This window comes from Phoca vitulina, unplaced genomic scaffold (assembly GCF_004348235.1).
Source record: "Phoca vitulina isolate PV1807 unplaced genomic scaffold, GSC_HSeal_1.0 scaffold10, whole genome shotgun sequence".
NCBI lineage: Eukaryota > Metazoa > Chordata > Mammalia > Carnivora > Phocidae > Phoca > Phoca vitulina.
The window spans coordinates 44,658,245-44,730,333 of record NW_022589713.1 but is presented as its reverse complement, the minus strand read 5'-3'; the positions used below and the strand labels follow the sequence as shown (position 1 = coordinate 44,730,333).

The window sequence follows — 72,089 nt, the reverse complement described above, 5'->3', positions numbered from 1 at the left end:
GCATGCCTGAGTGCCCTGCCTTTCAGTATTTCTTTCTTCCAATCGCTGGTTCCATGAGACCAAATCTATAGCCTCATGAGTGTGGACTTCACGGCTTTACTTAATTGCTTTCTCACTACAGTTGGATATGCGGTTATTTGTAATCTCCAAATGTTCAAGCATGAAGTAGTTCTCCTTCAGTAATCAAAGAGAATATTATACATTTATGATTTAACATACACTATATGCATAATCTGTTCAGTTTTTTTTTTAAGATTTTCTTTATTTATTTGACACAGAGAGAGAGACAGCGAGAGAGGGAACACAAGCAGGGTGAGTGGGAGAGGGAGAAGCAGGCCTCCTGTGGAGCAGGGAGCCCGATGCGGGGCTCGATCCCAGGACCCTAGGATCATGACCCGAGCCGAAGGCAGACACTTAACCACTGACCGACCCAGGTGCCCCTCAGATTATTTTAAACCTTTATTATTTTTCTTCCTCTTATTTTTTTTAGAGAGGGAGGGGGTGGGGGGAGGGGCAGAGAGAGACTCTTAAGCAGGCTCCAAGCCCAGCGCAGAACGACACAGGGCTCGATCTCATGACCTTGAGATCATGACCTGAGCTGAAATCAAGAGTCAGATGCTTAACCAACTGAGCCACCCAGGAGCCTCTGTTCATATTATTTTAAAAAGAATATTTCTTGAAGCTAATAACAAAGTAAAACTGAGTGATAGGTAACACCTCATATGGGGATGTCCCCAGTCTCAGCAACTGTTAATGGACTGGTTAGAGCCCCAGCTGGTTGCAGGAACAAGGGCTGTGGTAGCATCTGCCTTAGCAGCAAACAGAAGCAAACACTTGGCTAAATCATGCCAAAGGTTCAGGACGGGGGCCTTGACTGGCTCAGTCGGTAGAGCGTGTGACTCTTGATCTCGGGGTTGTGAGTTTGAGCCCCACCTTGGGTGTAGAGATTACTTAAAAATAAAAATAAAATCTTAAAAAAACAACAAGGCACACACACAGCAAAGGTTCAGGATGACCTAGGGCTCAGCTGATCCAGGTGGGGAAATCCTTCCCATATAAGGCAGACAAGTTCCTCCAGGTTTGATGAGGCTCCACATTATATGAAGAAACAAAGGGCAAGGCTCCCAGGAAGACCATCATGTGGTCTGTCCTTAGGTTGGGATCCCCCTGAAGCAGACCCAGGGACAAGGATTCTAGGACTGGGGAGGCACTCCCAGAAAGCCCATGCACTTAGGAGAGTGGGGGAAGGGAGACTGGATTGGCCCATCACAGAGTAGGGAAGTGCTGTGGCCAAGTGTGGCTCTATGCACTGGGGACTCTGGAGGCAGGTGGAACTCAGGGGATCTCAACAGAGGGGTGCTAGGGCAGGGTGGGAACTGATGAACAAGTTCCTCAGGTATAATGACAATTGTGATTTGCTAAAGCTTCAAAAACTGAAGTCGCTTGGTGCTCCACTCATTGGATATTTTGATTAAAGATTGATTTTGAACAAAAACACAACCAAAATTTTAAACAATTCATTTACAAAAGTGAGTAGAGACACTTGGTTTGATTTACAAATCAAACCTTTTGCGAAGGCTCAAACATTCCTAAAATCTGACGATTAGCACCAAACTTTGAATGAGAAATGAGCAAATTTAGAAGGACAGTCATTTGGGGGTGCCTGGGTGGCCCAGACAGTTGAGCTTCTGACTCTTGGTTTTGGCTCAGGTCCTGATCTCAGGGTCAAGGATTGAGCCCTGCGTCAGGCTCTGAGCTTAGTGCAGTCTGCTTGAGATTCTCTCTCCCTCTCCCTCCTGCCCCTCTCGCTTGTGCTCTCTCAAATAAATAAATAAATCTTTAAAAGGACAGTCATTTGATCTAAATGAAAAGTCACTTTCGTGGAGTGATCTGTAAATTGCACATTCTGTAGATGCCCATGATAAAGGGTCATTTCAGGACGCAGGCTTCTCAAAACACCTGCTTACTTTTGAAGTGGACCTTGCTGCTTTCTCAGCATATTTCTATCGTTTTTGGAGGGGGTTGTGGGAGGGCCAGGGACAGCACCTGATGTGATGTGGGCCAGGATTGAACGGTCAAGAATTCTTGAGACGTTTTCGGTGCAAAAAGGTGTTTTTATTAAAGCACAGACAGGACCTGTGGGCAGACAGACCTGCACTGAGATTGAGAGGAGCTTGATTATATACTTATAAGCTGGGGGAGGGGTAGAGATAAAAGAAGTTTCCAAAAGGATTTCCGTATGTTGAAGAAGTCTTATAGGATCCTGGGGGCCTGGCTATTGTCCAGCTAAGATCACTTTTTGCCTCTAGCAAAGCATTAACATTAAGGCAGTTGTGAGTTCCTTGAGGAATGTCACATTCTGCCTGTCTCAAGCATTTGTCAATGGGCTGCAAGTTGTAAGGAGTTTTAATATTTCTACATTTCCCTTGCCTTTGTTCTCCTCACCAATCTATACTAATATATATGTAATATATGCTAATGTGTTATATAAGAAAATCACTTCAGAAACATATTTAACATAGTTGTGATTGCTAGCATGTTCATCATTTACTCGTCCACTGAAATAGATCACAGAGTTTGGATGAGATACATTGGACTTAATAGCTGATGTATTCAAGTTTTTTTTTTTTTAAAGATTTTATTTATTTATTTATTTGAGATAGAGAGAGAGAGAGAAACAGCATGAGAGGGGAGAGGGTCAGAGGGAAAAGCAGGCTCCCCGCTGAGCCGGGAGCCCCATGTGGGACTCGATCCCAGGACTCCGGGATCTTGACCTGAGCTGAAGGCAGTTGCTTAACCAACTGAGCCACCTGATGTATTCAAGTTTTATGACATGGATATTTTATTACAGGTTGCAACTGTGTTGCCTCTTTTCCATTCCTCATGAAGCCAGCTTGAATTACTTTTTTTTTTTTTTAAGATTTTATTGCTTTATTTGACAGAGAGAGAGAGAGAGAGCACAAGCAGGGGGAGCAGCAGAGGGAGAGGGAGAAGCAGGCTCCCCGCTGAGCAAGGAGCCTGATACTGGGCTCCATCCCAGAACCTGGGGATCATGACCTGAGCCAAGGGCAGACGCTTAACCGACTGAGCCACCCACTTAAAAATGGTGTGACTGTTGGTACAGAGGCTTAAAATAACAGTGGCTTAATTAACATGGGGGCATATGTTTCACTCTCATAAAGTGACTTCCAGAGCCTTGCAGCTCAGAGATTTTCTGTGTCCCAGGGTCCTCTTGTTTGTGCTCTGCCCACCTTAGTTTTTATTCTCACGGTTGTCAAGATGGCCACCATCCCCTGTTACAGACAGGAGGTGGGGGAAGGGGCAGGGGGAAAGAGTGCTTCCTAGCCAAGTGAGCCCCCTTAAAGAACCTCCCAAATGCCCTCAAGGCTTCTGCCTCCTAGTCATTGGCCACCAAAGGTGGGAAGGCTAGGCTGTGCAGGTTCTTTTATTTATTTTTTTTATTTTTATTTTTAAAGATTTTATTTATTTATTTGACAGAGAGAGACAATGAGAGAGGAAACACAAGCAGGGGGAGTGGGAGAGGGAGAAGCAGGCTTGTCATTGAGCAGGGAGCTTGATGCCGGGCTCCATCCCAAGACCTCAGACGCTTAACAACTGAGCCACCCAGGCGCTGCTTGTGCAGGTTCTTTTAAAAGCTGAGCACATGGTGGCTCCACTATGAGAGGGGTGCTGTGACTGGGGAGGAAAGCTGGAAGACGTATTAGGAAAGCAATCAGTGGTTCCTGATGCACGGCTCTCCCCAGAGAGCCCAGGGTATTCAGATGCTCTCTCTTGAATTCCTACTGTTGTCACACCCAGGGCAGGGGAGGTCTGGACCAACGGTTTGGAAAAATTCATGTTGTCAGTTTTTCATACTGTTCTCTGAGGAAACGTAAGGGACTGCAGAGTTGGCTTCAAGGGTTTCACAGACCAATTATTTTCTACTGAAAGTGAAGATTTAATGTTCTCATGGAACACTTCTGTCATTTTTATAAGTTTTATACCAGAGATTCCCAATTCAAGGAGCCCTTAGTGTTTCTGTGATTTTTTTCATAGCACCCATAAGCCAAAAGAAATACCTAGGGGCTCCTTTTACATAGTAGCCAGGCCCAAATAAGTTAAAAATTTATATTCTAACAACTTAGTGGTGATTTGAAAAACATATATAAACTGAAAGGAACAGTATTTTTATTTTTAGATGGCCACGATTCCTTAGTAATGGGACATGTACACCTGTTGGGCACTGCACAACTTCTCAAATTTTGGAATCGGATTTTGACACCATGGTTCTCATGATTTTCCTGTGATACTTGCTTTTTAACAAGCAAACATCTAAAAAGCCACCTTTAGGGGCGCCTGGGTGGCTCAGTCTGCCGTTAAGCGTCTGCCTTTGGCTCAGGTCCTGATCCTGGGGTCTTGGGATCGAGTCCCTCATTGGGCACCCTGCTTCGTGGGAAGCCTGCTTCTCCCTCTCCCGCTCCCCCTGCTTGTGTTCCCTCTCTCGCTGTGTCTCTCTCTGGCAAATAAATAAATAAAATCTTAAAAAAAATAAAAAGCCACCTTTATAAAGATAGTGACATCATCTAAAGGAACATAACACAATCTGCTGTTGAAACAGCGAACTATCTCAAGCTACTGGTCCATGGGGTATAGGACAAAGGCCTGGTATTTTGTTGCGTTCTTCTTGAAATTTTACACACGCTATGGCACCCCTAGGAGCTTGCAGTGGCACACCAGGGCTTCTTGCAGAGTTGGAAAGTGTGACTTTTACATACAGAATGCTACCTGAGTGTGGCCCACAGCAGCTGGTTAGCTTGAATGGAGGACATGTTGGACAGAGAACACAGAGGGGAGGTTAACATGATGAAGCCGTGAATGCACCCATGTGTATATCCAACCTTTTTTTTTTTCTTTCCAAACAAGATTTCCAAAACTTCTAACACAACCCTGAAGCTGGATAGTCACTGCATTTGCCACTGTCACCGTGAAGGTCTGGGCAGCACTGTGTGAGAGAGGACAATGCCACAGAATGACAAAAGCCCGGGACTTAGGTGCACACCGTTATTTTACTTGGAAGGAATGGAGGATTCTTTCTTGTAAGTAGCAGCTGCTTATGACAAATGTTTAGTATACTCGCTTGACCAAGGGCAGAATTTCATTCTGGGATTTCTTTTTATAAAGTGGAAAGACATCGCTCTTCTATTTACTTCAAATATCGCGTGAAATTCTCTTTATGGGTAAATGAGTTCAAGGTGTGGTTTGTCACGCTTCCAGTTCTTCTCTCTTCAAGTAATGGGGAGGTTATGGGCTCATGAGATAATTACTGTGGGTTATCTGTGAGGAACAACTGAACATTTCTCCTCACAAAGCCCTTTATAAGTAACTGTCCATGTAATTCCCTCTTGGATATCAGAGCCGACCTGGCCAAGTTTGCTTTGAGTGAAGGTCCACTGGTCACTGGCCTCACCAGGCATTGAACTCAGAACTATTTTATTTTATTTTATTATTTTGTTATTTTAATATTATTATTTTTTAAGATTTTATTTTTAAGCAATCTCCATACCCAACCTGGGGCTCGAACTCACAACCCTGAGATCAAGAGTCACCCTGAACTCGGAACAACTTTAATGGGTGGGGATCCTTTTTATGAAAAAGAAATCTTGCAGCAGTTGTGTTGTACTCTTCGTCCTCTCTGAGAAATGTGCCCAAGGCAGTCACTGAGGCAGAGTTGCTGAGGAAAGAGAGGCTGAGAGAGAGAGAGAGAGAGACAGCAGGGGACTGGTGGCACTGAGAATGCCCAGGGGGGACAGTTTTCTTCCCAGAGCCTTGTGAGAGGGTGAAGTGGCCAGCTTCACGCTACCATGGAACACGGAAGATGCAGATCTTCCTCTAACGAGGCTGCCCTTGCCCAGAAGCCAAACTTGGAGTCGAGGGGAGAGGAAGAGGGCCACTGGGAACTCCAGATAAAAACTGCAGTAAAGGTTGTGTTAAAGATAGTCTGTTCTCGGTCACATGTGTGCTGTCTACACGTACTGTAGACTTTAGATTTACAGGATCAGAAACCAGATTTTTAGTTTGTCAAGGGGCAATAGCTCAGAGAAGCCGGTTTCGATTACAGAGGTCTTACTGCACTCCAGGCAGTGCGATGGGCACCTTTTCTTTTTTTTTTTAGCAGATTATATGGGATCTGTGATTTTCTTGAGGCATTTTCTATAATTTATTTATTTATTTATTTATAAAAGGTTTTATTTATTTATTTGACAGAGAGAGACACAGCGAGAGAGGGAACACAAGCAGGGGGAGTGGGAGAGGGAGAATCAGGCTTCCCACGAACAGGGAGCCCGATTCGGGGCTCGATCCCAGGACCCCAGGATCATGACCTGAGCCGCAAGCAGACGCTTAAGGACTGAGCCACCCAGGCGCCCCTTGAGGCATTTTTTTGAACAAACCACTGGATAATAAAATGGATGCTTGGCTGCTTGGTGAGTCAAGCCTAGAATTAAAATAAAGATAGTGTTTTTTTGTTTTTGTTTTAAGTTTCCATTAATGTTGGGTCCCACTTCACTGTGTGTATTTCTTGTCTCTGGATAACTGTTATCAGTAACCCGACCCCAGGGATCCCTCACTGCAGTGTGCTGACATGTGTGACACCCTCCTTAGCCAACTTCAGTCAGGCTCCTCTGGACCCATTCCCAACTAGGCCTCAGCCTTGGGACTTCTGGGTCTGTCTTTGCATTGACCAATTTTTCTTTTAATTAAAAAAATTCTTTTTTAGTTTATTTATTTTTAGTAATATCTACACTCAATGCAGGGCTTGAACTCACAACCCCAAGAGTAAGAGTCAATGCTCCTCTGACTAAGCCAGCCAGACATCCCTGCACTGACCAATTTTAACAAGAAACTTGCTAAGTCAGTTTAGGAAGAATCCCCCCCACTCTATATCTGACCAAACTCCTCACCCCCCTTGAGCCCCAGTTGATGCCTCATCTCCCTGGCTTCTCTTCAGCAAGAATCCGGTCAAGTTGCTTTAACCAGAAGTATCCTGCCACCCAGAATTACCTCTTGGTAATTTTACCACTGGCTCCTCCAGCCTGCTCCTTGGCTATAAAGCCCCACTCTCCATATTGTATCTGGAATTGAGCTCAGTTTTATTCTGAGGTCTCTTTCCCCCTATTGCAACAGTTCCTGAATAAAACTGTTGTTAACGCTACTGTTGGGCTCTGGTTTTCTTTAACACATCATGCTGACACATTCTTATTCTGAGTCTCTCCTTTTGCTAGGATCCTTGCATCTTGCTACCCTGTGTCCACCTTTTCCTTCTCTAGTGGTAATATTACAAGAGGTAAATCCATGCCCGGGGCCCTGGAAGCTGAGCAGCAAAAGCATGTCATCCACAGAGTGTGTTTTAACACAGCAAGTTGGACAGAACCAGACCCTTAATTAGGGAACACAATGTACATTATTACACAGGTCCCCACTGGCCAGAACACAATTGTGACTGGGCCCTAGCGTAGTGCAGAGGGAGAGGGAGAGCTGTGGCACAGAGCTTGGGAACACACAGAGGCTTTGTCTGAGTGGCCGGCAGCTCAGCTGGTATCATAATCCTCTGTTTACCATTGAAAGCTGGGCACTGTGTAGTTAAAAATGTATAAGATCAAGGTCAAAGTCTTGGACGAGACAGATTTGCTCTGAAAGTGAAGATTGAAGGACAAACGAGAAACCATTTAGGTTTGTTTCTCTCAGGTTTGATCAATTCATTGGTAAATACCATCTTACAATAATTAAATGGTCTTACCGCTACTTATAAAACTCCCCTCTCCCCCGTATTTCTGCAGAAAAAATAACATTGTTGTCATGAATCTGAAAATCTCTGACTTGTCTTTTATTCTTTTAATAAAAAAACAACTTTTACAACACATATTTTGATACATAATTTGTTAAGGAAACAATGATTGTCTAATTGTGGGTATGACTTTATGTACCTTTCAGTTTTTAGGTGAAATATGGGGATGTCCTTATCTCACCAATGGCTTTCCTAAGGTAACTTTCTTCCATCGAATTTACTCATTTTACACTAATTTTCAGTAATCCCCCTACCAAAATGTTTGCCATACTCTCTAACCCATTGTATGCTTGACTCTCTATGTGCTGATATAAAATGGTATTATGTCTGACTGCTAATGAGTCTGGGTTTATTTTTAGTGTGATGAAAATGTTATAGAATTAAGTAGTGGTGATGCCTCCACAACCTTGTGAATATACTAAAAATCTCTTAATTTTGCACCACAAAATTGTGAATTTTATGGTATGTAAATTATTATTTCAATAAAAACAATTACTTTTGTGTTTTGTTTAAAAGTGGCAGGTTGGGGGCGTCTGGGTGGCTCCTTCGGTTGAGGGTCTGACTCTTGATGTCGGCTCAGGTCATGATCTAAGGTCTTGAGATCAAGACCCACGAGTGCCTCTGAGCTCAGAGGGGAGTCTGCTTAAGATTCTCTCTCTACTTCTCCCTCTGCCCCTCCCCCTGCTTGCGTGTGTGCTCTCTCTCTCTTTAAAATGAATACATCTTTATAAAAAAGTGGCAGGTTGGGGGTGCCTGGCTGGTTCAGTTGGTGAAGCATGCGACTCTTAATCTTGGGATTATGGGTTTGAGTTCCACGATGGGTGTAGACATTACTTAAAAATAAAATCTTTAAAAAATGTATGAAAAATAGCAACAGATTAACTACACATGCTTATTTTATCTATTCTCCCTTCCAGAAAAATTAATAAAATTATTAATTTTATGTTAATTATATTTTAAAGTATATTTTAAAAAAGTAAAGAATTAAATATTTTTTTCTGGAACGGCAGTAGAGAATTTTTTAAAGGCTTTGTCCCCCCCCAAGAAAAGGAGACACCAAAAAGTGAGAGATTATAACACAGTTTGGGGGGCGCCTGGGTGGCTCAGTTGGTTAAGCAACTGCCTTCGGCTCAGGTCATGATCCTGGAGTTCTGGGATCGAGTCCCGCATCGGGCTCCCTGCTCAGCGGGGAGTCTGCTTCTCCCTCTGACCCTCCCTCCTCTCATGCTCTCTCTATCTCATTCTCTCTCTCAAATAAATAAATAAAAAATCTTGAAAAAAAAAAAATAACACAGTTTGGGGACATAGAGAGTGGGTGGAGGATGGTAAGTGATTTGGCAGAGTGGGGGAAATTCGAATTTAAGTGCTTTCAGGGGCGATGCTCCAAAAAAGCAGGGCAAAAGTATGTGCTACTAGGCATGGCAGGAAGCAGGACAAAGGCCTGGTGAAGCCAACATTCCTAATGGGTTTCAAGGTTCACTGCACCAACTTGGTCTGGTCACTGGATGTTTATTATGGAGAAATTTCCAGACTCAGAATCTGTGGAGAGCAGAGGAGAGATGGGCAGGGCTTGGAAAGGGGACACATCCACACAGTCATGTGGTCTCTTACCTCCCCGATCACAGAATCAGTAGCAAGATGTTCAAACTCCCGTACCTTCCCTACTCCTTCCAGGCTGGAAAGCAGATTACTCTTTCCTGAAGAAACTGAATGACTCTAGGGGAAAATCTTCCAGCTACTTATATTTTGAGGTCTGCTCACATTAAAGCCAGTATGGCTGCCCATTCCACCACTCATCAGACGAGATCGGGCGCGTTCAGGGTGGTATGGCCGTAGACTCCACCACTCATCAACAAGCCCGGTGCTTGTACTTGGAGCATCCAGTCACCTCTTGAATGCCTAACAGAGAGAAAGGGACAGTGAAAGATCACCAGACAAAGGAAAAGGCTTTCAACAAGAAGGCAAGAGACGAAAACAAAAGAAGGATGAAGGAAACTGGGGTAAGCTCACTAACTCGATTCAAGGAACAAAGCTAACAAAGAAGCAAACAAAACAAAAAGTAAGCAAAGAATCCCCCACACAGTACAATTACAATTTTCTTAGAGTTCAGAGAAAAGACTATATGCTTTGAAAAAGGGAAAGTCAGCAAATAAGAATGAGGTCTTAGAATTTAAAAATCTGATTCCAAAAGAAAATATAAAATTCAATAGGGGGTATATAGTGAATAAAGGTAGAACTAAAAATCAAAGAACTGGAAGTTTCCTAGAGGGAAGAATGAGGAACAATTTAGAGGATCAATTTAGTTTTCTGTCATTACTTTTCAATAGCCAACTAATAAAAGTTTTCAGACAGAAGCAAGAAAATGAAAGGGAATAAATTAATAAAAACAACAGAAAAATTACAGAATAGAGTGTCATAAATTTCCAAGGGATAATGATATATCAAGTGCAGATTAAAAAAAGACTCACATTGAAGGACTGGGGGACTTTTAACACAATTGGGATAAAATAAGATTTTGAACATTTCCAGAGATTTTTAAAAAATCACAAAAGAAGAGGAATCTGCAAGTTCTAGAATTTCTCAACAACAGCACTGGAGGAAGAAAAAATAAAGAAAAACAATGCAGCCAGAGTTCTGAGGAACTCTAATTTTCAATCCAGAATTCTATACCCAGACAAACAGGCAACCAAGTGGTGAGAATAGAATAAAGCTGTTTTCAGGCATTCAACACTCAAAAAGATTCACTATAAATATGTATGTGTGTGTGTGTGTGTGTCTCCTTTATAAGGAAGATTAACTAGAGGATGTGCTTCTGAAAAATGAGGGAGCAAACCAAAAATGAGAATGATATGGGATCCAGGGCACAGGTGATCCATTACAGCAAAGCAATGAAAGGAAGTCCCCACCCTGCACTGGCTTTGAGAGCATCCAGTCTCAAAACAGAACATGAGAACAGAGAATTACAGAAGACAATAGATGGAAATGATTATTTGATGTATTGGAATGCCTGGGAAAATTATTGGTAGATATTTGAGAGGTCTGTTAGAATATTTGGAAAACAATGACTGACACATAAATAAAAAACTAAGCAAATTAAAATAAACAAATGAAAGCAAAAACAGGATGACTATTAACTCCAGGAAAAACAAAGTTGTAAAGAGAAAGGAAATAATCACAGTTGATCAGAAGTTTCTGTAGGAAATACTTACATATTTATAGGAATATAGATACTGAGATAACTGTTCAGTGGGTGAAGGAGACGAGAGAGCAAAAAGTAGAGAGTAAGAAAACCAAACCCTCATCAAGAAGCCAAAAACCGGGGCGCCTGGGTGGCTCAGTCATTAAGCGTTTGCCTTCGGCTCAGGTCGTGATCCCAGGGTCCTGGGATTGAGTCCCACATCGGGCTCCCTGCTCCGCGGAAAGCCTGCTTCTCCCTCCCCCACTCTCCCCGCTTGTGTTCCCTCTCTCGCTGTGTCTCTCTCTGTCAAATAAATAAATAAAAAATCTTAAAAAAAAAAAGCCAAAAACCTACAATAAATAAGTACATAAATGGCTGTTTGTGAAATTATTTATCAATGTGGAAATAAATATAGAAAAAATAGCATAAAGTTAAGTTGGTTGCCTTTGGTGAGTGGGATTATGGAGTGGGGTGAGGTAACAAAAGGGGCTATTGTTTTTCAACATAAGCCTTTAAAAATGGGGTATAGTTGACACACAACATAAGTCTTTTAATACCATTATATAATAACTTTGTGCATGTATTATTTTGATAAAGACAAAAACTAATTAAAATAGTACTTTTAGGGACCATGGTGTATTGGTTTGCTAGGGCAGCTGTAACAAAGTACCACAAACCAGTGGCCTAAGTAACAGAAATGTATTTTCTCACAGTTCTTGAGGCTAGAAGTCCGAGATCAAGGTGCCAGCATGGTTGGTTTCTTCTGAGGCCGGTTCCAAATCTCTCTCTGTGACTTATAGATGACTATCTTCCCCCCATGTCTTCTCATTGTCTCCCCTCCATATGTGTCTCCATGTCCACATATATGGGCCCTGGGTGAAGGGTGTGTGGTTTGGTGGGGTGAGCTGGTGTGTTGGTTTGGTTGGACCTGGCATGTGGTTTGATGTGTGGAGTTCGTGTGGAGTGTGCCTTGGTGAAGGGTTTAACATAGAGTGGATTATGTGGGATGTGGAAGGTAGGGGACTGAAATATGTGAGTGTGTGTAGAGATATAGTGTGGATGTGTGTGTGTGTGTGTATATGTATGGTATGGCAGTAGCTTAGCTTAGCTTTTGTTTAGATTTTCCTTTGCCCTTTGTTTTAGTCTTTGTTTTTGTCTTTGTTTGGCCTTTGTTTTGTCTTTGTTTCACTCTTTGTTTAAACTTTCTTTGGCTTTTGTTTGGTCTTTCTTTAGCCTTTTGTTTAAACTTTGTGTGGCCTTTTTGTAGTCTTTGTGTAGCTTTTGTTTTTAAGTGGATCTTGGCTGAGAACCCATCAAAAATACCTTGTGTAATGAAAAACCCGGGTATATAATCTCTCCCTATATATTCTGCATGCATTGAGGTAGCCTCAACCCCCCCAGGGACCTGGTACAGATGTGGAGCCTGTTTCACACAACTGCTACTTGAAGGTAAGGGAATTCCATAGTTTTTCATCTAACTTCAGGTTGTACTTCATCTTCAGGTGGCAACTGCACATTTTTGTATGGGCCATTTCATTATATTCCAGGGGGAACTTGCTATAATAGCAGTCAAGATTGACAGAACATAAAATGATAGAGAAAACAAGAGCAGAGGACACCAAGGTTATTCTAAGGTGAGCAGAGGGCTCCTCCTGGAATGTTCCAGCTAATGTTTGGGATTTGGCTGAGCCTGGGGAGAGGCTTCAAACCCTCACTCAGATTCTTTCAGGTTTAAAGCCTCATGTTTCTGGAGCTAGATTAATGGCACTATTGGTTTCTTCTTTTTCTATTTCTTCTTTTATTATTTGTCATGATTTGAAAATGAGTTTTTTCTTTTTATCTAGGAACAACATCTTCCCTCATGCAGCTGGGCTTATGTGTGGGGGATGCTAATCTTGTTAGAATTTTGCTCCCTGTAGATTAGCAACCTTAGATGGAAAGATGTTAATGCTCTGTCTTGTGCAGAATTTCTTAGAAACCAGAGTTTTCCAGTGTTATGGTGGGTGGAACAAGGAAAGAAAAGATTATGTGTCAAGGGAATAAAGCAATGAACTTGGCTGGAATACTAGGAGAAAAATAGGGAAAATAATTTTTACTGTTTTGCGAATGAAACAGGAAGAAAAAAACAGATTGCTGTTAGCTGTGCTATTTTATGTTTATTTAGATTAACAGGAGAATGCCTTAGTGGATTTTATTATTTATTTATTTATTTTTAAAGATTTTATTTATTTATTTGACAGAGAGAGAGAGCACAAGTAGGCAGAGCGGCAGGCAGAGGGAGAGGGAGAAGCAGGCTCTCTGCGGGGCTTGATCCCAGGACCCTGAGATCATGACCTGAGCCAAAGGCAGACGCTTAACGACTGAGCCACCCAGGCGCCTGCCTTAGTGGATTTTAAAAATTGTTCCAGAGGCACCTGGCTGGCTCAGTCAGTGGAGCATGTGACATATGATCTTGGGGTCATGAGTTCGAGCCCCATGCTGGGTGTGGAGCCTACTTAAAAAAAATTGTTTCAGGTTTGCAGGAAAATTGCAAACTGTACAAAAATTCCAAATGTACCCAGATCACCCAAATGTTGACATTTTGTCACATTTGCTTTATCATTCTCTTTCTCTGTATACACGTAAACATATTATTTTTTTCTGAGCCATTTGAGATTAATTTTCAGATATGATCAAAATCGGAAAACCAATGTTAGGAAAATACTATTATCTAATCCAGATACGTCTAGGTTTTGTCAACGGTTCCAGGTGTCAGTCCCAAGTCATGCATCACTTTGGTTACCATGTGTCTTTAGTGTCCTTTATTCTGGAAAACACCTGAGATGGGCATTCTCTTTCATGATCTTGAAAAGTTTAAAGATTATAGGCCCGTTATTTTGTTAAATGTCTCTCGGTTTGGGTTTAGTCTGATGTCTTCTCATGATTAGGTTCTGATTATGCAGTTTCGGAAGGAATATGCTTGCATTTCAGATCATACATCTCCAAATTCATACTTGAATCTGTACAAACTTTTAACTTGAAGTCTGGTTTCTCTAATGGTAACTAGAATTTTTAAATGAGTACCTAAAATCTTACAAGAAAATACAAAAAATTTAAAGTCCAGAGAATACAGACAATTCCCAAGTATTCACCAAAAGTGTGTAAGTGCTGCCCTTTTATTAAAAATGATAATTGCAACAATATGTACATGAACTTGATAGGCATACAGTGAAGTATTTAACATAGATTCTTTGCATGTGTTAGATTCATGTCTACTGCTTTATGAGTGTTCATTTCATGAATGTGATCATTCCTTTCTAAGCAAAACCATCTGCTGAAAACAGATACCATTCACAAAAGAGTGGTCCTGGATAGCCACTCCAGCCTCCCTGGCGACCTTTAGCATGTTGGCAAGGTGTCGAGAAAGAACTTCCATTTTGTTTGTAAGTCGGAAAACTTCTATTTGGAGGTGGCTGGCAGTTTTATTGTTCTGAAGGTAGAGACCAGCTTCCTAGCAGACTTCCTTTGTTTTGGGAAAGTTATTAAAATAGATTCTTAAGATTTCCAAATATAAAACATCCATTTTTTTCCCCTAGAGGAAACACCAAAGTCATCATAAATATAAATGTAGGGCAGTTGGTTAGCTTGTTATATGATCTTTGTAGTCAAGTAAATGTATTATTGCTTTAATAGGACTGCCTGGATGAGGTAGATAAATATTTTCTTTTCTAAATGTGGAATTAGATTAGAAATTTGGAGTTCTTCACATGTTACTATTTAATGTTGAGAAACTCAGCTTTTGGGAAAATGTAGTGTTAGCTATTTTGATTGCCTTATCTAGTCCATAGACATCACCCCAGAGTTTGAGAAATTGCCTTTTACTTAAAGGAGATGATGAGCCATCCTGGGTTGGAAAATGAGGACCTCCTTTTTTCACTCAGCCAAAAGAATTGGGGGCCAGGACATGGAAGGTTTGGAAGACCAGAAGAGTCTTGTGGATGGGAATTGAGTTGTTTTCATATCCTGGAAGTCTGCTGGGCTGGGCTGGGACCCTGGGATTAGGTTCCATTGTGTAGGCTCCAAAAGTGACCTCTTTTATTGGCTTTGCAGACGTCTCTGGTTTCTGTTGCTCTGTTACCCCTAGTGCATTAGGTAAACCTGGTGGTGTTAGCTGTGCTCTGGGTGGTTAAAAGACCAATCTGTTTTAAAATGTACTCAGGATCTTGTTTTCATTCATGCGTGATGAGGGCAGCAGATCAAAAGATGATTGCTATTGTCACTCACAGTTCCCAAAAGGAGGATGCATGCCTGACCATGCAGGGCCATGTGAGGAGGCACCGGGGTTGATCGGGAGCCAGAGGGAATGAGGGGAAAGCATGGGCAAGAGCTTTATTGTGTATTTTTGTTTTGTTTTGTTTTGTTTTGCAGGAAGGACTGTGTGAGATGAGGTAAACAGATTAGGTAAATTTTAGGACGAGCTAGTTTGAATAATTTCAGTGGGTTCTGGGATGTAAGGGCTATCCTGAGTTGTCTGTTTCCTGGTCTTGGGGTGATTAGGACAGAGGAATGTTGGATTTAATGTGTGGGACCTTCATAAAAAGGATAATTGGCAAGTGTAGGCTCTGGATTGGTTGGTTTGCATGTGAAAGGCACACTCTTAGGGGTCTTAAGGTCTTAGAGGTCTTAGGGTTTGTTGTCCCTAGGAATTAGCTAGCCTGGGGAGAGGCAATATCTCCAGGATCAACAGGTGCCAGGGCATCAAGAATACAGAAAAGAAAATATAGTTAATATACAGCAGCCACATTTGGAGTGAATGGGCAGGGGAAAACAGGGCAGCATTCAGACTCTGAAACAATAGCTTTTAAGACCTAGGACATCTGATGCAGACAGGTTCATGGAATGTGTATCTATTTCTTATGCCAGTTCAAAAGTTAATTATGAAGATAGATGGATTTTCAGTGATGCACAGCAGTGAGGATATTTGTTTTATATTGCTGTGTAACAAATTACTACAAACTGAGTGTGTTAAAACCATGCCCATTTATTAGTTCACCGTTCTGTAAATCAGTTGTCCAGTTGTCTTGCTTAGGGTCTCACAGGTTGAAATAAAAATGTTGGCTGGCTAGGCTCTTACCTAGAGGCTCTCGGGGGAGAATCTACACCCAAGCTCATTCTAGGTGTTGGCAGAATTCACTTCCACATGGCTCAGGTCCCTGGGCCCCTCATTTTCAGGTCAGCAATGGTGGGTTGAACTCTTCTCATGCTTCAAATATCTCTAACCTCTTCCTTTGTCATATTTCTCTGACTCCAGCCAGAGAAAATTCTTGGCTTTTAAGGACTCATGTGATTAGATTGGGCCCACCCAAATAATCCAAGACAATCTCACTATTTTAAGGAATATCTGCAAAGTTTCTTTTGCCATGTAAGATTACCTAATTCATAGGTGCCATCAACTAGGATTTGGAAATTGCTTGGGAGGGCCATGCTGCCTACCACAGAGGGTTTATGATTAAATGTTGAGCACTTGGTTAAGGTGGTATTTGCCAGAATCCCCATTATAAAATTACAATTTTTATTTTCGTTTTTTTTTTTTTAAGATTTTATTTATTTATTTTAGAGAGAGAGAGAGATTGGAGGGGGAGGAGCAGAGGGAGAGAGATAAGCAGACTCCATGCTGAGCACAGAGCCCAATGCAAGGCTTGATCCCAGGACCTCAAGATATGACCTGAGCTGAAATCAAGAGTCAGATGCTTAACTGACTGAGCCACCCAGGTGTCCTGTTTTTAGTTAATAAATATTTATTGGGAGGGGAATATTTTGAGAGTATGCAAGTACCTTGTTTCTCCTTAAACTTTCACCTGCTATATTTACCATTCATTAGTGAATATTGCTTGCAAAAATTGTTACTGTGGTATTCTTATGATGATTTTCTATTTCCTTCATTGCTTCTACATTTATTAATTGGAATTATTCCTTTCTTTCTTTTTTTTTTTTTAGAGAGAAAGACGTGGGGGAGGGGCAGAGGGAGAAGGAGAGAGAGAATCTTAAGCAGGCTCCATGCCCAGCATGGAGCCCGCTGTGAGGCTTGATCTCACAACCCTGAGGTTATGACCTGAGCTGAAATCAAGAGTCGATGGTTAAACGACTGAGCCACCCCAGTGCCCCAGAATTATTCTTTAAGAAGAGTTTCTTTTCATTTGCTTTTATTTTTTATATTCCACATATAAGTGAAATCATATCGCATTTGTCTTTCTCTCTGACTCATTTCACTTAGCATAATACCATCTAGATCTATCCATGTTGTCACAAATGACAAGATCTCATTAATTTTTATAGCTGAGTAATAGTTCATTATATGGATATGAACATACCACATCTTCTTTATCCATTCATCTATCGAGGGACACTGGGGTTGCTTCCATATCTTGGCTATTGTAAATAATGTGGCAATAAATAGGGGTGCATATATTTTTTCAAATTAGTGTTTTCATTTTCTTCAGGTAAATACCCAGTAGAGGAATTACTGGATCATATTATATTTCTATTTTTAACTTTTTGAGGAACCACCATACTGTTTTCCGTAGTGGCTGCACCAATTTACATTCCCACCAACAGTGCACAAGTGTTCCCTTTTCTCCACATCCTCACCAACACTTGTTGTTTCTTGTCTTTTTGATACTAAGCATTCTAACTGGTATAAGGGGATATCTCATTGTGGTTTTGATTTGCATTTCCCTGATGACTAGTGAGGGTGAGCATCTTTTCATGCATCTTGTTGGCCATCTGTATGCCTTCTTTGGAAAAATACCTATTCAGGTCCTCTGCTCATTTTTTAATTGGATTATTCTTTTTTTTTTTGGTGTTGAGTTGCACAAGTTCTTTATGTAATTAGGATATTAACCCCTATGGGTGTTGACCAAGAAAAACATTCACTGAAAATTTAAGCAAAGGAGCATATATTTGGGCAATTTGAATTCCAATTCCAGAGACACAGATTTAGGTAGAAACCTGAATTACGTTCACAGGAAGACAAAGAGAGGGCAGGGTTATAAATGCGAAAGGTTACAAGTGCACTTCTCAGTCAGGGCTGTTTGGCAAAACAGGGATTGAAACTAGGTCCACTGGGATTGGTTGTGTTAATATACAAATAAGGGATTGAAACTTGTCAAGTCTCATGGTTCCTTCTGAAGTGAAGAATGGAAAAGAGTCAGGTGTCATGGTGAGGAGGGAGTTAAGTCTAGGCCCAGGGCTTGTAGCTGGCAAAAGTTCATAGTTTCTTGAGGAGCATGTGGATAAACTCCTTCTCGCATATGGCCTCCTGACCCTATTTTATTCTATTTTAAGGATTTTATTTTTAAGTAATCTCTACATCTAACATGGGGCTCGAACTTACTACCCCGAGATCAAGAGTTGCATGCTCTACTGACTGAGCCAGCCAGGGCCCCCCACTCTATTTTAAAAGAGACTCTCTTAGCTAGGCTTGGTTGTTCTATCTTGAAATCTTGTTTTACACCAGATATATTATTTGCCAATATCTTCTCCCAATCAATTTCATTTTGTTGTTGGTTTGTTTGCTATACGAAAGCTTTTTATTTTAGTGTAGTCCCAATAGTTTATTTTTGCAATTTATTTTTAAAAATTAATTTAAATTTAAAAGGAACATGCTCATCTGATTTGACAGAGAAATCTTACAATAATTTTTACAGTTAGCAATACAGAGTTGTCAATTGCATCATTATTACTACGATTAGTTATCAACTAAGAAATTATCAACTAAGACAACTGTGATATTGTGATTTGTAAGGAATATATATATTTGGTCATGTGAAAGATTTCTGTTGTGTGTTTGGTCTTTGTCTATGGTTTCTAGCTCCTAAAACCTTTGAAGTTTCCTACAAGGGCATAAAGGCATCCTGTGTTATGTTAATTACATGAGCTTGGAAAGCCCTTAGGTAACATAAGGATGGGTGGCAGGGTGCCAGGAGAACCAACCATGTGGTTAGAGGGATGGAAATCTCAGTCCTACTCCCTGACCTCTGGGGAGGGGAGAGAGGTTGGAGGTTGAGTTGACTAAAGGCCAGTGACTTAGTCAATCACGACTGTGTAATGAAACCTCTATAAAACCCCAAAGGTTTGGAGAACTTCTGGGTTGGTGAATGCTTGGAGATGCAGGGACAACCATGTGCCTGGAGAGGGCATGGAATCTCCTCCTCCTTTCCCCAAACCTTGTCCACCACTCACCGTATCTCTTCATCTGGCTGTTGATAAGTGTTTCCCTCAGTTCTGTGAGCCACTCTAGCAAATTAAGGGAACTTAAGAAGGAGGTTGTTAAAACCTCCAAGCTGTAGCCCATTGGTCAGAAGCATAAGTAACAGCCTGGGGTTTACCCCTGGCCTGGATTCTGAAGTGGGGTGTGGAAGGCAGTCCTGTGGGACGGAACTCTTAACCTGTGGAATCTGATGCTATTTCCAGGCAGATAGCGCCAGAACTGAGTTGAATTCCCTGACACCCTGCTGATGTCCCAGAATTGCTTGGTGCTGTGTGTGTGATGGGGGGACACACCCCTCCCCCACAACATTGGAATTGGGTCCAGGAACCTTAAAAGAACAACTAATCAGAACGTCAGGTTTCTTTTGCAGGTTATTTTTGTATCTAGAAGACCTCTTTGTTCAAACAACACTTCCAAGATCTGATGTATACTAAGAAAGAAGGGGACAAATGGTTACGGATGGCTACAAATCTTCATATTGCATGGGAAAACAAGATTGATATTGTGAAATTCTCGATTTAATGCCCTATCAAATTGGATTCCTTCCTTGAGTTTTTAATGTAAAAAAATGCATCTTTCTTCCAGAGCTGTATGGAATTCCAACTCCCTTCTTGAGATGCTTTACTTAATTGCTATGACTTGCATTTTTAAAGCCAGACTCTAAAATTTCATTTATTTTAGGACTTTCATTCATTAGTGTTATAAGAAATTTACTAGGAGAAGTGACTGAAGAGTGTTTACTTAATGTCAGTGAATTACCCAGACACATAGCATTTCTCCTCTATAATGATAAGATGGTCTTTAAAAGTTTGCATGAGATTTTGTTCTTATATTCTCTCCCTAACCCCCAAATGACAGATAACATCTAAATTAAATGTCATAATCCTTCCTAGGATGGTGAGAGTGAAGCTCTGTGTATAATACTTTTGGATTAACTACAACTTAAATAACCAAAAATGCTAAATTAACCAGAACACATTCTACTGCTTCACTTTTAGGAAAAAAAGGAGCAAATGATACCAAGACAAGCTCATAACAGAGATCTAATCACCAGATGTGTACGGATGAAAATACAGGTACAAATGAGTTTCTTATACTCTTTTGGATCTGCATCTAAATTATTGTATAATGATTACTAGTATTCAAAATGTCAAAGTAGAATGCAGAATCAGCAAAAGACTGAGCAATCAAACTTTCAATAAGAGTTAAACACTTCAGAAAAACTTATTCCAGGTGTTTCACAGTATCCTGGGTTTTGGGAGGTAGAAATATGAAAAAAAAAAACAAAACCCACAACCATTTCTCTGCATCAGAGGGATAATGACCTCAGCCACCATTTATCCATTTTGGCAAACTCATGTACTATGCATGGGGGAAAAGCCATTCCCCCATGGCTTCAAACCCTACTCAGGAGATTCCTTCTATTTCTTTGTCTCAACTGAACCTAGACAGTCTTCAGAAGGCTTCATCTGTCAGCCTGTCAAATGGGGGACATTTACACTCCAAGTGGCTCCAAAGTTTAGTGGGCCAGTGTCCTCCCCATTTCCACTGTCAGGCCACTACTCCTTCCCTCTCTAGCTAGTCAACAAATTAAATTCTGTCTACTAGCCAGACTTCTCTTTTGAATTGTTCACTTGACATCTCCATCTAGATGCCCCTCAAACACCTCAACCTCAAGGGAACCCAGAACTGAACTCATGATTCAGCCTCTTCCCCTAAAGCTTCTCTTCTAGTAGATGCTTCCACCACTCACCTAGTTCCTTGAACCACATACCTTGGACTCATCCTTGACTCCCATTCCTGCTTCTTTTTTTTTTTTTAAAGATTTTATTTATTTGACAGAGAGAGACACAGCGAGAGAGGGAACACAAGCAGGGGGAGTGGGAAAGGGAGAAGCAGGCTTCCTGCGGAGCAGGGAGCCCGATGCGGGGCTCGATCCCAGGACCCTGGGATCATGACCTGAGCCGAAGGCAGACGCTTAACAACTGAGCCACCCAGGCGCCCCATCCATTCCTGCTTCTTTGATTAGATGAATGATTTCAATATAATATAGTAAATATAAAGATGGAAGCATATAAATTGCAAAATGGAACGAAGATAAGTGACATTTCATCCATCTGAGGAAGTCTACCAGTGTAGCTGCCATTGTGACTCAGACTGTGGCCTTGGACACAAAATTCAGGCAAAGGGGTAGTCAGCAATCCAGTGCTTATCTTAGCTTCTCTCTGGCTGGTTCTTTTCTTTGTCTCCCTGAGACTGATGACCTTGGAGAACCCAAGGCAGCTTAGCAGCTCTCACCTTCCCCGAGCTGTCAGTGGAGCAATAAGTCAGCCCATCAGGTAATCTAGGTTCCCCCTTTGCCCCCTTGCTGTGACCATAGGCCAAATTAACATCTAGATTCTTCTATAAGACAATGCAAATCTGGAAGATGGGTTTCCTGTACAGGGAAAAGGTGGGCAGGGACCAAATTACGAGGAGTCTTGTGTGACATATAAATTAAGAAGCACAGGACTTTGCTTTGTAACTGGGGGAAGCTTCTGAAGTTTTTGAGTTGGAAAATGGATGCATGAGGAGACAAACTCATGCCTTTGGTTCTTTCTCCTGGACCCTCCTGCCCCCTGTTTATAGAAAATTGTGGAATTATTCATCTATAAAAAATTCTAGTGTAAGTTCACCTATCCATACACTACAACAATGTATTGCATAATTTTTAGAAAAAAAAAGAATGTCATGTTATCAAAATTACATTTAGAAAATTACTGTACTTCTTACATGTTTATCTGGCCCCACTGTAATCAAGGTTTTTACTCCCAAAACATTTGCTAAATATATTATCTATGTGCTAAGGATACCAACCCTGGGTCACACTTGTTCCTTTTCCTATAACAGCTGGAGTCAGGTAGTTTGTTGTCAGAAAGGGCTCTGCACAAGTCTATGAAAGAGTGTGCCACTGTACTGTGTCCTTGTTGCCTGGCACAAAGCAAAGCAATTGGGGCTTTGTTCTCTCTCCAGATGGGTTGTTCAACTCCTAGACAAATCGAGGCACTTTTATGCTGTTATTTTAAAGCCTCGGCAGCTCCCCAACTCAATACTGGAGTTTGGCAAGATGCTGCTCTCTGTTGAAAAGCACCCTGATTCCAAATAAATATCTGTATGAAATTTTCCATTACTTGGAACTGGTTTCCCCGTTCAAGAACCCACTGTTTAACATTCATTCCATTGATTTGTAAACATTTTGGTTGCTATGGAGATAGACAAATGGATAAACGAGGTCAAATGGATAAAGACATCCTTGGAGACGGCATGTAGTAGACAACCAAAGTTTACTTCCTAGATGTAGTTTTGTGGCTATGGAAGATCAACACGGAAGCCACTGCCTTTTATTGTGTAAACCTTCGCTCAGAGGAAAGCATTATCCTTGGCCTAGGCCATTAGCAAGGTTTTAGAAACCATAAGGGTCTCCAAGGAAGGTGGTGAATGTGGAATGAATTTGCGCTGCAGTGATACTTTTTTTTCGTAGCGGAGGAGCTGGAGCTGAGCAGACTTTGGAAGGCTATGGTAGGTGAGTGAGACCTCTGAAGCTCCAGGTTTTATTCCAGAAACAGCTCTTCCACAAAGTATTCCTTACGTGCCAGCAACAGAGGCTCTGACAGCCCGGGGCGGTCCCTCGGGCGGACCTCCAGCCCAGGGTCTGTTCCCTGAATTCCCGTCCCCTGTGTGTCTCCCAGGCCCGCTGGTCCGCTGCCTGTTGCTCGCCTTTCCCAAATTCCTTTTTTAGCTTTTTTTTTTTTGGGGGGGGGGTCCGTCAGAGTGGGCGTCGATTTACATTTCCTTGTTGTCATGCCCTTGAGTTAAGAGTATTTGTATAGAATTACTGGCTTTTAAAGATTCCCCTTTTCTATTTTTTGCCTGTTTTAATATTTTTTTAAAAATTTATCGTTTGTTTTTTCCTTTAACGCTCTGATTATGAAAACTTTGTACTTTTATGTGTCCATGTATTTTCTTCTATAATGGCACCGGTCTGTTACCTTGTAACTTCATGATATCTTTTGTTCTATGAAATCATAATCTTTATGGTTTGTTTTCTTTGTCTTCACGTCTGCTGTGTTAGAAGCCCACGGACTAGCCTACCTTGGTTGGGATCCTGGGGATCCATTTACTAGTTCTGTGTCCCGGGGCAGGTTATTTGACTTCTCTGTATCTTTGCTTTCTCGTTTGCACCACAGGACTCTTGTGAGGTTGTGAGGACTACATGAGTTGAATACATAAAGTCCTTGAATAGTGCCTGGCTGGTATCTCCTGACAGGGGTTTGCTATTATTATTCTTATTAGGGCTATTAGTCTGCTTGCATTTTGTCTCACTTTTGAGTAGTCCATCCATTTTCCAGTTAAAAAAAAAAATGCCCCCTCTGTTATGAACCATACTGCTATACCTATGTGGGTCTCTTTCTGAGCTCTCTGTTTGGTCCCATTGATCTATTGGTCTATTTCCAAAGCAATACTTTATTGTTGTTGTTTAAGATTTATCTATTTATTTGAGAGCGAGAGCAAGTGAGAGAGAGGGAGCATGAGAGCAGGGAGAGGGGCAGAGGGAAAGAGAATCCTCAAGCAGACTCCCTGCTGAGGGCAGAGCCAGAGGTGGTCAATCCCAGGACCTTGAGATCATGACCTGAGCCGAAATCAGGAGTCCCACGCTTAACTGACTGAGCCACCCAGGTGCCCCAATACTCTATTGTTTTAATTAGTATAGCTTATGATAAGTGTCTCCATCTGGTAGGACAAGACCCTATGCTTATTCAAAATTGTCTTGACTCATCATGGTCTCTTATAGTTCCATAAGAATGATGAAATCATCTTGTCAATGACATGAACATTTGATATTTATTGGAATAGCATTATGTTTACAGATTTATTGGGAGATATTCAGCATACTTACATTGACTGTTTCTTTTGCAGCCTTCAGAAAAGATTTGCAAATTTCTTCATGAAGGTCTTGCATTTCTTTTATTAGATATATTTTTTATCTGAAGGTGTCCTGTGGTTTTGTGGCCAGCTTGAATGGATTCTTTTATTTTACATTTCTAGTTGAATCCTCCTAATCTATAGACATGATTTTGATTTTGAAATATTGATCTTTGTCCAGAAATCTTGTTGAATTTTCTTTTTAGTTCTAATTAGTTTGTAGAGTTTCAGTGTTTTGTTTTGCTTGTTGCTCTGGTTAGGATTTCAAGTACAGTGTTGAATAGTAGTACTGATAGCATCCTTTCTGGGGTGTCTGATTTAGATGAAAATGTTTCTCAAATTTCACCCACAGTAAGCTGTTATTATAGATTTTTTGGTAGCTAGCTTTTAATAATATTAGGAACACCCCCTTCCCTTCCTTCTATGTTAAGAATATTTATCATGATTGGGTATTGAATTTTAGTGAATGCTTTCTTAATATTTATTACTGATCTTATTTCCTCCCTTATTCTGTTAATATGGTAAGTCATACTTACAGACTTCCCAAATCTGAAACATTTGAGATTTACCCTGTCTACTTTGCATTATGAAACATTTTACCTATCAGATTGGCAAAAATCTGAGGGTTTAATAACCTACTCTTATTGTTGAGGTGATGGGAAAATGGGCTTTATCATGCATTGTTTGTAGAATAATAATTTGTACAAATCCCATGGAGAGCAAATTGGAAAATATCTATCAAAATCTGCAGAATTACAAGTGCACAGATTCTTTGACCTAGTGATCCCACTTTTAGAGATAAATCCCTCAGATATTTGCATGTGTGTGAAATGATGGGTGCACAACTTTATTCACTACAACATCATTTGTAACAGTAACAACAGGTGGGACACAATCAAACTGTTTACTTGTAGGAAACTAGTTATGCTCTGACCCTTAGCAATTTCGAGGCATGTGCCATGCTTCCATTCTGCCATGTGTCATCATCAACACTAGATCCTCATAAGCATCTCAGATTTAACATGTTTGGGGGGCGCCTGGGTGGCTCAGTCGGTTAAGCGACTGCCTTCAGCTCAGGTCATGATCCCGCTCGGCAGGAAGCCTGCTTCTCCCTCTCCCACTCCCCCTGCTTGTGTTCCTGCTCTATCTCTCTCTCTGTCAAATAAATAAATAAAAATCTTAAAAAAAAATAACATGTTTGGCACACAGTAGGTTCTCAATTAATATGTTGAATAAATGAATGTTCAAAACTGTACCCTTTCTCCCCTCCCCTGCAGCTTTCCCCACCTCAGGAAATGGCTCCATTGGGCATTTGCTCAAGCCGTAACAAAGAACCCCACATCTGACCCATCCTCAAGTCCTCTTTGATTTCCAAGACCCACCTCTGCTCCCCTGCCCTGGTTGGAGTCCCTGTCCTCTGTCATTGGTCTCCTTGCTTCCACTCCTGCCTGTCTCCAGTCTACATTGCAAGAAGCCTGACTGATCTTCATGGAACAAAAGTGGAAAGGCTTACCTCCTCCAGTCAAGATCTTTCAATGCCTTCCATTCTTCCTATTCTTTAGCTCACCTTCAAGTCCTGCATGGCCTTCCCACCCCACGCCTTACCTTGCAGCCTCGCAGTGCTCCAGCTATATCCTTTCTCTGTTTTCTCCAGCACATCAAGTTTCAGTACTTTTGTCTGGAACTCTGTCCTCCCCTGTGCAAGGCCGAATCCCATTCATCCTTCAGATCTCAGACAGATATCTCTTCTTCAGGAGCCCTTCCTTAGCCCCCAATCTAAAGTGGTCTCACCACTATATTCTCTTCTAGTACCCCACCCTCTTCCTCCAGACCCCTTGTTACATTGCAGTCATACTTTGGCTGTCCTGTTCCTGAGATGGTCTGGTAAGTCTCCCTCCCTTGTCCCCTGAGCTCCGTGAGTACCAAGGCCTTCTCTGTCTTGTTCACCCCCAGCACTTTGGCACTCAACAAATGTTCGAATGAATGGCTGAGTGTTAGTGTTGTGTTGGACTGCATTTACTTCAGTCTTGTTCTGTGTATCATTTTTACATGGGCAGCCTAATGTCACCTGGCCCCCTCTGCCATCTTTGGTCACAAATTGTTTCCAAAGCTCCTCCTGACACTTCAGAGGGAGCTCACCAGCTTGAAAATTTGCCCAAGATTGGCTTGAGGTCTCCAGAGGACCAGTATCTCATCTCTTCAAGACAGGGTCTGAGTGTGCAGCCACCTTGCTGGGGGCCCCCTGGCTCCTGTCCCAGCCTATGCTGAGGTTGCTAGCACTGGGGGGGCTTGAGACACTATCACATGGGCTGTGAGCTAGCTTTAGTTGGGATGGCTGGCTTCCTCGAATCGATGCCATGCAATAAATAATCTAGCTTCCGGTGGCTTTCACTTGATATTTCAAATGTATTTTCTATGTTAATACAGCTTCTTTCACCTTGTAAAAGGGCTGCCTAATATTCGGTCAGTCTTCAAATGGCTCCTTAATAGTTCTGCGATTAATCAATTATAAGAATATTAATAATTAAACAAAAATCAAAGCCTTACTGATTCTACTGTATTTGTACAAAAATGCTAAGATTCCCTTGCCCACCTTCTCTCCTTTCATAAGCTAGCCTGATTTTAAGAAATGTATAGAATAATGAATGCTGTACTTTTTCTGTTCTGACAATTTCTTGAAAGACCATCCCCTGTTGCTGGGGAATACGCAGAAATTAAGTTGGGGATTTTCCTACCATTCTCCCCAGAGAATGTCCGTCCCAGTAAGTAAAAACCCATTTACTATTTCCCCTCCATATTCTTACATTATTACTGAAAATGTATTTTACTTCTGTCTCCTCTCATAGAATGAAAGTTTAAAAGATTTTTTTTGCTCTTAAGGATTTGGTTTTCAGAGAGTAAATGTTAAATTGTAAAATGGAGGCAAGGTTTGACAGAAATTCATTCAAGATTTATAAGTATTCTAAGCACTTGAAGTTAATTCTCCATGCTTTGAAATAATTTAGTATTTTTATATTTATTATTTATTTATTTATTTATTTTTAAGATTTTACTTTTGAGTAATTTCTACATGAGGCTCAAACTCACAACCTTGAGATCAAGAGTTGCACGCTCCATGGACTGAGGCAGACAGGTGCACCTAATTTAGTATTTTAAATATCAGACATTTCATCTTGTTCTTGAAACCAGTCTATGAAAATTGCAATTCCTGGTTATTCCCATCTCTTCCTTACTGTTTTCATAATCACTTGAAGGCAGAGAGGGTGGCAGTGGGGGATTTAATAAGAATTTACAGCCATGTATGGGGAGGAGTTGGGTAAACAAAAGAAAAGGCATAAGAAGAGCATGTCCTTATTTGCTTAAGCCTTCTCCACTTTGTGAATTTATGGAGGAACTCTGCACTCTGCGAAGCTTATTCAAGGTAGGGGGAGAGAGGGAAAGCTAAGGAGCAAACATTCATGTTCTCTCTTTTCTCCAGATGAAGCTTCAGAATCATGGCAGGGGATGTGTTATGGTGCGGTGGAGTCATCCAGATAGGTTTGAAATTGTGTGTATGCATGTGTGTGTGTGTGGGGGTGGGTGGGTCCTACTGACACACTTGAACAGGAACAGTGAGGACAGGCTGCAAGCCCCCTGGGGGAGGCCTGCCCTCAGCCACATCCAGTGTGGCCCATGAATGAGTATGCAGCTTTGGTTGGGGAGCTGTCTAGGCCAATGGCCCCAAGATAGGGCTCTTGACTCTCCACCTGTAACACAGGGCATGCATGGGAACCAGTAGTAGCCTTGAGTAGACGTGGAGGAGCTGAGAGGACAGCTGGACCGGAATGGGGGCTACTGAGCAGGGACCCTGATGACCAGTGGCTTTGCTGGGGTCAGCAGTAACTTGTGCCATTCATGCTATGGCACTCCATGGCCAGCAAAAGAGGATACTACCCAGACTAGCTACCCCACCCTCATAGCCATGAAGACTACCAGCTTCCCCATACCCTTATCCATCTTTAGAAGGATCAGAGAGAGGCAGGGAAGAGTTCTGTCAAGGATCTGAACTTTCTTTTTATTTATTTTTTTATGATTTTATTTATTTGTCAGAAAGAGAGAGAGACAGAGAGAGCACAAGCAGGGGGAGTGGCCAGCAGAGAGAAAAGCAGGCTCCCCGCCAAGCAGGGAGCCCAATGCGGGACTCAATCCCAGGACCCTGGGATCATGACCTGAGCCAAAGGCAGACACTTAAGCCACTGAGCCACCCAGGCGTCCCAAGGAGCTAACTTGAACTGATCACTTATTAGGAAGAGATAGTTTCTGCCAGAAGTGATCAAGGCAGAATAAATTCCAAAGTTAGTTTTGTCTCTCCTTTCCCAGCCAATAATCAGCATGGTATAGGCTTGTAATACTGTACCAATTCTATAATTATAGCAAAATGAAAAAGTCCTTTTTTGGAGGGTACAACAGAGATGATTTTGAATAAATTAAAAATTTCTTCCAAAAAATAAAAAATAAAATAAAATTTCTTGCTTTGGTATTTTTTTAAGATTTATTTATTTCTCTGAGAGAGAGAGAGATTGAGAGCAAGCACAGGGCAAGGCAATGGGGAGAAGCAGAGACAGAGGGAGAGAGAATCTCAAGCAGGCTCTGTGCTATGCGTGGAGCCGACCCGGTGCTCAATCTCACGACCCATGAGATCAGGACCTGAGCCAAAACCAAGAGTCAGATGCTTTACCAACTGTGCCACCCAGGTGCCCCATCTTGCTTTGGTTTTTAATTAAAATTTTTTCCCAAGTATATATTAAACATCTCATTCCTTAATCCATATAACATATTAAGTCCTTGGGACTGATCATAATCTTCCTTTGGAGTTTTGTTTTCTGAAGACAGAATATTGTTCTCACATAGGCTTCAGACCCTGATAGGGTGAAAGCTTGCTTCCTGTCTCTCCCATGTTGAGCTCCTTAAACAACACAAGTGCAGGCCTTTGCTCATGCCTCTGACTGACAAGAATGGAAGAACTGTTCTGTTTCCCAAGTACTGACCAGCATCCACTCTTCACTTCACAGAGCCTGTAGCCATTTCCATGTTTGACTTCCTGTGATGCCATGTGGATGTAAGGAGTACATGGCTGCAACATGTCAGCTCACTACGTGCATTGTCTTTCCTTGCCAGAGGACTGCCTGGGACAAGGGTCACATGCCACTTCTATTAAAGAATTACCCCATATCCCAATTCTCTTTTAAGAAAACATGGTGGAAAGGAAGGAAGAATGGATGAAAGGAAGAAAATCCATTTTATATTTAGGGTTCTAATATCCACCTGCAGTCTCCTTAGGGAATAGTGAAGCTATGTTTAAACACAGCTGCTGGTTATATAGACATGCTAAAGTCATCTCTAGAATGTGTGATTAAATGTGTGTGTTGACTAAAGCTTGCTAATTAATTTGCATGAATTAAGAAAAGTTGTAGTGGGTTCACAGAGTCTTTAAATTTTTTTTTCTAAAGAACGCAGTTTTATAACTTTCAAGGTCATTTGGGAAGGTCCCTTCCTGTGTTGCCCTTCTCACTGAACAGATACTGTTGCCTGAGCCAGAGCAGTGATCCCTGTGGGGACATCTGGAGACAGGCTGCACTTGTGGGAGACATCTTTGTTCATTCTCTCATTTTAATCAAGTATGTGCTGAACACCTGTTCTGAAACAGGCATTAAACAAGCCTCTAAGAACAGAAAGTTTAAGGAGGCAGTGAAACAGTAGGGGTAAAGTAAAGCTTCCAGATGCTTTCCTAGAATTATGTATAGCACACAAGGTCAAGGCATGAAAGAAGGAGTGATCATTTCTCATTGGGGGAGGGGAAGCTCTGAAAAGGCTCTAAGAAGTGACTTGCCTTTGGGCAAAGATGATGGAGGTGTTTACTGTATAGTTGTTGGGTGGGAAGGAAGCAGGGGTAAGGAGCCCTATGGACCAAGGTCCAAAGGCTTGAAATAATCCTACCTCCTGGGAGCTGGGGACAGCTGGTTTGGGCTGGATGCACACACCAGGGAAGAGTCTCTTCTTGAATAAAGCCTTATTTTCAAAGAACGGTCATCTCTTTATTGATTTTTGCCCAGATCTCATTGTCCAGAACATGATCACATGCGGAGCTGAACATATTTAACTGGGCATATCATGCTACCAAAAAACCCCAAATTTGCTATTGAAGGGAAGAGTGGATATTGGGCAATCAACTAGTCATATTGACTGTGATGAGTGTACTATTTATAATTATTATTATATGATCTTGGAGCATTTACTTCTTCAGGCTTCAATTTCCTCATCTCTAAAATGGGGTGAGTAGCGACTACCTAAAAGAGTTATTTTGAGAGCTAGAAATGATGGATATAAAGCATCTGGGACATAGCAGGTACTCAATAAATAGTGGGAGGGAGGTTCTTGTTCCTCTCCCTTTGGTTCCTCTCCTTCACTCCCTTTTTCTCCTTCTTCAAATACCTGCCTCACTTTCCCTCCTCTTTAGTTTTAGAGTATATGGAAACATCTGGAAAGCGTGGAGACTATATTTTACAGTTTCAAATAAAAATTCTTCATCCTGCCAGATAGTTCATATTATCTTTGTTCTGCAATTAGGTGATATCTTTTTTGAAAACATCATGTAGTGTTTATAATGCTTTGTCTTTAGCCACTAATGTAAATAAAGATGTAATTAATGCTTGAATTAAATGTCATCATACTGAGATACATACTGAGATTCATAGAGAATGTGTCTGAAGAAGTCAGTAGAATTAGGTCATTTGAATTCTTGGTGAAAGGGAAATAGAATTTATTAAGTAAGTGATTTACATCAGGTTCAGTGCTAGGTTCTTTACCTGCTTTATTTAATGTTTTCAAAGGTCCCCTGAGGTAAGTATTATTATTATTTGTTCTTTCCCTCTGTTACAGACTGAATGTTTGTGTCCCTAAAATTCATATGTTGCAATCTAATCTCCAATGTGATTGTGTTAGGAGGCAGACATTTGGGAAGTGATGAGGTCATGAGGGAGAAGCCCTAATGAATGGAGTTAGTGTCCTCATTAAAAGAGTCCCCAGAGAGCTCCCTTGCTCATTCCACCACATGAGGGCATAGCAAGAAAAATGTCATCTCTGAACTAGGTCATCTTCTCAGCAGACACCAAATCTGCTGGCAATTTGATTTTGGACTCTCCAACCTCCAGAACTGTGAGAACTAAATTCCTGTTGTTTGTAAGCCACCCAGTTAGATGAAGAAACTGAACATATTTATTCGAATTGTATTTGCTTGCTTGTAACTGAAATAACAGTAGTTTAAATGAGGTGCAAGTTTGACTTGTCTCTCATGTAAAAGATGTCTAGTGTTCATGAAGATGTAGATTTTTTAGAGGCTAGCCAGCCTGGCTCTCGGCTGAAAGACAGAGCCAAGTAGTAACCCAGCTATCCTAAGACCACAACTTGGAGTCTTGACCACAATGCAGTCTGCATCCTGTAGGTAGATACATAAGAAGATTCAAATGTTTAGGTATTAGGAAGCCCCCACATTTAATTTATAATGTATTGTGAAGAAGTGCCTGGATTGGACTTGTTTATTAAATGTTATACTATCTTAAAAAAATTTAAGAAGATGTTCAGTGTTCAAGAGTTAGGCCTAGAACAGCAACTCCACAGGCAATGGACTCAGGCTCCTCTAGTCTTTGTGCTCTTCCATGGGGCTTCCTCTGCGGTGCTGAGCCATGATCCAAGATGACTGCTATGCCCAAGAATAGATGCTAGATGGTAGTTTGTGCACATTTTTATCTTCACTAGATAATTTCAAGTTGTTCTGGAAATCACAATCTTTTCAATCACATGTGGAACATTTAAAAATATTGACTATGAACTAGGCCATAAAGCAAACCTCAGCACATATCAAAGAGTCACTATCATACAGGCTACTTTCTCTAACTAGAATGCATTAAAATTAGAAGTCAATGTACACTTGGAAATTTTGTGACAGATTTTTATAAATAATGGATGAATCAAAGAAGAACTCAGCCATATTTAAAATGAAGTGAAAATGACTTATATGAATATTTGTGGTATCCAGCTAAAGTTGTACTTAATGGAAAAGTTATAGCCATAAAAACGTATGTGAGAAATGTTTGACTCAAGAATAGAGAGGGGCACCTGGCTGGCCCAGTCAGAAGAGGGTGTGACTCTTGATCTCAGGGTCGTGAGTTTGAGCCCCATGGTGGGTGCAGAGATTACTTAAAAAATAAACTTAAAAAAAAGAATAGAAAAAAAACCAAGAACAAGAACCTAAAATAATTGAAGAAATAATAAATGCCTACAGAAGCTAATGAACTAAAAAAAAAAAAAAAGAGCAAAGACAAGCAAGAAAACCAAGAGCTTGTTTTTGAAAAGAGTAATAAAGTAGGATAACTGCTGGCAAGATGACTCAAGAAAAATGAGACAAGATGCAAATATATGATATGAACTATAAAGGGGGCTATAACTATAAATTTATGACAGATTTTAAAAGCCATAAGAATACTATAAATAACGTGTATATCTATAAAACTTAAACAAAATGAATAATTTTCCAAGTATATAAATCTGAACAGTATGTAAGGTATGGTCCTGCATTTTATTAACTGTATATTTATATGTAAATATTATCAAAGAAAAACTGTTAAATATTTTGTAAGTGGTTAACTAGGGGATACAAATTTAGGAATTTTTATTATTTTTATCCATCAAAGTTTTCTAATTCTCAACAGTAAATATAGATTTTAAAACCCACTAAGGGCTGGTTAGGGAGGGATGGAGGAAGCCCCCAGGGGTCACACTGCCTTCAGGACACTCGGAGTTTACATTCTAGTGTCCCATCATGCACCTCTTGCTCTGGCAGGGATGTCTAGGCCACCATGCTGTGTGATGTTCCCAAACCCATTCTCTACCCTTCCTTCTTCAGTGAGCTGTTTCTCCAACTGACAGGTTTTCTCACCCTAGGACAGACAACCTTGCATCTATGCAGCCTTATCCCATTCCCCTGGACCATTTCCAGTCCCCCAAAGTCCAGGCTTTTGGGGAGAAGAGGGCTGAGCACCCGGGCACAGATAGTGTTGGGCCTGGTCAAAGGACACAGGATGTTAGAGTCACACAGACATGGATTCATATCCCTGTCTGCCTCTTTCTGGCTTTATGAAGTTGGTCCTGTTCCTTAGCTTCCCTCATCTTTAGTTTGTTGGTGATAATACCCATGTTCTAAAACGAGATAAAGAACATAAAGCAACCACCATACAATGGGTGCTCAGTAAATGTGAGTTCTTGCCTCTGCTGTTAGTTATTTGCCTGTGGTTATAACTAATATACTAGTAAGCCTGGAGTGTTGGGAAAGGATAATTAACCTGTGTATTGCTATCGCTTAGCATGTGGGGCTTAGCATTCCTAAACTGGAGCATGGTTGGGGCAAAGAGTTGGAGAGGCAGCGCGTATTCGCAATTAATCAGGTACCCCCGCTAAAAGCTGTATTTCCGCTACCAGGAGAAACGGTAACCAGAAACTTTCCACGGACTATAAACATTTTACTAAGGGAAGGAGGGTATGAATTTTCAGCTGATTGCCTTAGAAGAATGTCAGGGTCCATGGAAGAGAACTGCTTTTCCTTCAGGGAACTACACACAGAGGCTAGCAAGAGGTGAGGCTGCCCCCTGTCAGACATGGTAGGGGAAGGCAGAGGATGAGAAGTCATGGAATGAGAATTTGAGAAATTTCTCCTGATGTGCTGGGGGAAGAGATGGCTGGGTGAAGGTCTGGACAGGCATGGGGTTGGCCAAGGCATCACGTCAGGTGGGTGGGAATTGAGAATTCAGTCCGAGCAGGAATTCAGAGTCACAGGAGACTTTAAATCTCCCTCTTACCCCATGCTAGTCATTCTTAAAAGTTTGGGACATGTGCTAGATTTTCTGCTATTTGTGATGAATGCCTGAACCATTTGGGAAAAGAGGATTCCAGAAAGCCAGAGGAAATGGGGATGTCCGGGTTGGCTGTGAAAAGTTGAGTAACACTCTCTCCATGTGCTGGGGGTCTAAAGAAATGACTGTTCCATCATTTCCTCTGAGAGCAGGAATTTGAGCTGAACTTTGCCACATTGTGTGGGACTTGGGTAAGATTTTGGTAGATCTTTCAGGGTCTTATGATGAATCGGACCCTAAGAATCAACTTTAGTTCCTCATTGGTCTAGAAATGCCTGTTTGCACTAAGGGTTTCTTTGGGTACTGCAGACCATTTCCTTCTCTGCAAATTTGGAGATTGCTCTTCTAAGAGGTGTTGCTCCTCCCACCTCTCTGGCTGCCTCTGCAGCTCCTGCTCCTTCTTCCCTTGTCCCTCTCCCGGCAGCTTGAAGGGAGGCCCACTACCACTCCTGGGAGCCTTCCCTGGCCTGGCTCCTTGCTCAGTTCATACTCACCACATCCATTCCCAAGGCTGTGCCTCTTCCATAAGGCAAGGGACTCTCAAGATGAAGGCCATAGCAGCTGTGTTCTGGATGCTCACTTCCCCATGAGTTTCTGAGTGCCTTCAACTCACAGTAACCCAGACAATGAGATGATCTCCCTCCTTCTCATCTATTTAGACTACCGATGGTCTGATGGCCTGACAATGCTCCCAGTCACCAGGACTAGATCCTTCATGGTGACAGGTAACTCCTGTCCTGCCTCATCACCTGCATCTGGCCACCTGCTCCTCTCCCACACTGTACTGCTGACAGGGTGGGCTCTTGGAGGGACTGTAGTTGACCCCTCTGTGTCTTTCTTAGGTATCAACCATTTCCATCCCTCCACAAACTCTTATCTTTGACTGTCCAAACCTTAGGGTGAGTGAGATATAATGTTTGCCCCCATGATGCTTTACCTGCTTCTCCAGCCGAGCATATTGCCCTTCTCCTGTGGACCCTCCACACCAGTTTACCCACATATTCTCATGTTGCAGAGCATGCTTTCTTTGTATCCTATTTACTGACATCTATGCAACATTCTTCCATCTGCACTGTGAGCTCAGTGTCAGCAGGATGTTTATCTGATCCATCCCCTTTACCCCCTCAGGGTCTGGTACATGTTTGGGCCCTATAAGTGGGTTTTGTGGGTGTCAATATCCTATGTGCATCCTTGCCTATCTCCCCAGCTTGTGGATAACTTTCTTGAGGACTGGACTAAGCATGATTCATCTCTGTGTCCATGACATCAACTGAGCACTGTGCTGGCTTGACCTAAGTATATGATAAGTGTTGAATTGAATGGTTGAATGTAACCCCATTAATCACTTAGTGTTTACTGTACCTAGAAGAACTGTAACATTAAAAGTTTTGGATAAAGCAGGTGAGCCTTTATCCAAAGGATAAAGTGGGGCTAGAGATGGAGGAGGGACTCTAGGAGAATGTAGTATGACAGGCTTTAGATGGAGGAAGCCTTTAGATGGAGAGAGGAATCAAGAAGACAACTGGTTTGACAGCATGGAGGTCTCTGGGAGGCTATGGAGAACCGTTTTTCTTTGGGAGAAAAAGAACACAGGCCATTTTGGAGTACACAGAGGAGATGTAGAAATGGAGAAAAAGAGTATTGATAATTTTTCAAGAACTTTGCCTATAGAGAGGAGGAGTTATAGAGAGGAGAATAGATATGGAAGTGGGATAGAGAGGGCCTTTTCTTTTACAATGGGATACACCTGACTATGTATAAAAGCTGATGGAGTGGATAAAGAACTAAGAAACTTAACTACATAAAAAATATTTTTGCATAATAAAAGCAGGTGAAACTCCTGGAAAGAACATTTGCAACACACCTAATAGGTGTAAAACATGGTTTGGACTATACAAACTGAGATGCAAAAAAATGTTATTTTATTTTCTTAACTGCGTTCAACGTGTTCTTCAGCCCTCATTTCTATATGTAGAAGATAGACCCATCAAAAACCACAACAATTAGAATATCCCCTCAGTGTAATTTAGTTGTTTTTAATGTATTCATCCTTAAAACTCAGATCATCTGTTCCGTCTTCAAAGGATCCATTCCTTCTTGGTGCTTCCCTCGACCTTTGTACATACTTCTATTGATCACCATCACACTGTTTGTAATTACATACAACACAGCTGTGTGTCCAACTTGACCTTGGGTTTGTTGAGAGCAAGGACATTCTCAGTGTCTAATATAGGCATGTCACCTGTGTATATTTGTTGACTCTTGGTCGATTAATAGTCATTTAAGTCCCCTGTGTGCTACAGTGTTTGGAGTATTAGGTGGGACTATTTCTGCATTTGTCACATTTCTAAAAATCATGTAGTAGTAATTAAATTTTTTGTCCCTGCTTGGGAGTTTTTTCAAGTCTCAAATTTCTCTTTGATTCCTCCTCCATCCACTCCTCCTTTTTCTCTTCTTTCTTTTTAACTGAAATAAGTTGAAATAAACAGAAAGATGCACAAAATTTAAGTGTGTAGCTCACTGAATATTTTTTGGGGGGGAGGGGCAGAGAGAGAGGGAGAGAGAATCTTAAGCAGGGTCCACACCCAGCGCAGAGCCGGAGGCAGGGCTCGATCTCACGACTCTGAGATCATGGCCTGTGCTGAAACCAAGAGTCAGATGCTGAACCGACTGAACCACCCAGGTGCCCCACAATGAATTTTGACATGCATGTGCACCCAAGCGATCCCTCTCAGATCCAGACCCAGAACATTTTCTGGCCTCAGTGGGCTCCCTGATGCCCCTTCCTAGCCAGACTTCGCTTTCTCCAAACAGCTACATTCTGATTTCTAGCACCATAGGCTAGCTTTGCCTGTTTTTGAACCTCATGTAAATTGAATCATACAGCTTATATTCCTTTGTGTCCAGCTTTTTTTGTTCAGCCTTATGTTTGTGAGATGCAAACATGTTGATTGTTCTTTTTCATGGTTATGTTGTAATTCTGTATGAATGATGATTACGGTTTTAGTACCAAAATGTTATTATTATTGTTATTTTAGAGAAAAGGCCTTTCCTAAACCTAGACTAACATTTTGCTATAGATATGTTTGGTTTTGTAATATTTTTCCTATCCTAAATGGGTCACTAAAACATAAGTGAAAAAGTGTCCATTTTCAGAAAACATGATTTAAAAATATGCAAATAAAAATTAATAAACACTTAATTTAGTTCCTTTCCATAGAATTGGGCAAGAAGTTGATCTTCCAGATTCAGGGTATAGGACAAGGCTGAATGTTAATACTGGACTATGGGAATAGCAGGGAGTAGGCTTCTTGAGTAGAAAGCTCCCTGCCTGATGTGCTGTTTTATGTCTCCCCACCACTCCTTGCTTCAATGATTTCTAGTGAGATGAGTCAGAAAACGACTAAGGAGGGCCCCAGACTCTCCAAGAACCAAAAGTTTTCAGAACACTTCAGCATACATTGCTGCCCACCATTCACCTTCCTCAACTCGAAGCGTGAGATCGTGGATCGGAAATACAGCATCTGTAAAAGTGGCTGCTTCTACCAGAAGAAAGAAGAGGACTGGATCTGTTGTGCCTGCCAGAAGACCAGGTAAGTGGTCTGCACTGCCCACTCGGCACCTGGCTGGGCACTGGCCTGCAGTCTCTCAGCAACACGCCCCCCTCCTGTTCCACTCTGGTGATTTCTGGGCTGCTCTTCCCCCAGTGCCCTGCAGTCCACTCCCTGTTAGGTTCTGCCACTGGAAGGTACTGGAGGGCTATCGGAAGGTGGGAGGGGGAGCAGGGCCTGCCTCCCTGTTTCCAGCTCCTGTCAGTATCCCTTAAGCAGCAGAAGAGAGCCATGGCTCCAGCCTCCAGCTTCTTTTGGCCCCCTCAGACGCCGTGCAACGTCCCCTCAGAAGCCCAAGCACCAGCCTGCTGCACCCCCCGCGGTGGTCAGAGCACCAGCCAAGCCACGGTCCCCTCCGAGGTCCGAGCGTCAACCACGCCCCCGCCCAGAGGTCCGACCACCACCAGCCAAGCAGCGCCCCCCTCAGAAGTCCAAGCAGCAGCCGCGCAGCAGCCCCCAGAGAGGGCCAGGCACCAGCCGTGGGGGGTCCCCCATCAAAGCTTCTAGGTTCTGGTAACACCATCTCTTCCCTTTTGTTCCCCCAGCCCTAAGGTTAGTAGCTGCCTCCTGTGTTTACTAACATCTCGTTTATCTCAATAGTCCTCTCTTGGCCTTACCAAACCTGTGTCAATTCCTTGCATTAAATCCCCTCGTATGAAATACCTAGTGTGGCTTGTGTTTTCCTCATAGAGCTGCCGGAACAGTACTTCAGATGGCAGTATCCATTGCTTCTTTTGTCTAGGCGGACTGCAATGGATTAATTTATCAACTCAGAGTATCCACCCCAGTAACAGATTGTGAGACTGAGGCCCTCTGTCACTGTGCCTCAGAGAGAGGAGGAAGGGTGACTCTAGGGATATTTGTGCATGTGTAAAAATGGACAGGTTCAGACAGTTCATTCATCTATCCTCCTGACAGACGTCGTCTGATGTTAATCTCAGTAACAAGATCATTCATTCATTCATTCAGTCATTCAACAAACTTGATTGCATACCATAGAGTTCCATATATCATGCAGGGGGGTGGGACTACAGCAGTGAATAAGCTAGGTTGTGACTCACCAGGATGAAACAAGAGAATAGTTGGTCAAAGTGTAGGGCATGATTGCCTTAATACTGTCATAATCAGTAAGTACACTGGGCTATGGGAGCCTGGAGCAGGCTGCCCATCTGGGGCCTCAGAGAGGAGGTTAGGCTAGGGTAAGCAGAGAGTAAAAGGAGGCCATGCAGAGAGAAAAGGTGAACAAGAGACATGTTTGTGTCCCATCTGAGGCAGGTCAGCTTTCTTCTTCTTCTTCTTCTTTTTTTTTAATAGACTTCATTTTTAGATCCATTTTAGGTTCACAGCAAAATTGAGTGGAGGGCACAGAGATTTCCCATATACGCCCTGCCCACACATGGCAGGCCAATCTTTTAGTCCTTTTAATATTTGGAAATGAAGCTGTTTTGCAGGTTAATAGTGGTTGCTAATTGTATTTGAGATTCTCATACCTACTCTGCATAGCATGTTACCGTGTGTGCATGTCATGGGCTGTTTACCAGTTTACTATGCAGAGGAATCAACCCAGGAGCATGTTAAAGATGCCCCCAGAGAATCTGATTCCTTGGGTCACTGATGAGGTCTGGAGAAGTGCATTTCCAACAAGCAGCACCTCCGCCCCAGTATAGTGACACAGGTAGTACACAGACCACCCTTTGAGAAGCACTGATCTAACCCATCCATAAATAAATGATCCACATTATCTGTAATGCACAGTAAAGACGTGAAGGGGCCACATGTATGACACTAAAAGTGAAAGCATTAAAAAGATGCAAGATCAGGTGAGGTTAATTTGTGAAGGAGGTAAGAGGCTGCCAGTCTTTAACCCTGAAAGAGGAAGTTGTATGCCGGGTTACCTAGTCATTAATCAGGGTCTCCCAAGGGGCCTGAGTGCAAGGGGGCTGGCCAGGTAAGTTGTGATATATGGAAGTGGTTAGGAAGTGTGAGTAGCAGAGGAAACTAATTGGACACATGGCACATCATCTGTGGGGGTGGCTTCAAGCCACATTTGCAGTGAGTTACATTATGGCTGCTTGGGTGGTTGGAGTTCAAGCAGGAAACAGATGCAAGACCATGAAGGCCAAGTTCATCTGTCTGCACCCAGCCCGCTGGTTTTATTCACCTAAACTCCAGAGACATTCTAATGTTGGTGTAACTTGATTCCCTCAGTTAACTGTTCTTATTAGGTATCAGGCTGTCTGTGCCTCCTCAGTCCTTTTTGCTCACCCGGGACGGGGGACCCGGAAGTCTCTGTTCATAATGGTCCACAACATTGAGGATGCACTATTTGAGCCCTTCTCAAGACACTCATTTTTCCTCCTCAGATTCCCAGAGGTCCTGAGGAAATGCATTAGAGCCATTGCTTCACCACATTGTTTACTCCCTCTGTTGATACTGGTTGGCTGTTCCCAAATCAAAGGGGTGGGAAGGTTAATGGGAAAATGCACTCTTAAGCAGAGCTACTAAACTGCACTTGGAGAAAGGGTCAAAAAAGAGTTTCTGAAGCAGACTTTCTGATATGTTGCCATTCCTGAGTTCTGACCTTTAAAGGTTAAGCAAATATTGACAAAGGCCTATTGGATCCTTAGTAGCTCTCTTGGATAGATCTCAAAAACCAGAGAATATTTAAATCTTAGGATCTGATTCGTGTAATTCCTTGCAGCCTGATTGAACAAGGTAGCATTCTTGTATCTGATGGGAGGAAACCCTGGCATCTTCCTTTTAATTTATTCTACTTTCAATTCCTCAAGATTTTAGGATTTCACAGGTCATCCTTGCCTTTAGGGTTAACACATGTTTCCTGGACCAAACCTCTCTTGGCTCAGTGCTCTGCTTTAGGTGCAGGGGATCTGTGGTTTTGTGATTGATTTGGGGCCAGTCACACAACTTTGAGCAGTGCCATGTGTGCCTTTGACTCATTCTTTCACAAAATGTCTTGTACCAAATTGAGCCCTGCATACCAGAAGCTTGGAGGACCAATCTATTTCTACATGTATTTGCAAGCCTATTCATCAAGATCATGTGAACAGCACGGCACCAAGCTCTGGGCAATCAAAGGAAATGATGTATGCCCCTGGTCCAGCTGCTCATGGTATTTATGAGTGGCTCCTCCCTTGGTGATTCTGGTCTTCCCTCCAGGAACCACCCTGAGTTTGGCTGCTTCCATCCTGCCTGGTCCTTGACTGATCCCTTTCCTCCTCCAGCTGCTTTTTTACCCTCTTGTCTCATTTCAGCAGATGATACAATCAAAGCCCAGGAAAGTAACTGATTGCTAGAAGGTTAAGGTTCTAAGTGGTTTCAGGTTCTCCACAGAATTTGGTCTTTCAGAGACAGAGTGCTTTAGCTTTGAGTCTCAAATTGAAGCAAGCAGGGTTTGGTGTTTTATTGATCATGCATTGTCCTGAGCTAGACATGGCAGTGCATTGCTTCTAAAGGTTAGGACAAGCACACCCACTGAATGACAACATGCTGGTTACATTGGTAATGGAATAGAAACCATTCTATGTATATATATATATATATACATACACACACACACACACATATAGTTTTGAGTTTGTTTGGAATTGTCAGGACTGCCAAACAACAATGCAATTATAAACACTTACATATTTGACAAGCTAGAATTTACTTCTGAAGAGCACTTACCCAGAGCAATTACTCTGATGGTCTGATGGTCTGAGAGTGTGCACTGACTGAACCAGGTATTGGGGCTAAGCTTCAGCTGTTAGATGGGGGTACCTGTCTCCTTTTCAGGTGTGCAGGCCCAAACTTATTCCAGACACTTTCTATGACATGACTTGTCCTTGCTTTGTCCTTCCTGATGCCAAAAGATACACTCTGCACTTTGTTCTTCTGGAAAACCATGGATCATTTTCTCTTTCTTTGCACAGGACTGGCTAAGCTAACCCTTCTGGTCCCTTTTCTGAGCCTCCTTGTATTTACACAAGCAAAAACACTGACTTTGTACTCATGTCTTAGAAAGAATTTATTTCTTACATGCTTGTGGAAAAACCCCACCCAGACATATATTATGCTTAATTGTATCCCAGTGTTTACACCCTGGCAATCTATTTTTGGTCTCATCAGCCAAACAGAATCAGAAATTCATCTACATTGCCCAGGTAATGGCAGAGTTAGGGAAAGAGCCTGAGTACTTTGCTCTTAGATCAGGCTCTGGTGGTTCTGCCTGCTTCTCAGATTACATTATTGCTTTTATGAGTTCGGATGACTGAACTCTTGAGTCTTGCCCTACTTAAGTCATAAATCCCTTCCTGTCCAGGAGCAGGCTTCTACACATTACACGTAGCATAGTGCCTGTGTAGAGAAGGCACTCACAGAGGCCTGGGTTAGCCAGAGAGGTCTCTGGTTCAATGAGCTGTGTGCATTCTTCCATTCTGACAACTCCTGCGTGGTCCCATGTCCTTAGTCTAGACCACATGGTTAACCACTCTCTCAACAGCCTTAATGCCATTGTTGTTCATCATCCAGCCACACCCACACTCATCCCACAAATCCTTCACCTAGATCAAGCTGATGATCCATGTGCACTACTCCAACTTCCAGCTGCTGAGCTCAGTCATGGATGCAGAGAGTTGCTGAGCACAGCTAGGAAAAGCCTATAGCCTTAGGGGTTGGTGCTACCACCAGGGGATGAGCACCTGCTTCTCTCTAGACTAGTTTTCCTCCACCAGCCCCAACATGTTTATCAGGATATGCATCTGTCTTTCAATCCTTCCTTTTAGCCTCAGAAGAGGAAGCATTTTTTCTTGATCAGATCAACCCCTCCTTTCCCCTACTCATGCGTGATCTGTGTGATCTTCCTCCCCCCACTCATGTTTCCTCCAGGGTCTTGCTGAACCTCCCTGACCACTTCAGCCTTTTTCTATTGTCTAAAGAGAAAGCACTTTAGCTTTTAAACATGTTCAGCTGTCTCTTAATGACTGAATTCACCTCTGGCCCTGTCCTGTCTCTCCTCTTCTCAGGCAAATTTTTAAAAATAGTGTAAATTCATCACCTTAACTTCTCTACATTGCATTTACTCTTCAACTTACTGTGCTCTGATTCTTCCCCTAGCACCTCACTGGAATTTCTCCTGCCTCCTAATCCCCATCCTCCACTTTTGGCAACCATCAACCTGTTCTTTTTATCTATGAGTTTGGTATTTGTCTTTGTCTGGCTTATTTCCCTTAGTGTAATGCCCTTAAGGTATATCCATGTTGTTGCAAATGGCAGGATCTCATTCTTTTTTTATGGCTGAATAATATTCCATTGTATATATAAACCACAATTTCTTTATCCATTCATCCATTCATCCATCAGTGGACACTTAGGTTGTTTCCATATCTTGGCTATTGTAAATAACGCTGCAATGAACATGGAGGTGCATATATCTCTTCGAGTTAGTGTTTTCATTTTCTTTGGATAGATACCCAGAAATGAAATTGTTGGATCATACAGTTGTTTTATTTTAATTTTTTTGAGGAACCTCCATACTGTTTTCCATAGTGGTTGCACCAATTTACATTCCCACCAACAGTGCACAAGGGTTGCCTGTTCTCCACATCTTTACCAACACTTGCTATTTCCAGTCTTTTTGGTAATAGCCATTCTAACAGGTGTTGATGATCTCTCATGTGTTTTTGATTTGCATTTTTTAAAAAGATTTTATTTATTTATTTATTTGAGATAGAGAGAGAGAGAGAGAGAGAAACAGCATGAGAGGGGAGAGGGGCAGAGGGAGAAGCAGGCTCCCCGCTGAGCCGGGAGCCCGATGTGGGACTCGATCCCAGGAGTCCGGGATCATGACCTGAGCCGAAGGCAGTCGCTTAACCAACTGAGCCACCCAGGCACTGTGATTTGCATTTTTCTGATGATTAGTGATGTTGAACATCTTTTCATGTACCTGTTGGCCATCTGTATGTCTTCTCTGAAAAAATGTCTACTCAAACTCCTTTCTTCACTTTCCTCCCTCTCTAAATTAGAAGCCATGGCTCAACATTTTTATCTCTTTCAAAAATACCCTATAGCCCCCCCACCCTCTGAATATCTGTCTCATATCTTTGGAAAAACTCTAACTTTGGATGAATCCAACCATCTGTTTTCACCATGTCTGTTTCCAGGCAGCTGAGTCTCACTGGAAAATAACACACATCAGGGCAGTAGTAGTTGGGTATAAGCAGGATTTTGCTCATCATATCACTTAGCACTATTAACTTTTGGGCAGTCATAGTTCAGTTACATGCATTCAGATAAAGGAGAAAGCCATGGACCCCAAAAGTGTCATGTATATATGTGGAATATACCCACCCACCCCCACACATACCCTACATATATCAGGTTTATTGAGATATAATTTGCATGCAGCAGCATTTGACCTTTTTGGCAAACAGTTCTATACACACAATCATGTAACCACCATCACAGTTGAGACATCGGGTATTTTCATCACCTCCTCCCCCCACCAAATTTCCCTCATACTTCCTCTTTGCAGTCAATCCCCAAACTCCTGACAATCACCAATCTGTTTTCTGTCCTTATAGTTCTGTCTTATCAGTCTAAAATATCATGTAAATGGAATTGTACAGTATGTACCTTCTTGAGTCTGGCTTCTTTAACAGCATAATGCATTTGAGATTGAACCATGTTGTTGCGTGAATCAGCAGTTTTTTTCATTTTCATTGCTGAGTAGTATTCCATGATATGCATGTACCTATCATAGTTTTCCATTAACCAGTTGGAGGGTATTTAGATTGTTTCCAGTTTGGTTCTTATGAATAAAGCTGCTGTAAACATTCATGTGAGTGTAAATTTTCTTTTCTCTTGAGTAAATAACTAGAACTGGTATTGCTGGGCCTTATGGTAGGTATATGTTTAAATGTGTAAAAAACTGCTAAATTGTTTTATTTTGTATTCCCACTAGCAATATGGATGCTCTGCATTTTGTCGGCTTTTAAAATTTTATCCATTCAAATAAATGTGTAGTGCTATCTCATTATAGTTTTAATTTTGTATTTTCTTAATGACTAATGATATTGAGCATCTTTAAATGAACTTATATATCATCCACCAAAAATAGGTGATATTTATTTATTAGTCAAGTGTGTGCTCAATCGTTTGCCCATTTTAGAAAGCGGGTTGTTATTGTTCTTATTATTTTGTTTTGGGAGTTTAAAAATATATCTGGATATATTTTAAATGTATAATCAAATATAACAAACTTAATATATTTATGTTATATATATGTTTTGCAAATATTTTCTCCCAGTCTATGGCTGGCTTGGCTTGCTTTTTCATTTTCTTAACAGTGTCTTTTGAAGAACCAAAGTTTTAAATTTTGATGAAGTCCAATTTATTGATTTTTTCCTTTTATAGATCATGCTTTTTGTATTGTATGTAAGAATTCTTTGCCTAACCCAAGGTCACAAAGATTTTCTCCTATGTTTTCTTCTAGAAATCTAAAACTTTAGGTTTACGTTTACATTATTGTCCATTTTGAGTTAATATTTTGTAAATAGTGTGAAGTATGGATTGAGGTTCAATTTTTTTTGCATATGGATATTCAGTTGTTCCAACACCATTTGTTGAGAAGATCCTCCACTGAATTACTTTTGCAATTTTGTCAAAAGTTGGTTCACTAAATGTATGAGTTTATTTCTGGACTTTCTATTCTGTTCTGTTAATTTATATATCTTTCCTTTACCAACTTTATTACTATAGCCTTATAGTAAGTATTGAAATCAATTTAGTGTGAATTCTTCAACGTTGTTCTTTATTTTTGAAATTGGTTGTGACTATTCTAGTTCCTCTACTTTTCCATACAAAATTTAGGGTCATTGTGTCAATTTATACAATATATTCTGGTAGAATTGAATGGGGTTGTGTTGAGTTTATAAATCAACTTGGTGAGAAGCGTAACAATATTGAATCCATGAACATGATATATCTGTACATTCATTTAGGCCTTTTTTTGTTCTGCATTTTCAGCATACAGATCTTGTTCATATTTTGTTTGCTTTATAATGAAGCACTTCATGCTTTTAGGTACTATTAAAATAGTACTTTTTTCAATTTCAATTTTCAATTGTTTATTGCCAATATATAAAATATAATTGATTTTTGTATATTGATCATGTATCTTGTGATCTTGCTAAACTCACTTAGTCTAGCTTTTCTCTGGGGCAGACTCTGGGATTTTCCACATTGACAATCATGTTGTCTGTGAATTTTTTTCTGCCTTTTTTTTTTTTTTCCTTTTCAATATATATGCCTCATTTTTGTATGGTTTAAACTACTATTTCACTTAGAACATTTTCTTCTTAGAGAAATATTTTAACAAGATTAAGTCTTTGCAAAATTGACTTTCTGGAACATTAAAGGAGGTTAAAGCCCAAATTAGATGCTCTGCTATGTGGACAGTCTTTATAATTTTCATCCCTCAAAGCTGTGCTACAACAAGATGACTAGGGCATTTTACGTAGGGTTTGATTTTTGTGTAATAATGACCTGTTATTTTCTTGTTTTGAGTTGGTCAGTGGGGATGATGTACAGAATATTTCATGTAGGCATAGAACTCCTCCCCTCCTGTGTCTGCAGAATCATCATATTGTCATTGCTAAGGAGCCTTGGCATGGCCCTTTGACTTAAGAGTCTTCACACCTCTTGCTATCAGATGTCCACCTCTCCCCTGGGCTTGTCTGGTACTTCCACTACTACATTTCAGACACAGTAGTGTGCATCTTCCTTGCTGGAGTGTGCAAGAGTCAGGACCTAGGACTCTTACACTCATATCCCCTGATTGGCTGATGTTATCTACCGAATAAGACTTATACATACCACCTACCTATTATTCTGGCACAGTGGGAAGGGCAAAGACTCTGATATCAGGTTTGAGTCTGAGCTCTGTTGTCTATCAAAGTTATTCTTTTAAAGCTATATTTTTCCCACTTGTAAATGAGGATATTATCTTCCTCATCAGTTATTAATGTGAAGTGCGTAGTTCATTATCTTATACTGTTAGGTAAGTGGATGTTATTAGAACTGTTATTTAATAGATACATTGTGTCATTTAATCCTGACCACTAGCAGGTCCTCCCCAACTCAGTTGCTTCCCCTGGCTGAATTGGAGTTAATGGACTATTGCTGCACAATTTGGCCACCCCTAGTGGCACCTATGTAGCTGCTATTGCCATTGGAGGGCTAATTAGATAATAAGGTGCTCACACCATCTAAGATGCCGCAGTGGCTGACTGCAGTGCTACTTGCACAGGGTGATGCCTGGGATTTGTGAGCTTCCATGTCAGTGTCAGCACCTAGGGTTTCATATCTGGCATGATTTTTGGGGGGTTCTATTATGAACAGGCTGTCATGTCTGGCATTCATGGAAGCAATCCAGAAAATTAAAGAGATTCTCTTCTCAAATTTCCAGGGATGTGTTCCAACCTTCTCAGGCTACAATTCATTCTACAAGTTTCAATAAAGTATTTCTTCTTTTATTTTTCTTGGTATCCAGCCCTGTTAGCTTGATATATAATTTGGGGTTTTGGAAAATGGTATTGCTAACACCTGAATATGAATCTTATTTCTAATTTTAAACACCTACCCCCAAGTTATAGGAAAAGCTGTGTTTCTCATAAGTTTAGTTTTCAGTGTTAAAAGTATGGCACATTCTTAATGTGTGTATCTTGGTGGGGTTTTTTTCTTGTTTGTATTTTAAATTAAGAACTTTGATTATGTTCTGAAACTATTTGACATGGCCTCATTTCCAAGGTGGTCACATGGAGTTCTGTTGTCTAAATAAATTGTGGTTAATATAATGCAATCCCTCAGTTGGAGAGCAAGCTTGCAAGCAATTGTTGTCTGGGGCCACATATTTATGATGTTTTTACTGGGTGTTGTTTATCTCCTGAACACAATCTGTTCCTCATCAAAATAGGAACATGTCGATAGGGTCACAATTTTATAATGTGAGTTCAAATACCCTAAATGTATATATGTGTACATCATGTTTTTATGTCTATGGGCAGTAAAACTAGTTTTTTTTAAGGAGTGGGGTGGTATTTTTATTTCCTTTGTTTTTTTTCTGTGTCTTAAAATTGTCTGCAATGATTAAACAGAGAAGCAATAATTATTGTACATAAAAATAGAAGAACTTCAAAAGAATATCTTTCCTAGGCTTAGGCCAAGAAAAAGTTATCCTATTATTTTGGCCAGATACTACCAGAATTGGGAAGTTAAGAAAAGGAATTCTAAGGCTAGATTTCCCAGAAAAATAATAACCCCAAAGATAATCTACAAATTCACAATTATGTTAACTGAGCACAGAGAGAGTGTTTATCACTTAGAAACGCTGTGGGTTTTTGTTTCTCTTTGTAAACCAGATTGAAAAAGAAGACCAAGCCCACCCCACGGAAAAAGTGAGGGAGGAGTTTCAAGCGAATGGACCACCTCAGGACCTGGACTCACTGCTTCTTAACTCACGTGCCTTTGGGCAAGTTATCCAGCTTCAAATATGATGCAGGGGCAGACACCTGCTGATGTGGCAACTGCCAATGCCCACAGTCTCCTCGGTGCAGGGGCAGCTGGGCAGCCTGCCTGGAGGTGAGAGGGGGCATCTCTGTGTGTCATACTCCAGTTGGTGGGTCCCAGCAGTGTCCCTTGGGCTCCAGAGCTCAGTGCATGGCTTCTTTGGTCTCAGCAGCAGTCCTTTCTTTCCCAGAACATGCACAGAACTCCAGGGTCTTTGGATCAGGATGGTCAGGTGCCAGTCCTTGTGTTGTCCTCTAATCTCTGTTCCCCTCTGTCCTTGGCATCCTGTTGCCTAGTTTGACATTTGTTCCTTGACCTTCTTCTTTGTAACTAATCCTCTATCTGGTTCCTCTCTTTCCCTGTGCCATTTGGTTTCCATCTGACCTCCTTAATCAGTTCCCTGTACTAGCACGCAGTCAGAGGCATAGCTGGCTCTGGGGAAGATCCAAGTTCTTTTGAATAAGATATTAGGTTAGCAGATGAACCAGATATGCAAGGAAATTCCCAAGGAGAGTAGGAGTTGTCTAAATCCACATGTTAGATGCAGCCAATGTGCTGTGTCAGAGCTGAAAGTAAAGTCATGAAGAAGTATCTCCTTCCCACTCCCCAGGCCCCTCTCTCCAACCTCACACAGGGATTTGTGAATGTCTTCTTCTGGTATCTGCCTGGGTGAGAGAAAATACTCTAAGGCACTGCCTTTGAGCCTTATCCAACCCATCTGGACAGTTCCAACTCCAGAATTAATTGCTTCAATTAGTTGTAATCTTGGGCAAGTTATCTAGGCTTACTCAATGCCTCACCCCTTGCCCCTCTCCTGAAGGCTCCTGGAGACAAGGCTGCTGAGACGGGCCATCTATGAGGCAGAGATGCTGCTCTCTCATGCTCCCACCTCAGGACACAGGCAGGTGGCCCCATGGCCCTTCATAGGACCAGAAGGGGTACTCAGAGAGTTGCTATTTCCAGGCCATAGTACCCCAAATTCCTGGGGAGAGCTGAGTCCTGGTCCCTCTATGTTGTCCCTGGTTGGTGCCTCCACATACTATAGAGGGATCAGGCAAAATAGGGGAGGAGCTTGGACTTGGGGAGAGGAGAATTAAGTGGGGGATTGGGGTGGGGAAGAGGCAAGTTAGGATAGATAAGCAGTCCAAGACTTCCCTCCTTGTGTAGGAGGTTAACCCATGATATGTGCAGGTCTGAACCCAATTATAGTGGAATATAGGTTAGGAGTTTACCTCATCTCTGATTTGTTCCCACTATCCATAGCCCGACTCTTAGAAGGGCTTTAACCTTGAGTATGGGCTCTCAGTCAGGGGCATAGGAACTAATCCCCTGACTCTGCCCTGGTTAGACCACATCACTACACACACACATATTTGGTGGGGGTTGCCCCTGGGTTAAATGGAGGACTCTCAGATCATCTTGCCCTCCTGTGGATTGGTGTGTGTGTTTCTGTATGTGTTGGGGAACTTGGCTTTGGGGGAATAGTTTTGGGATCTCATTTTCTCTCCCAGGCACAAATCCTAGAGAGCCCCTCCAAGTTTCACTCATTTCCATTCCCCACCCAGAGGACCCTGACCACTGAAGCTGATCACATGAGAAGACCACATACTAATAGACCCCCCTCAGGGGCCTGACCTTGACTTAGGATTCCACTGTTTGCCCAGCAGCAGTCTTGCAGGAACCTCTCTTGGACCACTTTCCCTACTCATCTCAGAGTTGGGGGATGAAAGGAGAGGGATTGGAGTGGGCCCATCACTCTTGAGGCTCTAGCAGGGTCCACTCCAGGAGTTATCTCAGCTTGTTGTAAGCCCAAGCTTGGCTGATTTATTGTTGGCTTTAAAGTTGGACTGAAGGGTGAGAAATATAGGCAGTAGATCCAAGTCCCACTCCTCCTCAACCCCTCCAACACTTTTCTACTTAGGAGGACACTGGAGGGGAGCTGGAGCCATGCTCCAGCCCCAAAGGTACAAGGCTTATTGCCCTGCCAGGTTTCATCTACCCCATTTGAGATTCAGAAGCCCTTTCCCTGCCCAGCAAAACAACACTTTCCTGTCTTCTTTTTGTTCTCTCTTTTTGTATGTATAAACAATATGTTGTCATAGCTACTCAGTGCTTGTGCTCATTTGGGGCTCTGTTCTTGCTATTCACTCTGCCTGTGATGCTCTGGTCCAAGATCTTTGCACTGGTGACTTCAGCTCAAATATCATCTCAGAGATGTTTCCCTTGGAAACTCACTGTGGTTTCCATAGTTACTCTCTATCCCACCACTTTAGATTTGTTAGTTGTGTTTGTCTTCACAGCGCTTATCACCCTTGGGAATTATCTTGTTCACTTATTTACTTATTTATTGCTTGGCTCTCCTTCTGCTCTTAATGTAACCTCAGTGATCACCAACATCTGTTTCTTGCTATATCTTCAATTCCCAGCACTAGGAAGAACTCAATAAACACTTGTTGACTGAATAGATGTTTGCTTGTTGTTTTTTAAATAGGAATAATTTTTCAAAAGTTTAGATACTTTTGAGAAGTCAAAGGTGTCTATTGTATTTAGCAACAAGGAACTATTGGTGACATTTTAGGGCATTCTTGGAGTAAATGGGAGGTGAGGAACAGGAATTTGACCATGAAGGGAAGCAGAAGATAGTCCAGTAGCTGGGGTGTTTCGTGAACTCAAGAGATGCTTGAGCATGGTGAAGGCTGCTGGAAAGGAAGCAGCAGAATGGGTGTGCAAAGGAGGAGGAGATATTGAGGGAGTCAAGAACGGAGGAAGTGGGAGGGGGAATCTGGGGCACAAGTGAGGGGATCAGGCATGGAGTAGGGGTTCATTTTCAGTGGAATAGGGGGAAGGAGGAAAGGAGGGTGTAGATTTTGGTAGGTTTGTAAGGTTAGTGGCAGGAGCTTGAGGCAGTTCCTGCCTGTGGCTTTGATTTTCTTTTGATGTCGGAGGTGAAGTGACCTGTTCATGATGGGATAGCTGGTGGTGTCAGGGGTCAGATATATAAGGGCAGTGGAGAGGATGATAAAAAGATCACTTCATTTCAGATCTTTGAAATCTTCTTTAAAAAAAACCCTTTCTCCAGAGGAATATAATTAATTAACAATGCAAGGCAACATTTTGCCACTAAGTGGTTGCCTATAATTTCATATTTAGATATAAAACCCAGATCTAAACTTAAGTCCCATATGGTCTCAGATAGAAGATGAAAGAATTAGAGAAAGAAAGGCAGAGTCTAATCTTCTCAAGGAATAAAGAATCACAAGGAAGCTTTCACTATGGGAAGCTGCAAAAATTCTGACAAATCACAGCGAGATAGGACTGTGCTCTGAGACAATAATTTGCTGAATGTCTGTCTGGATTCTGTTCCAACACCAGAGAGATATGGAAACTCCGGCCTGAAAGGGTCCTGGGAGGGCTTCTGGACTGACTCCATAGCACATGTCTCAATCCCACCAATAACACCATTAACAGGTATTTATTATCTCTGCTTAAACAAAATGAAGTGTTCTTAATGGACAAAGATGATTCTGTTAACTCAACAGTAGAGTGTACAATTGTAACTTGGAGAGATTTTGCATACTCACTCTTGTTTGTAACATAACTACACACTTGTAGGAGTGTTGGTTAAGTATAGTGATAAAAATAACTTCTTTCCATTAAATATCAAGTATACATCCATCCTATACTACATGGTGTTTTGAGTTTATAAATGGGAGAGGTTGGCCATGGCTGCCATGACCACTGAAACCATGACCTTGGCCTTTTTGCTATCATGCTGCAACCTAGAAGTTTCCAAACTGAGATTGGTGGAGCCCCGGGGCTCTTGGGGTACCATATCATAAGATGAAAGGGAGATGGAGCCAACAGGGTTCCAAACTGCAGCTCCACATCAACTAAGGCAGGTTTTAGGGTCTATGCTGACTTCTAATTTTATATAGATGAAGGGTTCCCCTGAGGTAAAAGAGTCTGACAATCTCTACTGTCATAACTGAGAGCAAATACTGGTACAATACTTACGCTAGTGATTTTCTAAATGATTTATTGAATCAATGATTGTACTATTTGGCATTACATCATAGGTTTGGGTTTAGTTGACTGGTGTTTCAGTGACAACTTATTTCCTCTTAGGCAACAATTCTCCCACCACCAAGTTGAGTGCAACTGGCTAGGTTTATCCAAAGTATGGATGAGCAAAAATACGTAGATTAGCAAACAGTCCTGATAATTATACCTATACTTTATTTTTAAGCTAATTTATGTGAAAGTATTATATTCAACATGGTACTAAAAATCCATTTCTGGATATGGATGTAGCATAAGCTACATTAACTAAATAAATTATATTAATAATACATAAAATAGGTTTGCAGAGAGTGGAGAAAATGGGAGGCTATAGTGTAAGTGGTGGTCTTCATAGCAAATCAAATATCTATCAGATTTGAGTCATTTGGTTCAAAAAGATCTTAGAACAATATAACTCAGTTCTAAAATAGTGTTAAATGTTAAGTACCAAAGTAATATTTGCATTGGCTTTTGAAGCACATGCACTGTCCCAAGAGTCCATTCATAACCTGAGGCTGGAAACCCTGGGTGCGCAGTGGTGGTATCTGAAGAGGATGGTGCACTCCTCTCTAGAACCCAAAGGCTATAAATACTTTGTAGAGAGAAAGGTAGATAATCTCAAGTAATTAGGCCTAGAAAGAAGGTACTTTTACAGCAAGAGGGTCTAGGTTTCCAAGATTTCCTTTAGTTAGGAGGTGTAAGCTCACCAAGAGGAAAGGTTGGGAGTGTCTGGGTCCATATTTGAGGAGGTGGTGATGGCAGTTGGAAGTTTTTCATCTGTTGAGTTAATGACAGATATTCCTGATAAAGATAGGAAGTTATTTGCATCAGCATTAGCCAAACCAGCCCTCACTGCAGAAAGTAAGAGATTTTGGGCCCAGTCTTTGTTAATGAAGCCATGCTAGGGCCAGTATTAGAGGCAGATATATTATCAGATACTGGAAATGGTCCCTTGGCCCAGGTGGATGGTCCCTGCACAGCCCCTTGTTGACCTCTAGGCAAATCTGTTTGATTAATGCTGAAATGGAGATATCCCTATTGTGCCCACCATCATGGAGGGTTCGGTAGTCTGTCATTCAGTGGGTGCAGGGCTCAGTAGGCATTCTGGCAAGTTTTCATCAATTAAGTTATATGTGCACAAAGATCAGGGTAAAGTTTTTCCTGACACCTCACAGGTTGCCCTACCCGGGTGGCAGCCCATTCACAGCTAATTCACTTCCAGGCATGCTTCTTCCATAGCAGGAAAAAAGTGAATGGCACAGTGGGGTGTAGACTGCCCCAGTACTCATAGGGAGTGTCCCATGGGAGCCAGCCTGGCTTCCCGGACCTCTTATTGATAGGAGTTGTTTAGTGATCTTCCTGGATTTGGTTTTAAGTCTGAGATCTCTGACGTACACCAATCTCTGTGTTTGCTATTTGCAATTTCTGTCTCAGGAAGGCAACATCTCTTTTCTATCCAGGAATAAATCTTCATGCATCAAAAAGAAAAAGTCTGGGGCGCCTGGGTGGCTCAGTTGGTTAAGCGACTGCCTTCGGCTCAGGTCGTGATCCTGGAGTCCCTGGATCGAGTCCCGCATCGGGCTCCCTGCTCTGCAGGGAGTCTGCTTCTCCCTCTGACCCTCCCCCCTCTCATGTGCTCTCTCTCATTCTCTCTCTCTCAAATAAATAAATAAAATCTTTAAAAAAAAAAAAAGAAAAAGTCTGGTATCTTAGGCTTTCTTTACCCTCACATGGTGATCCAGTAGATTTCTACACAATCTATTTTCACTATGTTCACTCCCTGTTTCTTGAATTCTCTGTGAACATCCCCTTCTGCAGCTGACAGCCTCTTTCTTTCTCTGTGGCTTATAAGCTTTCTGAGTCAGACCTTTAACAGAATCTTGGTTTTCTGCTGATGGAGATCATTATGGATCTGTACTGCCAGCTGCAAGATTTTGCCTCTAATTTTCAACTAGAGCTTTGGCTACAAGCAGTAAAAAAAAAAAAAAAAAGAATAATTTTCCAACTTTTGTCTTCCTGCTGATGCCTTGCTGACACCTCATTATTTGGCTGGGAATATAAATGGTGTCTGTATTCTTCGACTCCTGTTAATGTAGATTTTGGTACCATCTGATTTCCCTGACTCTTTATCTTCTTACTGTGGTAATCTGCCAACCAACTCTTATTTTTAAAATGATCCTGTTTATTTCCTTCCCTATGATTTTGCTCCTCTGATGCAAAGATGAAGAAAAAGTGGTTTCAGCTGTAGAGCACATTTATTCAGAACTTCAACTCCATTATTTTCCTAAGTCACAACTATTTTCTGAGACTTCAGATCTCCCCTGATTTGCTTGCTGATCTCAGTAGGTAGGGCTGGGAGGGCAGGGACAGCCAGGGGTAGGAGGAAACCACAGCCTTCTTTCCACTCCACCCCCTCCAATGGCTACAACTTCCTTTCCTTCAGCTCCTGTCTTTCTTCCATCCTGCGTCTCTTTCCTCACTCATCTGTTTTCCTACAACTTAAATTCACAAAAGAGCTTGGTTTTTAGATTTCTAGTAGAGCTACCAACAACCGTCATACATTTTTATTGCTTTGGGTTTCATACTGTCCTTCCCAGATCTTGTTCTCAGCTGCTAACTGAGATTCTGCCCAAACCAGCAGCGCTTTGAGTTATGCGGATCCCCACTGTCAGGTGACCAAGAATGATTCAGATGGGGTAGTGACCCAAAGCTGGGTTCATTCTGGCTCCAGTTCCATCCAATTCCAGTTTTCCTTGCCTTCCCACATGGTTTGGTGCCAAGCTGCCATTGCGCCTTGCAAATGTGCTTACCTGAGTTAGGATGGTTACGTCACAGCTGTCTCTACCTCCTTAACTTGCTTTCACCTACAGTTTTAATTTGTTGATACTTGGATTGTCTCATGTCTCCAAAAGTCCTCAGTCAAATACTTGAACTTAGGTTCTCATGTGATACCCACCCCTTTCTTCTGGTGTGAGTTTCACTTCAGTGAACTTTTGGAGTCCTAATAAGAGAATCTCTGAAGTCCAAAGGAAGATCTGGGAGCATTTGGCACCAAACATGTACGTGGGTAGCAGAGGGGAGGGAGAGAGATTCTTTCCTTTTTGTGGCTTCTTTCCTTCTGCGGCTTCATGTGCCCTGGGGAAGGTGGTTTCTTTTCCTTCCACTCCTTGTCTTCCCCTTGCTCAAAATCATATACAGGTGGAAGGTAGGGGGGTAAACTTGGTGATGCCTCTACCCATACAGAAGGAGATTTGGTGGGCATGCCATTCCAATTTCCTCTCTCTTCTGCTGTGAAAATGAAAAAGCATTAGTCTACATATATCACCCAACAAATCTTCATATAGCTGCTTCTCAAGGCAGCTCTGTGTTCTGAACATTTTTAAGTCTCTCTGGGATATAACTGATTTAGAACAATGTTATATAGTGACTTTTTCATACAAGGATGCATTATGCCACCAACCCGTTTATCCCAGGGCATTATTTTTATTTAGTTATCTATCCATCTATCATCTATCTATCTATCTATCTATCTATCATCTATCTATCTATCTATCTATCTATCTATCTATCATCTATCTATCTATCTATCTATCAATCAATCATCTATTTGAGAGAGTGGGAGAGAGAGAGCACAGCTGGGGGGAGAGGCAGAGGGACAAGGGGAAGCAGACTCTCCACTGAGCAGGGAGCTTGACATGGGGCTTGATCCCAGGACCCCGGGATCATGTCCTAAGCCAAAGGTAGATGCTTAACCGACTGAACCACCAAGGTGCCCCTATCCCAGGACATTATTTACACAGGGGGAAAATCAGGCTTTTGCGTGTGTGTTTTCTTCCTAGATATAGAACACATTTTGTCTTAAAATCTGAGTTCCCACTTAAAATTTTCAGGCCTCTATCTGAACTTTGTTCTTCATCCATGTTTTTTAGGAGCCCTCCTTCCTTGGGACCCAGGAGCACTAAGCACTTTTGTACTTGTATCTAAGAGATCAAAACAAAAGTGTCTGCAGGCAAGTCCAGGGATAAGTGTGCTCATCACAATTGTCCCTGGTCAACAGGGTCGATATTTGCTGATTGAATAAATAATGAAAATATATTGAAGAAAAAAATAATTTAGAGATTTATTGAGTATTAGGTAAAGTCTCAGAAGTGAAATTTCCAACCATCAAGGCTTTAGAGACCAAGCTCACACAACTATTCCAGAGGATAACGGAGTGCACCTAAGTGTATGCTACCATTTCCTCCACCCATACCGAACTGGAGACCAGGGCTAACAAGTGCATTGAGCATAACTTGTGTTGGTGAGTGCTTGCTCTATTGGTTGATAATCTCGTGGTGGAAGGGTGTGGGTATGGGTCTGGGCCAAATCACTTTTCCTCTGCCCCAAGCAATATTTCTATGTGTATTCATATTTAGGTTTTATCCACAATTAATATTTGTAAAGTAAGATTATGTTAACCTTTTAGTATAATCTGATTTTTTAAAAAATTTAATTATCTGATTTCTAAATATATACTCAATTTCTTGATATTTCTTATCTTGTTATCTATATCTTGGCTATTTTGCAAAATTTCAATGCATTCATGTTGGACCAAATATAGTAAATTAGGAAGTTTTCCAGTTGTTGGTGTTCAAAGTAGTGGCTCAAAGAAAGTTTCAGGAAAATGGGCAAGAACCCTGGATTCTAGAAAGAGCATTTATGTGCATAACAAAAACTGAGCTGGGACATGGCTTTGTTTCTCACTAGTTGTATGACTTTGGGCAGGTCATTTAAGCCACCTTTCCTTTCTCAGGGCTGTTATGCAGACCAAAGAAGATAAAACTTTTGAGTCTAAAAGGTTTAGCACACTTACATGGAAATAAACTTTTAGAAGGAATATTATAAAGAGCACTAGTTGACAGAGGTCAGCTTACCTGTTTTTAGTCATATAGAACTTCAGGAACCTGAATATTGTGATCAAATAGAGTCTAGGTGGTCTGTTTATTGGTATAGGACAATACTTGGAGTCACACTGGACTGAGAAAAGAATGTGTTGGTCCCATACTCTGGGCAGAGAAACTTGCATGCACTATCTGTACCCCTGACTGAACAAACTGATCTCCCTGAGGTGGGGCAGTCTTGAGGAACATGAGATAATTGGCTAACCAAAACACTTTGCCTTGCCAAGTGGTGTTTACAATCCTGGGGTGGAGGCAAAGGGCTCTGGACAAAGGAAGGGGAGTTCAGGACAGAGGAGGCAGGAAAGAAACTCCAAAGGAATAAGACATATGAAGAAAAAGACTTTGGAAAATAATAGAGTTGATGGCAAAATCTAAGTATTACCAAGTGGATTGTGAGGTAGTCTCTGCTCCAGTGCCTCTTGAAGGCTTCACTTTTTTTTTTAGTAGGAATTTTTCATTTTGGGATGCATTAACATATTGAACATGAATTTAAGGAGGACTTGGAGCAGAGTCCACACCAAATTGCTGGGTCACATTTGGTTTTCCTACATCAGTGTACTGTCTGCTCCAAGATACCTTTTCCCACCCCATTTGGTTATTATGATGGTATGGGCTAACCCTCCTCATATGCAAGGGTGGGGTCTTCGGCTTAATAGCAGTGTTGTAGGACATCAGCTTTAACATTAAACCCAAGAACTTTCTAGTAGAGGAAAAATGGAGAGACGTGGGAAGAGAAAAGGACACAGTGAATAGCGAGCATTTAGAACATGCCTACTACAGACAGAGAATTATACCAGGCACATTAGGAAAGCCACTTCAAAAATTCAGTCCATATGGGTGCAGAGGTGGTGTGACTAGGAGAAGAAGAAGTGACTTGGGGGTTAGGAGATCCAAGTTCTATCTTTATGTCTGTCACTACCCAGCTATGTCGCTCAAAGCACATTAATCTGTGGTCTTTGATTCACCCATCCATACAAAGAAAGGTGCTTTTAAGAAAATTTCCAGGTCTGAAATTCTGTGATTTAAATGCACTATGTTGTCTTTAGTTTGAAGAAAAAGAACATGGATGTACAATACAAGGATATCAGATTTACAGATTCTGTGCTTGTGGAGAGAGTATTCACACATTGAGATGCTCTGTTTCCTGGGTTAAGTTGTTGGTAGGTGGGACCTATTAAAGTTAATCCACTGATGGTCAGTGCTTTCATCTGGTGGCTTTTTTGGTTGCCTCTGACTCCCATCTCTCACAGTGGTTGGGCTACGTTTTTCCCGTTCATACACCCTACCTGCCCTCTACTACTCCTATACCTCCAGTCAGTTAAAAAATGAACTCTGACTAGAACCTTTTAAATTGCCTCTCTCTCTCTTCCTCAAAAAGCTTCCTCTCAGTACTCTTAGATGGAACAGACCAAAAGGAAAAAGATGCATGGAAAGAGAGCTTTTTCTTTGTTTATATACCTACTCTTTGAACCAGTCATGTGACCAGAGGGCATGAGGCTCTAAGATTTGCCCAGCTTCAGACACCTACCCAACCCTTCGGTCAAGGGGAAATATCTGTTCCTGAAGAAGGGGCGGGGGAGGCCAATTGAGGATGTGCTGGTACAACCCCTGGGAGAATAACATAGAGTTCTGATGTGACAGGTTTTTCTTCCTCCAACAGCCTTGTGAAGATACCACCCTATTATCTTCTGACCTCTGTCACTGCCAATGAGAAATATGTTGTCAGTCTACTTGTTCTTCCATCGTAAGTAAATTGTTATTTTCCCTTGGATTAAGATTTTTCTTTTTGTCTTTCATTTTCTGAATTTTCACTATGATGTCACTAAGTATAGACTTATTTTTATTTATTTTGCTTAGGACTCAAGTTTCTTCAATCTGAAGATATATATCTTTCTTCAGGGATGCACACAAAAAAAGATATGGTTGTATAACCGTCATAATGGCAAAAATAAAAAATTATCAAGTGTTGGCAAAGATTTGGGGAAAATTCTGATAAGCCACTGATAAAAATTTATAAATTATTATAACACTTCTGGGGTGCAATCTGGGGATGCTAGCAAAAGAAGATATTATATAACTTATGATCAAGCAATTATAATTTTAGGTACTGATCCTGGACAAAACTTGCATTCATAGGAAAAGGAGGTGCACATACATCTATTCAGTGAAGAATTGTTTGCCATTGGGAAAAAAGAGAGAAAGTGAAAGAAATTAATAAAAATGTCCACTAATAGAATGAATAAATCAACAATGGTATATTCATAAATAAAATCCTTAACAGCAGTTAAAACAAACGAATCATACATACCTACACCAGGTAGACAAATTTGTAAGACAAATGAGAAATATAAAAAGCAAATAGTAGATGGTGAATGCAATCTGATGCCCTATGCATACATTTTAATGACCCACAATACTATAATTGCACAATAAGCAGAAACCATGACATCTCAAACTATATATCTCTCTATAATGGAATAGAATTTAAAAAATGACAATAAAATGAAAGCCTATCTAAGAAATATCTATCCCCCTGGAAGTCAAAAGGAAGATTTGAAATAATTCCTGGTTTGAAGAAATAACAGAAATTAAAAGCTATGTAGAAACGGTCAACCCTATTAGCCAGACACAAATGAGTTTGGCGGGATAAGTGGGAGACTAATGATCAGCCTGGGGTTTCTTCAAGGTTGCAAGTCTTAGAAAACAGAACACTTGCTCATTTTGGACGTGGGTCGTGCTGTGGCTTCAGCAGGTTTCTGATATATGGACAAAGGAGTAGAGTTAGAATACACCATCCCTCCCAGCCTTCCTGTAGGAATAGGTAGGAAAGCACAGTAGAAGATAATGGAATGTTGTAGAATGTGGAGGGATGTAAAATGGGCAGTATTAGTAGAGGGAAGCTCAGAGTACAGGAGAGTGAGGGCATCTGAAGCAGTCTTGTGCTGGGGGTTGGGTGGCCAAGCACAGGCAGATGCCTGAAGCTCCAACAAGGCTGTGGCTCTGTGTCCTTGAGTGAGCACAGCCAGACCCAGCCAAGTTTAAAAGGCAAGTGGGAATATGGGGCAATGCCAGAGGAAGTCTGCTCAAGGTGTAGGGCTGAGGGGAGAGGGAAACCAGAGAGTAGGGAGGAAAAATGCTAGACTCAGGTAAGATGCAGCTCAGAAGGCCATTCCTCTGCAAAGAGGAATCAGGCCAAGTACTCCCAAGGCAGCTGGAAGGAGGGGACAGAGCATTTGGCTTCCTCACTTGGGGAAGCCACTTCTCTGGGCAAGTGGCAATAAAAAGGCAGGGGAATTGAACTATACAGAGCCCTCAGGTAGAAATGTTTCTCCTGCCTAAATTCAGGTGCTAAATGAATAACAAAATGAGAACCTCTACTATGAACACTTTTTAATGATGAGATATGTGAGGCCATTACATTCCTGGGAATGACACCAGGGGTGCCATGACAGACCACTAGAAAGAACAAATTAGTGGGCCAGCCCCACTCAAACCCAATAAGGAAACTTAATATTCCTTCAGTCCATTTTAGATTTTGGCAAAGCCAGACCTCATACTCAGAGCTTCCTTGGATCTATCCTCCATATCACCCAGAAGATACAGTTACTACAGAATGCAAAATCAAGAAGGAAAGAGCATGGTGTGTATTAACTCATGTAAAAAATTGGATATTACCACAGAAATGTTAATAACTAGAAATTACTGAATTCTCTGTGTTTGTCTGTTGTGGAAATAAAACCCCTGGGGATGGATCAAAAATATCTGGAAATTACTTGAAACTGGTGGATAACTAAATGGATATTATAACTAAAATATGCTATAATCCAATTGTATTTTTTTGTTTTGTTTTGTTTTGTTTTCTAAGGGTTGGTTCTGGGAAGCACTATGCCGTGAATATTGCAAAAATTACATAAAGCTCCAAATGCTATTCTATGTAAACTTCTTAAGGTGGGGATTCTTGACCATAATGTTTGGCATATTAACTCTGATAATTCTGTACGTTAATTGATTTTATGTTCTGACATTTTGACTGGTTTTGGGAAAACTGAGTTGTCCCAAAGCTGAACCCAGAGTTGTCCTGGTAAATGCTTAATAACCGGCTCTTTGGGTGGAAAGCCCTGATTTATAGTGTTTGCCAATTTCCATGGTGTAAACACTTCTGCTATGGCTGATTGCACGCTGTGAGTGTGATGTCACTGAGTGCAGAATCGGGGGTGATGAATGCAGCTGACTCTTGTAAGTTGGTGTACCCACTGGTACCCATGGGCATGAAATGCAGTTTTTTTACTAAAAATTCTGCCCCATAGATATACAAAGGCCCTAGTGAAAGAACAAATATAAAGGAAAAATCAAATCAAATCAAATTGGGAGCTCAAATGGAGATAACTGACAGTGGATTTTTTTTTTTTTAATTTTAAGAAGTGGTATTTGTGTATTATCCACATTTTATTATCTTCTATTATGCAAACAAGGTATCAGTGTATCACACTGAGTGCTCTGAACTCTTAGTTTCTTTGGTGTTCCCCTAGACAAAGGCTAGGGCTGCTTCCCTTCCAGATATTGGTGTGAAGGCAGTGCTGACCAAAGAATCGATGGGACCGGCACACTGTGGAGCCAGTTTCAGGATGGCTGAGCTGAAGGTCAAGAATGAAGAAAAGATATGAGACTTCTGAATTTGGGGGAGGCAACACTGATATTTAGACTCATGGTTTGGTATGATAATATAGAGTGGTTTTTTTTTTTTAATTTAACATTAATGAAAACAAGGAAAATGGATTGTTGAAAAACTGAAATGGATGAATAACTCTTCTATCAGAGTAAGGCAAGAAGAACTTATTAAAATAGAGGTGAACTGGAAATATCAATACGAATTCTGAACATTTTTTAGAGGAGGCTTTATCTGTTCTGTCCCTAAAGTGATTCATACTGTTGGACATTTTTGCTATCATCCTGCCAAATTCCAGTCAGAATGTGGAACAAGTTTATTTGTAGAACTATAGTGCCTGTGGCTTCTAAAACTATTCTCTAGTGAAAAAGACAAATGCCCTTGGAGGATAGTTGATTTCATAATTCTGGGCAGGGAAAAGAAAATTAGGATTAGTTTGTGGATCCTAGATGTTGAAAGAAAGCAAGGTTGCCTTAGGGTGTCAGAGAGCCATAAGTCCATAATGATGTAAAAAAGAAGATAAAACAGATTTGCCTGAAAAACATACCTGGTCTCTGAAATTTTTTACTTAAAAAGCTGCGTATTGATTAATACAAAGTATGTGAGGCCTACACTTAAGTTTTATAACCAACAGTTTGAAAATGCAGGATGCTGTTTTTCTCTATAAAGAGATGGACCTGTAACAGGATACAGTCAGAAGGGGTACCGCAGAACATTATCACTATTCTAAAAATCTCTGTGAAATGTGATTTATGTGATTAGCCAAGGATGTCAGCAGATTGGAGAGAACCAGGACTTCTGGTTATCCCAGGGATGACCTTTAAGAGTTGTTTCTCTTATCCTTCCAGCAGTAAATCACAATCTTGCCTAAGTATGGCCAGCAGTGGTTGTACCATGGATAGAGGCGTCCCCTGAAAGCCGCACTGAGTTTTATCAACTAGCCAGCACATGTGCGCTATTGCAAATTATGTCATGTTGCTATGGCCATTTATCCAACAATGATTCACTTTGCACGGGTAGGGGCTCTGCATCCTCTTTATTCTTTTTATTACCATGTGGCTGTGTGCCTCAGATGGCCAATCAGAACCAGCTTCTCTACCTGCAGTAGATCTGACTAGGCCTTACCCCAAGGGGAGAAAATCCTACAGATGTCAGAAAAACATTAAATGGACACTTATGAACAAAAAATATTGAGTGGGCAATCTCAAACAAAAATAAAAACATGTTGGTGAAAAAGTACCAAAGGTATTTAAAAAAGGAAAATGATGAAATAAAGGGAAAATATGGCATAAAAATGTAAATTTTAACTGAACTTTTCTTTCTAAGGAGATTTTAAAATTAAAGAAGCAGGGGCGCCTGCTAGCTCAGTCAGAGGATCATGTGACTCTTCATCTCGGGGTTGTGAGTTCGAGCTCCACACTGGGTGTAGAGATAACTTAAATAAATAAAGCTTTAAAAAATAAATAAAATTAAAGAAGCCAAAGAAATGAGTGAAGGAACAGAAAATAGAATGGTAAGGAGTAAGTTTGGTCATAAATATATGAGGAAAAAGATGCTTGTGCTAAAAACAACCAAAAGCACTAAAATCAAGTGGAAAATGGGTCAATATAATGCCAGTTGATGTCTGTAAGAATTAAAAGTATGATAAAACAAGTGAAGAAAAAGTCATTTTAGCACCAGTTTTTGCCTATGATAACATACTATTCTTTGCAAAATTCATATCTTAGACATATACTGTGGTTTACGCAAAATTGGAATAAAACCAGGTAACAACAGATTTATCATCAACAAAGTATAGCACAGTGCCTGACATCTGTAAGTAGGAGGTCAAACCACTTTCCCCAAAGGAGGTGGTGGTGGAGGTGTGCCCCGAGCAAGAAGTCGGCGGCGTTGTGAGAGTCTGGTGGAGGCATGATGGAGGTACTTAGTGGAAACTCAATGGGATTTAGGAAGGAGCAAGGAAAAGAGGGTTTTGGCTTTGTATAACACATAAATCCAAGGATGGGGGCTTCAAGCCTGTGAGCAGTGCCCACGTCAGCATCAATTACTTGGGATTGGCAGGCTTGCCCTGCTTAGTCTTCTCTGCTCTGGGGGTCACTGGGAGGTTTATAAGTCAAATGGAATTTGTAGTAATGGAGAGAGTCTACTGCTGTAACCAAACTGTCCTTGTTCCTGCCATCTCAGGTGGGACCCCTGGAGAGAGGATATGAAGGGAGGCTGTCAACATATGAACATCCCTTCATTACTGGCTCTTTACATCACAGAATTTGTGGCAATTTGAGGGATACTTTGGATATTACTGAACACCTGGATGTATGTAAAAAAAAATCCAGAAGGCTCTCTCTCTAGGCCTTTGGTAAGCAGGAAAAACAGGGAACTTTGCAGATGGTGAACACCAGCTTGAAGAGAAGACTGGCTGGCTTTAATGGTAATTGCTGAGGAAGGCTGGGTTGTCAGCCCTGCTGTGAACACTCAGAAAAACTTAGGGGTATTTTCTTCACAAGGCGGAGACTGGAGTTGTCGTTGGAACAGAAATATAAATGTCGTCTCCCTTCTGTAGCCATAGGCTGGTGAGTCCATAGTCCAAATAATGTTCCACTTACAAATTCACTCATTCCTACCCTCACTCTCCTACTTCTCTTATTTATTTCCTTATTCATACTGAATGGATTTTTATTATATAGTTTCTGATAATGCCCCGCTTATTCCTGGTTCTTGCCATCACTATCTACCTTTATGTAGACCAATACAGCTTTCCCTCTAGGTCCTGGGCAGCGGCCTCTACTTAACACTGAGAATCTGGGCCATCTGTTTCTAGCTTTGCTCCTCTGACTAAACTCTAATACCCATGGGCCTCCATGCCCCCAACCCAAGACACAAGTGGACCAGATTGATCGTCTTTTCATTGTGGGTCAATCTCTCTCTGTTATCCTATATCCCAGAAACAATTTTGCTTGAACTAATTCTTCACTAACATTAGTGTTACACAGAATGGATCCTACAGTTTCTTAAAAGACCGAGTAAAGTTTTGGAATCAGAAATGTCCCCATGCATAGGTGTCATCTGAGTCCATAAGGCAGCAGAGGTTCTAAAATCGCTCCTTAGAATCACAGACCTAGAACAAGTATAGACATTAGAGTCCATATAGTCCAAAAGGCCTAATTCATTTCCCAGAGAGGGTAAGTGAATTGCCACAAATCTTTCAGAGAAACTACACTAGAAGCCACACTTCCTGATGCAGTGTTTGAAACACTCTCTATCATTAAGAACTTCTTAGTAAGTTACATCACTCTGGAGTCTGTGAGGAGAGTTTCAAGTAGGGAGAGACTGGCAGGAGAAACATCTAGGAGGGTGTTGTGAAGATACAGGAAAGAGTTGATGAGGGAATTGAGTCTAATGTTGAAAGAGTAGATAGCAATTCATCTGTTGGACTTAGATTTCCTCACCTGCAAATGACACAAAGATCCATCTGCCCCATCCCTATCCTTTCCAGGGACTGGCCATTCTAAGCTGAGGTCATATTGTGTATGCAGAAGCATTAAGCTATCTCCAGGTGATTCAGTATGGGTAGGGTGTAGGAGGCATGTAGGAGCAAAGGAGGAGATAATCCACTTCCATGGAAATAGAGTTTCTTTGCAAAGTCTGCAATAGATGGTTCATTGTACCCAAGAACTCTGCCATTGAGAGGGTTCCAGAGGAGGATCCAACACAAGTGTGGAGCTGTTGAAAGCTCCATACTAAAGAGAATGCAAACACAGCCACCACCCATAACTTCTGTCTGTGAACTGGGAGCCATAACCCAGGAGGCAGTGAAGACTATGATGGAGGCCATGGGGAGACATCTGGAGCAGGGAGGAGCAAGGTGTGCCAGACCATGGTCAAGAGCAGCCATGGGAACAGGGGAATACTGCTGAGGAAATAGAAGTTTCTGAGGCTGGCCTACTGGATGGAACATACACTTGTTCACAGAGTCTTAAATGTATTTATATATCAGAGCCAACTCAGCACATCCTGGACATTGTTCTTTACTCACAACTAGTAATGCTTCCAAGTGTGGTTTTTAGAATCAACTGAATTGTTCCCATGCCTGGCCCAGCCACTTACCCATCATCACAGACCATATAGACACCATTTCCTCCCTTCCACTGACATGTGTTAAAGATTTATTGAGCTATGACCTATTAGGTATTTCATAAGATAATATTTATTTAGTTATTGATGCAGCTCTTTAAATACTATCATATTTTAGATGAGAAAAAACTAGGTTCAAAGACTCACCCCAAATTCACACAGCAGATATTTAGAGGATCTGAAACTCTGACACCCATGCAACCTCTACTCTTCAGCCCTCTTTTCCTGGTAAATCTCAATGAACTGACACTTCCTGGTGTCCCCCTCTGAGGCTGCCAGACCCTGGGGTTCCTTCCCTCAGGGATGGGCGATTCTTGCTGTTGTTGCCCCTTCCCCCATGTAAGTGGCCAGCTTGCTCTTATATGCTACTCCAAACTTTCCGTCCAGGTGGCGCAAGACCAAAAGTCAGACGCAACAGCTTCAGATGGGAATTTGTATTGAGCAAAACCCTGGTTCTCACCCTTTCTGGCCTTGCTCCTAGTTTGTGCCAGAGCCTAATTCCCCTGGGTGTGCTCCATCATCATTCTCATTCGTCTTAATAAAAAATAGTCATCATTTATTGATTGCTTACTATGTGCCAGACACTGAACTTTAGATGGATTTAATTTGCACAACAACCCTTTGGGACACATATATATTATCCAAGCTTTATAGAAGAAGAAAGAAATCAGCCCAGAGACATTGATAAGTTGCTCAAGACTCCATAATCAGTAAGGAATGAAGCTGGGATTTGAACCCAGCAGCCTGGATCCTGGCTTTCTTGACTTCCATATTGACCTGCCATCCCCTGGGTTTCTTGATTTTGCTAGTGCCTGACTCCAGACACTGACCACAGCTCTTCTTCCTGGTTGCAACTCAATGACTCACAGATAATGTGGGCTCCTCAATCTCCAGTTACAGTCCTGTGGTATTTGAACTTATAATGTTCCTCGACTGGACACCTCCTGCCCCAGAAACTTCTTGAGGCTCATGGCAACACTGCCCAAGTGTTCTGGGTTTAACCCTTTGGAAAGTCAATTATCCCCCTGTGCCAGCAAACCTACTCCAAAGTTGAAAACCAAGACTAACTCATGCCCTGAACTGCTATTTGCTGGGTAAACATCTGTTGAGACTATTTCCTACCTATTAAAAGACCTGTTGAAATCCAAATAGAATATGTGGGTTTATTGTGCTTTGTGTCAAAATCATATGTATTATTTGTGCTACACTAGGCTGAAGTAACAAACACACCATGATTAGTGGCTCAAAGACAATATTTGTGCCTTGGCTCAGGTGACAGTCTCGGGCAGTTATGTGGATTGGCTGGACACCTCTCCTCCACACAGTTATTTAAGGCCCTAGCATAACAGAGGCTCTGCCATCCTCAGTACAAGGCTTCTGATGTCACTATTGTCATGTCTTTCTCAGTCAAGAAGAGGGAGGAAAGAGTATGGAAGAATACACAAGGAAGGTCTTCATGAGCCACAGCCCAGAAGTAGCACATATCATGTGTGTTCACATCCTATTGGGTGAAATTCAAACAAAGGGCTCCAGCTGCAGAGGAGGCTGGGGAATGTAAGCTAGATGCATGCCCAAGAAGAAAACCTGATTTTGGTGAACAATAAACTATTCTTGCCACTTTCCACTTCTAATAAGTAATAGTGTGTACATTCATATTTTAACTTTTTTCTTCAGTTTGCTTTTCTGAATTTTCCTGGACTCAACTTTTATATATTTATAGTTTTCTACTTTGTTGAGTGTGTCTGTTCTTTAAGTCTATGGAAGGTGGAAGAAAAGAAATTAAGCAAATAAGCAATAGTACAAAGAATGTACAGCAAAGTATAAAATGATGCCTGTCATACATGGAAGGGAAAATGGGAAGATAGCAGGTTTTTTGGGTTTTGAAGAAAAGGCTACATTTGGGTAACATTTGCCAAGATTTTACAAGAGTTAGGTTGCACGCTAGACATTGTTCACTTCTATATTGGTATTTCTATAATTGTAATCTAGGTAACCTGATACCCTTTATGTCACTAGGCACATTATAGATGTAGATGACTGAGGAATGCAGACATCCATGCTTACCTGGAATTCTAGTTATGATATTTTCATGAAGACAGAGCAAATAAAAACCACTCTATTTATAAACATTTCATATAATAAAAGGCAAGGTTTTTCTCATTTACTTTGAAATGTGATTCATCTCTAATTAATGTATGCCATTCTACCTTCAGACTTGAATGCAGATTTCTTGACTTGAATTTCATTAACAAAACTTGCCAGATTAATTATTGGAAATTCATTTATTGGACTAATATATAATATTGAAAAATGAATTAAAGCTTTGTTTGATATTATTGAATAATCTTCAAGACGTCTAAATGAAGAAAGCAAAGTCCTGGTTTATATTTACAGCAATGCCTGCTCGTTTTCAGATGAAGGGAAATGTGAAGACTGGGAGATGTGGGTCACTTTTGCTCTCTGCCCAAAGAGAAAGCCAACTCTTTTGTTTGTTTGTTTTGCTTTTTTGTTTTCTTTTGTTTTGAGAGAAAGCCAACTCTTCTCTGAGAGCCACATAATTGGGTTTCTATTCAGGAACTGCTGGGAAAAAAGTAAAAAGAAATCTCTTTAAAGAAAAATATACCTGAAATTCCAATATGAACTTATTTGTGTGAGATAGTGGTCTTCTCTTGCATATTATAAGAAAGCAACAGATGGCGGGGTGGGGGGGGATGTATTAAATATCACTTAAGCAAAAAAACAGCCAAGAAATCAGGGCTGCAAAGGCACTTGAAATAAGCTCAGAAGCTGCTTAAGGGAAGCGAGTAGAAAGGTGGCAGTATGGTAGTAAATACTTCCTGTAGGTAAGGATACACACTGAAGTGGTACAAAAACATTTCTTGCACATGTCAGGAGCTGAAGGATCTGGGAAGTCAGGGTGAGGATTGAATAGAGACTATGTTGGGGTGGGAGAGGAAATGCATGGTAGAATCTTAACAGAGGGTTAAATTCTTTATTATTAGAAAATACATGATTTTTGATTCTAAACAACATCAACAAAGAAAATGTATGCTGGAAAGCAAGCAAAGGCAAATCTCAGAAAACACCAAAAAAAAAAAAAACAAAAAACAAACCCCAATCCCCCCCAAAAACCCCGTAAAACTTAAACAACAAAAATACCTACTTGCTGAAAACAGACAGGAAAATCCAAATAATCAGTGCTGAGAATAATAAAAAGTAGTTGACCAAGAATCATGGAAAGATAAAATTAAAAAATCAGCAAAACTGATCAGATAAAGAATAACAAAGAAACTTGCAAGGCAATAGATGAACATTTTGACCAAATATTTTATCTTGAGTTAAAAAAAAAAAAGAACTCTTAAAAAATCAATTGCCCCTATGAAGGAAGATTACCAAGCAGAAATACAAAAACCCAAGGGAAGACATACAATGTGAGCTGTCAAAAGAAAAACAAAGAAAATAAAAACCAATAACTCATTATAAAGAAACCTTGTAATACCCTCTTGGTTTACAAGCTCCTTGGGAGCTTCCCAGGTGTAATCTGAAATTGGCCCCCAAATATGGAGGGCAGGGAAAGATGGAAGAAAGAGGCTGGCCAGCCACTCCAGGTTGGTAGGTGGCAGGTTTAATAAGGAAGGGAACTTACATAGGAGGCTTGTCTTGATAGGCAGCAAAACAAATGGATCTTGGTACCCACTTGCCAAACCTTAAAAGTTTATACAGAGGCCTTAGTTGAGTTCAGTCACACATACCCTGCAGGTGTTCTCAATACCACATCACCGTCTCAAGGCCATGTCCTTGGAGCAGTCTCTGAGAGCAGGAGAGGCAAGTGGAACCCACATCCCAAGAACAGGGGAGGCGGTTAGGAGCTCTGAGTGCCCAGGCCCAGCTCACAAGTCATCCAGCAGTTACATCCTCAACCTTCCCCAAAACACCTTCATTTTTCTTTCAATTAGTAAATTCCATCAGTGAATATTTGTAAGAGTTCCAACCGGGGTCAAAACTGCCTCATGCATCCCCAAGGAGGGAAGGACAAGTTCAGGCCACTATAACCCCATCTTTCCCACAAACCTGAAGAAGAAATACACACACAAAAATAAGCAAATGCACACTGCAAAACTTAAAGAAAATGGAGAACACGTAACATTTAATAATATGACAGACCAAAGGCCAAATATATTTGTTATATTACTAAATGTAGAGAGGTTCAAATCACCTATTAAAAATATTTTCAGATTAGACCACAAAGCAAACTATATAAGAAAAACATCTAAAATAAAGTGATTCAGAAAAGCTAAAAATAAAAGGAAGGGCAAAGATATACCTGAAACATGCCCCCTCCCTCAACTAAAAAAAACACAAGGTCACAATCTTAGTATCAAACAAGAGTACTAGTTAATGCCCAAGAGTATTAAGTGAGCTAGTGCTTTTCATACAATGGTAGTGTGCACTTGATACAAAAGTAACGAACGTCTATTCACAAAATAACGCAATTTTAACATTTATTAAACTGAAATTATTTAAATTATTATTTAAAGCAAATAAAGATTAAAGTACAGTAGTAGATGACTTTAACTTACTTCTCTCAGTCCATAACAGAGCAAGTAGGCAAAAGAAATAAGCAAGGATATAGAAATCTCAATAACACAATTAGTGAGATAGATGTAATTGACGTGTATGGACCTATTCCTGAAAATACAGGTGACTATGGAAGATCAAGAAAATTGCCCTTTTTCAAAGACATACAAATAAATAGTCAACAGACACATGAAAAGATGCTTACCATTTACATGAGGAAAATATAAATGAAAACCACAATGAGATACTGCATCACACCTATTAGATGTCTATTCTCAGACAAGAGGTAACAGATGTTGGTGAGGATGGGGAGAAAAGGGAAAACTTGTGCACTGTCGGTGGGAATGCAAACTGGTGCAGCCACTCTGGAAAACAGCATGGAGTTTCCTCAGGAAGTTGAAAATAGAGCTACCCTATGATCTAGCAATCCCACTTCTGAATATATATCCAAAGGAAACAAAAGCACTATCTCAAAGAGACCTGTACTGCTACATTTATTGCAACATTATTCACAGTGGCCAAGGTATGGAAACAACATAAGTGTCTGTCCATGGATGAATGTATACAAGTGTCTCACACACACACACATACACACACACACTGGAATATTATTCAGTCATAAAAAGAAGGAAATCCTGTCATTTGTGACAATCTGGACAAACCTTGAGGGCATTATGCTAAGAGAAATAAGCTAGACAAAGAAAGACAAAAATACTTTGTGGGATCACCTACATGTGGGGAAAAAAAAAGTCAACTCATAGAAACAGAGAGTGGGATGGTGATTGCCAGAGGCTGGAGGGTGGGAAAGATGGGGAATTGTTGGCCAGTACAAACTTCCACTTATAATATGAATAAATTCTTGAGATCTAATGTATAGCATAGTGACTATAATTAATAATACTGCTTTATATACTTGATATTTGCTAAGATAGTAGATCTTAAACATTCTCACCAAAAAAAGAGGAGGTAATTAACTATGTGAGGTGATAGATGTTAATTAGCTTTATTGTGGGAATCATTTCACAATGTATATGTGTATTAATCATCACACTGTAAGCTTTAAACATATTGCATTTTATTTGTCAGGTATACCTCAGTAAAGCTAGAAAGAAATCCTTAAGTTCCACAATGTAAAAGAAAGAAAAAAAAAGAAAAGAAAAAGAAGAAAAGAAAAAAAGTAATAATGTTAAAACCCAGAAAGACTTTCTCCTTCTCTACTCTAAAAATACCACCACAGCTCAGCAGAAAAATAAATTTAAAATTAAATAAATATATAAAAAGGGGGGCACCTGGCTGGCTCAGTCGGTAAAGCACATGACTCTTGATCTCAGGGCTGTGAGTTTGAGCCACATATTGGGCATAG

At 41.2% G+C, this 72,089-nt stretch overlaps 1 protein-coding gene across 7 annotated transcripts; it reads left to right on the top strand.

Annotated features, from left to right (window-relative positions):
• The first annotated feature begins 12,344 nt into the window (after positions 1–12,344).
• On the top strand, positions 12,345–63,675 carry MOBP (myelin associated oligodendrocyte basic protein). 7 transcript variants are annotated; one of them, XM_032408953.1, is made up of 8 exons: positions 12,347–12,470; positions 20,268–20,345; positions 37,559–37,768; positions 38,054–38,299; positions 48,205–48,424; positions 56,341–56,711; positions 59,012–59,095; positions 59,209–63,675. In XM_032408953.1, coding segments are annotated over exons 3-5 (453 nt in total). In that variant the 5' UTR covers positions 12,347–12,470; positions 20,268–20,345; positions 37,559–37,562; the 3' UTR covers positions 48,206–48,424; positions 56,341–56,711; positions 59,012–59,095; positions 59,209–63,675. The 7 variants fall into 7 exon arrangements, with proteins under 7 accessions (XP_032264843.1, XP_032264844.1, XP_032264845.1 ...); XM_032408954.1 differs by lacking the exon at positions 56,341–56,711; XM_032408956.1 differs by lacking the exon at positions 38,054–38,299 and having other exon boundaries at positions 12,365–12,470.
• Positions 63,676–72,089: the final 8,414 nt, after the last annotated feature.

Bases quoted from the DNA above. Each gene is read 5' to 3' on its own strand.
- MOBP (XM_032408952.1), top strand. From the start codon at position 37,563: ATGAGTCAGAAAACGACTAAGGAGGGCCCCAGACTCTCCAAGAACCAA. The intron at 37,769-38,053 runs GTAAGTGGTCTG...TGGCCCCCTCAG, and splicing joins TGTGCCTGCCAGAAGACCAG to ACGCCGTGCAACGTCCCCTC.